The sequence below is a fragment of the Neolamprologus multifasciatus genome, chromosome 22, assembly GCF_963576455.1.
Source record: "Neolamprologus multifasciatus chromosome 22, fNeoMul1.2, whole genome shotgun sequence".
NCBI lineage: Eukaryota > Metazoa > Chordata > Actinopteri > Cichliformes > Cichlidae > Neolamprologus > Neolamprologus multifasciatus.
The window spans coordinates 13,643,630-13,714,536 of NC_140459.1; the positions used below are offsets into that span (position 1 = coordinate 13,643,630).

The 70,907-nt window shown below is 40.8% G+C and overlaps 5 protein-coding genes and 2 long non-coding RNA genes across 8 annotated transcripts in view; 3 read left to right on the plus strand and 4 right to left on the minus strand.

Annotated features, from left to right (window-relative positions):
• Positions 1-2,344: 2,344 nt before the first annotated feature.
• LOC146493109 (ictacalcin-like) lies at positions 2,345-4,377 on the minus strand. The gene is made up of 3 exons (XM_085149557.1): positions 4,286-4,377; positions 2,861-3,006; positions 2,345-2,647 (listed from the first exon to the last, which is right to left on the minus strand). Exons 2-3 carry the CDS (start codon positions 2,996-2,998, stop codon positions 2,507-2,509), a joined length of 279 nt encoding a protein of 92 aa, XP_085005683.1. The 5' UTR covers positions 2,999-3,006; positions 4,286-4,377; the 3' UTR covers positions 2,345-2,506.
• Positions 4,378-6,714: 2,337 nt separating this feature from the next.
• Positions 6,715-42,976, minus strand: LOC146493110 (uncharacterized). Its single transcript, XR_014872096.1, has 2 exons — positions 42,879-42,976; positions 6,715-6,857 (listed from the first exon to the last, which is right to left on the minus strand). It is a non-coding gene; the product is annotated as an uncharacterized LOC146493110 (long non-coding RNA).
• LOC146493111 (uncharacterized) lies at positions 6,842-17,482 on the plus strand. Its single transcript, XR_014872097.1, has 2 exons — positions 6,842-8,262; positions 8,930-17,482. It is a non-coding gene; the product is annotated as an uncharacterized LOC146493111 (long non-coding RNA).
• Positions 19,275-21,334, minus strand: LOC146493112 (ictacalcin-like). Its single transcript, XM_085149556.1, has 3 exons — positions 21,203-21,334; positions 19,796-19,941; positions 19,275-19,582 (listed from the first exon to the last, which is right to left on the minus strand). Exons 2-3 carry the CDS (start codon positions 19,931-19,933, stop codon positions 19,439-19,441), a joined length of 282 nt encoding a protein of 93 aa, XP_085005682.1. The 5' UTR covers positions 19,934-19,941; positions 21,203-21,334; the 3' UTR covers positions 19,275-19,438.
• On the minus strand, positions 26,768-28,323 carry LOC146493113 (protein S100-A10-like). Its single transcript, XM_085149555.1, has 3 exons — positions 28,190-28,323; positions 27,145-27,294; positions 26,768-27,032 (listed from the first exon to the last, which is right to left on the minus strand). Exons 2-3 carry the CDS (start codon positions 27,271-27,273, stop codon positions 26,871-26,873), a joined length of 291 nt encoding a protein of 96 aa, XP_085005681.1. The 5' UTR covers positions 27,274-27,294; positions 28,190-28,323; the 3' UTR covers positions 26,768-26,870.
• trim46b (tripartite motif containing 46b) lies at positions 34,008-50,972 on the plus strand. Of its 2 annotated transcripts, none has more exons than XM_085149543.1 (12): positions 34,008-34,703; positions 37,163-37,424; positions 37,652-37,841; positions 38,522-38,720; positions 40,509-40,655; positions 41,401-41,496; positions 41,835-42,088; positions 42,907-43,028; positions 43,229-43,567; positions 46,010-46,239; positions 49,203-49,270; positions 49,604-50,972. In XM_085149543.1, exons 1-12 carry the CDS (start codon positions 34,611-34,613, stop codon positions 50,031-50,033), a joined length of 2,430 nt encoding a protein of 809 aa, XP_085005669.1. In that variant the 5' UTR covers positions 34,008-34,610; the 3' UTR covers positions 50,034-50,972. The 2 variants fall into 2 exon arrangements, with proteins under 2 accessions (XP_085005669.1, XP_085005670.1); XM_085149544.1 differs by lacking the exon at positions 34,008-34,703 and adding an exon at positions 34,710-35,504.
• A 14,700-nt stretch (positions 50,973-65,672) lies between these two features.
• The window catches only part of dpm3 (dolichyl-phosphate mannosyltransferase subunit 3, regulatory), a 10,216-nt gene continuing 4,981 nt past the window's right edge, over positions 65,673-70,907 (plus strand). The window contains exons 1-2 of the mRNA XM_085147906.1: positions 65,673-65,772; positions 65,983-70,907. The exon at positions 65,983-70,907 is cut by the window's right edge and continues 4,981 nt beyond it. Coding sequence (XP_085004032.1) covers positions 66,029-66,307 — 279 coding nt within the window. The 5' untranslated portion in view covers positions 65,673-65,772; positions 65,983-66,028 and the 3' untranslated portion in view covers positions 66,308-70,907. The remainder of the gene's footprint in view (positions 65,773-65,982) is intronic.

Here is a 70,907-nt window from a genome sequence, read left to right on the forward strand (position 1 = left end):
ACAATCAAAAAAAGTACAGCGGTTAAAATAAGTTTTGAACACGTCACCACTTTTCTAAGTAAACATATTTCTAAAGGTGTTATTGATGTGAAATTCTCACCAGATGTTGGTAACAACCAATCACATCCACACATGCAAAGAAATGAAACCACAGAAAACTGTATAAAACTGAGAAATGACACAGGGAAAAAATATTGAACACGCTTACTGAAATTTATTCAATACTTTGCACAAAAGCCTTTGTTGGTGATGACAGCTTCTAGATGCCTCCTGCATGGAGAAACTAGTCGCATGCTGTGCTCAGGTGTGATTTTGGCCCATTGTTCCACACAAACAGTCTTCATATCCCGAAGGCTCCGTGAGCCCCTTCTGAACTCTGACCTTTAGTTCTTTCTATAGATTTTCAATTGAATTCAGGTCAGGTGATTGGCTGAGTCATTCTAGCAGCTTTATTTTCTTCCTCTGAAACAAACTGAGAGTTTCCTTGGCTGTGTAGTTGGGATCATTGTCTTCATTTCATCTTCATCAGATGGCAGCAGATCTTTATCAAAAATGTCTCGGTATATTTTTCCATCCTTCCTTTGATTATATGAAACTTGCCAGTACCGTACGATAAAACAGTCCCACATCACGGCGATTTTCACAGATTTTCTTCCAGTATTTCACAGGCTTATCTAAATGTTGTTCAGTAAACTTTAAACATGCTTTAACATGCTTTTTCTTCAGCAATGAGCATGGATACAGGGCAGCGTGGTTGAGTGCGTTACTTATTGTTTTCTTTCAACTCTTCAGATAATTCTTTTCACTCCTCTGTGTCACGGTACTGGGTCGTGTGACCCAGTGTTTGAGTTTTATGTATTTTTTGTATTCATTTTCAAACTAGTTAATTTCTAGGTTGCTGTTCAGACCTTATTTCTTAGTTATTTCTGTCATCTCCCCCCGTACTCAGTCTCCCTGGTTCCTGCGTCTACGTTTCATGTGTATGCGGTTAAATTCATGTCATGTTTCATGTCCGTGGTTAAGTTCATCTCATGTTTTATCTCCATGTTTCCTGTTTTATTTTGTAAGAGTCTGGTGTTCTTTGTTCATTGTAGTTAGTGTTACTCTCCCCTGTATTGTCATTATGTTTCATTCGAGTCAGCTGTGTTCTCATGTGTCTCCACTTCCCCTGATCACCTCATGTGTGTATTTAAGTCCTCAGTCTTCCTTTATTCGTTGTCGCATCGTCTGTGTACCGCCCCCCCGGTCAAGTTAAGTGTTTTTCAGGCTTCTGTGCAGTTCATGTTTGCCATTTGGTTTATGTTGTTGTTCATGGAGCCGCACGATGAGGTTCCGTGCAGGTCATGTTCATGTCTGTTTCGTCACGCCATTTGGTTCACAGTTACCATGCATCTGCACAGCATTCTGTTCACAGTGATCATAGTTATTCTTTTCAGTCAGGTTAGTGTTTCTCCAGTTTAGGTTTTTGGTTAGTTGCAGTCTCTGTCCCTGTTATGTTTTGTCCACTCCCCTCTGCATCAGCCCGAATAAAGGCTCGCTCTCAGTTTAAGTTCACTCCCATCTCCTCGACTGTGTTGGCGCCTGGGTCCACCACACACACTCTCCACACGGTCTGCCCCCGCTGACCGTGACACTCTGCTTGAAATCTTGCGGGGAGTACATGGTCGTGGCCGGTTTATGCTGCAATTATGTTTTTTCCACTTTCGGATTATGGCCCCAACACCGAAACCTTCAGTAGTTTAGAAATTCTTCTTTAACCAATGAACTCAGTATGTTTTGCAACAATAAAGTTGCAAAGGGCCTGAGAGAGCTCGCTAGTTTTGCCCATCATTAAATGTTTCTTGTGTTTCTTCATGCATTCAGTACTTTTTCCCTGTGTCATTTCCGAATATTACACATATCTTAATTCATTGTGTGGAAATGGGTTCCAAATTGAAACCCAGAGTGTGTTAAATTTAAGGATGTATAATATAAGGATGTTTTGCTTAAGAAGTTCACTTTTTATTAGTGAGATCAGGCTTGTGTTCTTGCTTCTTTCAAAAGTTTCTTCAGTGCAACTTCAAAAAGCCTGCTCTGGTAGATATTTTCAGTTCTGCATCTCTGTCAGTTTCGGTGACATCCTTCCTGTCAGAACTTGCAGTGGTATTGCTCCTTTCCTGAAGTCACTTCAGGAAACTTAGAAGATACTTCAGCTGCAAAGCATGAACTCTGCTGATAGAAACATTTTGTTTTATGAGGGAAACATTCTTGTTATCATAAGCCTTCCAAAGATTCTGCAATTGCTCAATACTGGAACAAATAGTTCTCCCAGTTAATGTAAGAATGAACAAAATGCAAACTAGTCTTTCAGAGAGAAAAAAGATTTATTTCATTTTGGATTTCAGTATAAGTTTGACTTCACTGTCATATATTTGTGTTTATATCTTTTTCAAAACAGCTGTCAAGGGACACTTCCTGTCACCGAACGGCAGCTCTCTCAGTTGGCCCCAAGGTGGCGCTCGGATCCTTAATTTTCGGTGAAGAACTCGTTGCAGATCATAGTGAGGCTGGCGACCAGCGTGACATACTCTTGAAAATCCACACTGTTGCTCTTGTCTCTGTCCAGATCATTGAAGATCGTGTCTATTTTTGCCTTGTCAGTGGCTTTCTGCAGTGGAGAAAAGTGTTAGCTTGAATTTAGACACTAAGTGATCATAAAACAAAGAACTGTTCAGCCTACTTCTGCTCAAATAGTTGCGCAAACCACAGTAGAAAAGCTGTGTATTTTCCACTCTCTCAAAGTAAAAGTTCTGCATCAGTATGGCAGTGTTTTCAGGCAACCTACTGGGTGTGAGATAGAGGGAGGATAGAGACCACTCACGCCAAATATGTCTCCAAGCTCATTTTGAAGAAGCTCCTTCAGCTCTCCCTTGCTTAGGGTGAGTTTGTCTCCCTCCTTGCCAGAGTATTTATGAAAGGCGGCGATGAGCAGGGCCATACCGTTCATGATGTCAGACATGATTAGGGCTAGTTTAAGGAGACAGAAGGAAAACATAATGTTACGTCTGAGACTACAGTGGTATTTGTTTATGCAGGAAATCCAAATTGATTAAAGAATAACGTTTACACATAATTCTGCTATGGCTCATTACCTGGTGCAGATTAGGCAGAATCACGTGATATTGTGGTGAAATTTGGGATCTTAACAAAGGACATCATTGATATTTGGAACACGAGGAATTATTTAGAAGTAAACGAGGGGGGAAAGGGGGAATAGGCAGGGCCTGTTTGGTAAAACCAGAGTGAAAGAGATTGAGTCGTTTAACCCTGTGAGGTCCATTTTAGGTTTGCCTAAAATAATGATGCAGTGAAGCTCCTTTCAGTTACTTTTGAACCACTTCTACAAATTACATTGCTAATATATTTAAATTCTGGAATTATACATGTAAACATGCAGTAAAACATGTGCATGTGCAAGTGCATACTGGAGGTCATAGCAGAAAACAGTGGCTGATATTACTGTTTGTCTTTGCCAAGGTTTCTCTGGGTTCTCAGTGGAGCTTGATAAAAATAACTCAAGATTTCCACCTGGGCCCCACCACTCTTATTTCCCTTTTCAGTGGTCTCTGGTAACTCTGCCAAGTGACACAGGACATTGTTATGGCAACAGCAGAAGGAGATAAGGACGCAGGTTACGGCTTAATTAAAGTCCCCAAAGCAACATCAGATGTCTGTTCTTCTAACATAGTATATCTAAATTATGCGTTCTTTCCACTTGACTGTATAAACCCAAGAGATTTGCTAGTGGTTATGTTGTGAATCATACAATATTTTTCCCTCTCTAGGGTGCGGTAAGCTGAAGAAACTTTGGCATCAGAGAGTTTGGAAACCGAAGGGAGTTACAAGGAAAGAGAGCACAAAACCTGTACCGCATCATTCCTCAATTAGGTTGCAGTTAAAGGTGAGAATCACTCCTAACCCCCCAAAAAACTTTAATGCATCCGTAAAAATGAGTTTCCAAACAAGTTTTTGGGATTCAGCCAAAATGAGCTCAGTCTTTTGCAGCATCAAGTTTCATAAGCAAGAAGAGAAGTTTAAGCATTAAAGTTCACATGGATGTGACAAACTTTGCAGTTCATCAATACTTTTCTGCTAATGCTTAATGTGCATTCATATAAAACTAACTGTAATGAGCATTGCTGGATTAAAACAAACGGACAAACAAACAAACCGGGAAAGGTTTTTAGAGTGAGTAAATAAAAGCAGATAACAAACAAAAAAAGTACTTGTAGGATTTTCTACTCACCAGTGCTGAGGTTTAAGACAATTGGAGGCTACTGTTGATCTTGGTAGAGCTGTTGTGATGAACCAATGGATGGCAAAGATGCTTTATACATCACCACACCCAGTATCCCTCCCCCCTCCCTCTAGAATGCTCCTTTCATCTCCAACCACTCCCCCTTCCTTCATTTTTTAAAACATATTCTTTAACAAACACGACACTCGTGTGCTGTTACAGTGAATGTTTGCATTTGAGGATTTGGAGAATTCTAAAAACTTGCAGCATGTTTTACAAAATGTTTCTGACGTTATGATCTCAGGACTGCTTTGGAATCTGGAATTGCTGCAGAACAAAAGACAATAAAATATGAAATGTAAAGTTTGGGGTGCTGTGTCTTTAAGAGAACAATTAAAGTAAATTAAATAAATAATGGTCATGTAACAGTCTTGCATGACCGCATGCATGACATGTAACGGTCATGCATCAGGGATTTGACGGCCGCTCTCGCCGAGCGTCATGCTTCGCTCACCCAGGCTGGAGGGGGCACGGCAGAAACGAGGCGAGGCACTGGCTGCTCAAGTGGCGGAGAGACGTGGCTTGTTGGAACACGCTGGGCTCATGGCGTTCACGCAGGAACTGTTGAAAGAAACAGATCAGCCCTGTTTTGTGCAGGCTTCTCGCCAGACTCATAACAGGTTTCCTTTTTGTTTACGTTGAGTAATCACTCTCTGATTTGATAGAATAGATCTTAGATTAGCGCTTTCTTTCTTCTTTTTTTTTGAGCGGAAATCTTCAGAGACTTCTCTTCGTGCATTCTTCTCTGTGTTGTTTGGCTTCAGGGTAGAGGAAGCAGGCTTAGAATGTATAGGAATCATAACTTCATTGGTTCCAATATAGGATTCATGTTTTATAATTGACTTGTTTTTCAGCTGATAATCTTGCCAAATAAAGAAACAGCATAAGCAGTGTTGTCAGTAAATCCAAAGAATAGCACAAAATGTGTGTATTGTCAAAGTTTCCAGTACCATATTTTTATTCTTGGAGTTGCTTTGCATGAGTCTTATTTATATAATACTAAGCCCTTTTGTTATTTTCTTTCTGTAACAAGCTGTTTTAGCTCCCTTGCACCTTTGGGCCTACATTCTTATGACTGGCTGCCTATTTTATTACATTTACTGGGATTATTTGTGCATACCCTTAACTCATTATTTGAAAGTTCAGTTTATTGTTGCATCTGTTATTGTAAAAGTAAATATCCATCAGAGAGGAGGCAGCAGACATGAAGTCTTTTCTTACACTTTTTAACAAGACATGCTTTGCTGAGGGTTTATAAGTATTAATTATATATGTTGTTAAAGAAGTGGTAAACTGAGTGTAGTTATATTGCACTGCATTATATAGAAAGTGTGATTGCCACGCGAAGCACAGCAATCACATCCCTAATCATATAATTACAAACCTATATAACTCCAAAAATGTGTCTTTTCTCAAAGTTTTTTGGACCGTTTTAAGAATGTACCAGCAGAACCCTGGTGTTAGTTCTCCAAACTTGTCTTTGTGCTTTTTCCTCACCAGGTAAACAGCGTGTCGGCCAGAGAGCAGCTGGCTCAGAGCATCAGGGATTTGACGGCCGCTCTCGCCGAGCGTCACGCTTCGCTCACCCAGGCTCTGGAGGGGGCACGGCAGAAACGAGGCGAGGCACTGGCTGCTCAATTGGCGGAGAGACGTGGCTTGTTGGAGCACGCTGGGCTCATGGCGTTCACGCAGGAACTGTTGAAAGAAACAGATCAGCCCTGTTTTGTGGAGACTTCTTGCCAGACTAATAAAAGGTTTCCTTTTTGTTTACGTTGAGTAATCACTCTCTGATTTGATAGAATAGATCTTAGATTAGCGCTTTCTTTCTTTTTTTGAGGGGAAATCTTCAGAGACTTCTCTTCGTGCATTCTTCTCTGTGTTGTTTGGCTACAGGGTAGAAGAAGCAGGCTTAGAATGTATAGGAATCATAACTTCATTGGTTCCAATATAGGATTCATGTTTTATAATTGACTTGTTTTTCAGCTGATCATCTTGCCAAATAAAGAAACAGCATAAGCAGTGTTGTCAGTAAATCCAAAGAATAGCACAAAATGTGTGTATTGCCAAAGTTTCCAGTACCATATTTGTTATTTTTTTCTGTAACAAGCTGTTTTAGCTTCCTTGCACCTTTGAGCCTATATTCTTATGACTGGCTGCCCAATTTATTACATTTACTGGGACTATTTGTGCATACCCTTAACTCATTATTTGAAAGTTCAGTTTATTGTTGCATCTGTTATTGTAAAAGTAAATATCCATCAGAGAGGAGGCAGGGAACACCCTGGCTAGGTTCAAATGTAAATATGTGAAAGGAAATAAGGAAAGCCCCACATACAGCACAGTATCTGGAAATAAAAACTGAAGGGATGTCACTAATGTGTTGTTTATATTTTTTTATTACAATAGAAATATAGATTAAAAACAGTCTTATCTTTTATTCATTAATTTTTCTTTTTCATACGTCCTTCAAAACTGTGAGTCTTCCTCACTGTCCCTCCTGAAAGCCTTTGTTGATTCCTCCCTTGCCCTCTGACGCCAGAGTCTGCACCATCCTGGCACTTTTCTGTAGAGTATCGCCGTCGTGGTGTAGTACCAGAAGGAGCGTCCAGAGGTGGGATCAGAGGAGGACTGGCTGCTGCACGCTGGGGCTGGCAGCGATTGGACAAAGTGAGTGGAAGCAGCGCTGTGATTGACAGGTTGGAAATGGACACCGTGTACGTGCTGCGGGTGAGAGGCTGCAACAAGGTGGGCTACGGAGAGTACAGTGAGGAGGTGTACCTGCACACCCCGCCTGCACCAGGTGAGGGTACACACCGAGCTTCTTAGTTGTCCTTATTAACAACTGAACAGGAAGACTTTGTCACAGTGTAAACACACCCAAACAACATGGCTGTTTGAGGAAAAAAACAAACAAACCAGAAACATGTCAAACTAGTTTGACGTGAGGTTGTTTGCATGCATGTCACAGATTATCGTGGGAAAGCAACCACACCTTGAAACTGGACTACAACCAGTTTTATACCATATATATTTTTGGGAGTCAATGTTTTATTTATAAGATCTTATCTGCCGACTCAACATTTACCCCAATTAATAATCATGACTATGACACCAAGCAATTGCATCCCAGTTTAAAGTGCAGTGACTTTCAGGCATTGCTTCAAAAAGGTTCAGATGGTTTCCTGCATAAAGGTTTTTGAATTTTCTGCACAGGCGGCCTCTGTAAGCACTGTGACTTTGTCAGAATTATCACCTTATGATTGTATCTCTCTTTCACCAAGCTAACTGATAATAAACATGCTGTGTATAAACACTGTTGTGTAAAAGTATTCGCCCTATCTGTCTTAGTTTTCTTCATATGTCACACTTACATGTTTGAGATCATCAAACCAATTTTAGTATTAGACGAAGATAATGCAAATACAAAAAGCATGTTTTTGTATGATGATTTAAAGTTCTTAAATGATGATTTCAATTATTAGCGAGGGGGAGAAAAAGCTATCCAAGCCTACCCGGCCATATGTGAACAAATAATTGACCCCTGTTACGCCCCAGTCTAGGGGAACAAGAACATAACATAAGAGTTGAAAAGGATTGACCCCGCCCTGGTCCCCAAAACCATACACAGAGGGAAAAACTACGGTGGCCCTGAGGGGCCAAACGGACTGCAACTTCAGAAAACACTTGCAAAAAGAAAAATGCTGCAAAAAGAAAAACACTTGCAAAAAGAAAAATGCTGCAAAAAGAAAAACACTTGCAAAAAGAAAAAAGCTGCAAAAGCACACACAACACAACAGAAATGTTTCTGGGGAGACAATAACCAGACGGACCAGTTGCACGAACCAAAACATGCTAACAAGTGCACTTGGACTGGGTGACACTTCAAAGAAGTGGAAGCGGAGCGGCCAAAGAGTAAACTTTCAAAAGTAAGTTCTGAATATTATGTCACTTATTTATGTGCAAATGTTTAATAATAAAGAACATTAAAACATTACTGTTGGCCACATGTCGGCAAAGTTATGTGACATTAGCGATGTTTGTACTTTCAGCGTTTAGCGTTGTTTTAAAGCCTTTACTTTAAAATATACGCCGTTCAATAGTCGACCTTAATCTTACAGAGAATGTGATGATTTTGTGGATAATTAAAGTCAGTCATATATCCACAAACACAACAAGCTGAAAGTCAGTGATGCTGCTCGGTTTGCAGTCCTGAATATCACGGCACAAGCAGGATTCACTGCACTGTTAATGTTAGCTATGTTATATTGCTGCCTCTGTTCGGTGGTGTCGAGCCAAACGGACTTTAATGTGCGTTTGAACGAGCTGACGGCTCACTCGTTAAGCTGAAAGAAAGATGCTTTAATCACAGGAGTCACACATGTGTCCACTGTACCATCTGGGAACTCTTCTTGTTTAGCACTCGTAATAACACAAACAAAATCCTCCTCCTCTTGTGCTGTTTTGTAGCAGTGTATACACCTGAGACTGTCACCTGTCTGTCTGTCCTGCACTCTCTCTTTTTCTTTCTCTCTGATTGTGTAATAAAAATATGAGCATGTATTTATAAGTTACACTTGTGTTTGAATCCTGCAGCTTATCACACATTTGATTTCCATGTGTGACAACTGCAAGTGTCCAGAGTGAGGACAAACTGAGGGACCCACTGCTGCACATCATCTGTGAGGCTTTGCACCCCTGATGATCCTCCAGGACAAACTCAGCAGTGTGTGAGGAAGAGGAGGAGGAAGAGCCAGCAGCAGCTGATAGATGGAGAGAATAGACAGACTGTTCCCTGTTTGTGAAGGACTGCTAGAAAGGTTTAGAATAACTAATTGTCTGTCCTGAATCAGTCTTATTAGGTAATTTTCAAATAATTTGATCATTCCAGTGTTTTCAGTGTGGGAGAAAGTACTCAGGGCCTTCAAGTTACACACTATGAAAGGCAGCAACAAGTTTAATGTTCAGAAACCTAAAGTATGTATCAGCAGCAGAATGGAGCTAAAAATAAATGTTTGTTTCAGTTCTATGAAGCTTTGAGTATTTTGGATCAGTAGTACTGCTGTGTTTGTTGCATCATATTGCTGTAATTGTTTATATGCTTTATATATTCTGAGGTAAGTTGATCTATAGTGTTACATCATATTCTATAATGATGTTATGTGTTTGTATACTGTCTGGCCAGTTTAACCCATTTAGCAGAAGTCAGCCTGTTTAAGGCTCTGATATCTATTCTGTATGACTTAAAGCAGTTATGACATGGTCTGATTTTCTCACCCAATAAAGGAATATTTAATATATCAGTCTACTCTTCATTCTATCAGAAACAGTTATCACAGCTCGTACATTTGCTTCTTCCACACATATATAAGCATTGAGCCAAATTTAGTAATGCCAACATATTAAAAGAACAATATTTGTCTCTTATATATAATACATCTATATATACACTGTCACAGATACTTGTCTTTAAGTGAAGATTTAAGGTGATAGGAAATATAAATAAATGCAACTTGAATCTTTACTGAAGCTCAGTGTTTGGCACAGAGTTCATGTTCACTGCTGTAATAACTAATAATGATTAATATAATATTGGCCATATTATATTTACATTACCAAAGTGAGATGACTTTAGTCTCATGAACAACATTAGCTAATTGTTATTTACTAGCTAATCTTAAATGACTGTTCAGTACAGAAATGAAGCCCAACAATCATGTTTTACAGTCCTGTGGTCTCAGCCTCAGATACTTATCAAATCACACAAAGCTCATGTAGAAACAAATGTACAAAATGTGTTCTCCTTCATTTCTGTCAAACAAAGCTGTATGAAACGTTTCCAGCTGTTAGTATCATGATTGCTAGGCAACCTGGGCAGCGCTACGGAGGCTAGACCGTCCCATCTCACAAGCCTACAAGCCCCGCACTTCCGGCCGCAGCGATCTTTGAGTACGAGGCCCCTGAGGACCGTTAAGGCTGCGTACTTTAAGGCTGCAGACCCTGAATTGAGAAACAGTCCCTGAATTGGGATACAGCCATACATACATGTTTTGGTTCGTGCAACTGGTCCGTCCCGTTATTGTCTCCCCAGAAACATTTCCGTTGTCTTTTTTCCTATTTCCGTTGTGCTTTGTGTGCTTTTGCAGCGTTTTTCTTTTTGCAGCATTTTTCTTTTTGCAAGTGTTTTTCTTTTTGCAGCGTTTTTCTTTTTGCAGCATTTTTCTTTTTGCCAACTAAACTTTCAAATAATGAGTTAAGGGTATGCACAAATAGTCCCAGTAAATGTAATAAATTGGGCAGCCAGTCATAAGAATATAGGCTGAAAGGTGCAAGGGAGCTAAAACAGCTTGTTACAGAAAAAAATAACAAATATGGTACTGGAAATGTTGACAATACACACATTTTGTGCTATTCTTTGGATTTACTGACAACACTGCTTATGCTGTTTCTTTATTTGGCAAGATGATCAGCTGAAAAACAAGTCAATTATAAAACATGAATCCTATATTGGAACCAATGAAGTTATGATTCCTATACATTCTAAGCCTGCTTCTTCTACCCTGAAGCAAAACAACACAGAGAAGAATGCACGAAGAGAAGTCTCTGAAGATTTCCCCTCAAAAAAAGAAAGAAAGCGCTAATCTAAGATCTATTCTATCAAATCAGAGAGTGATTACTCAACGTAAACAAAAGGGAAACCTGTTATGAGTCTGGCAAGAAGCCTGCACAAAACAGGGCTGATCTGTTTCTTTCAGCAGTTCCTGCGTGAACGCCATGAGCCCAGTGTGTTCCAACAAGCCACGTCTCTCCGCCAATTGAGCAGCCAGTGCCTCGTCTCGTTTTTCTTTTTGCAGCATTTTTCTTTTTGCAAGCGTTTTTCTTTTTGCAAGCGTTTTTCTTTTTGCAGCATTTTTCTTTTTGCAAGTGTTTTTCTTTTTGCAGTGTTTTTCTTTTTGCAGCATTTTTCTTTTTGCAAGTGTTTTCTGAAGTTGCAGTCCGTTTGGCCTCTCAGGGCCACCGTAGTTTTTCCCTCTGTGTATAGTTTTGGGGACCAGGGCAGGGTCAATCCTTTTCAACTCTTATGTTATGTTCTTGTTCCCCTAGACTGGGGCGTAACAGGGGGCAATTATTTGTTCACACATGGCCGGGTAGGCTTGGATAGCTTTTTCTCCCCCTCGCTAATAATTGAAATCATCATTTAAGAACTTTAAATCATCATACAAAAACGTGCTTTTTGTATTTGCATTATCTTCGTCTAATACTAAAATTAGTTTGATGATCTCAAACATGTAAGTGTGACATATGAAGAAAACTAAGACAGATGGGGCGAATACTTTTACACAACAGTGTTTATACACAGCATGTTTATTATCAGTTAGCTTGGTGAAAGAGAGATACAATCATAAGGTGATAATTCTGACAAAGTCACAGTGCTTACAGAGGCCGCCTGTGCAGAAAATTCAAAAACCTTTATGCAGGAAACCATCTGAACCTTTTTGAAGCAATGCCTGAAAGTCACTGCACTTTAAACTGGGATGCAATTGCTTGGTGTCATAGTCATGATTATTAATTGGGGTAAATGTTGAGTCGGCAGATAAGATCTTATAAATAAAACATTGACTCCCAAAAATATATATGGTATAAAACTGGTTGTAGTCCAGTTTCAAGGTGTGGTTGCTTTCCCACGACAATCTGTGACTTGTATGCAAACAACCTCACGTCAAACTAGTTTGACATGTTTCTGGTTTGTTTGTTTTTTCCTCAAACAGCCATGTTGTTTGGGTGTGTTTACACTGTGACAAAGTCTTCCTGTTCAGTTGTTAATAAGGACAACTAAGAAGTTCTGTGTGTACCCACACCTGGTGCAGGTGGGGTGTGCAGGTACACCTCCTCACTGTACTCTCCATAGCCCGCCTTGTTGCAGCCTCTCACCCGCAGCACGTACACGCTGTCCATTTCCAACCTGTCAATCAGCGCTGCTTCCACTCACTTCGTCCAATCGCTGCCAGCCCCAGCGTGCAGCAGCCAGTCCTCCTCTGATCCCACCTCTGGACGCTCCTCCTGGTACTACACCACGACGGCGATACTCTACAGAAAAGTGCCAGAATGGTGCAGACTCTGGCGTCAGAGGGCAAGGAAGGAATCAACAAAGGCTTTCAGGAGGGACAGTGAGGAAGACTCACAGTTTTGAAGGACGTATGAAAAAGAAAAATTAATGAATAAAAGATAAGACTGTTTTTAATCTATATTTCTATTGTAATAAAAAAAAACTAAACAACACATTAGTGACATCCCTTCAGTTTTTATTTCCAGATACTGTGCTGTATGTGGGGCTTTCCTTATTTCCTTTCACATATTTACATTTGAACCTAGCCAGGGTGTTCCCTGCCTCCTCTCTGATGGATATTTACTTTTACAATAACAGATGCAACAATAAACTGAACTTTCAAATAATGAGTTAAGGATATGCACAAATAGTCCCAGTAAATGTAATAAAATAGGCAGCCAGTCATAAGAATGTAGGCCCAAAGGTGCAAGGGAGCTAAAACAGCTTGTTACAGAAAGAAAATAACAAAGGGGCTTATTATTATATAAATAAGACTCATGCAAAGCAACTCCAAGAATAAAAATATGGTACTGGAACCTTTGACAATACACACATTTTGTGCTATTCTTTGGATTTACTGACAACACTGCTTATGCTGTTTCTTTATTTGGGAAGATGATCAGCTGAAAAACAGGTCAATTATAAAACATGAATCCTATATTGGAACCAATGAAGTTATGATTCCTATACATTCTAAGCCTGCTTCCTCTACCCTGAAGCCAAACAACACAGAGAAGAATGCACGAGGAGAAGTCTCTGAAGAGTTCCCCTCAAAAAAAAGAAAGAAAGAAAGCGCTAATCTAAGATCTATTCTATCAAATCAGAGAGTGATTACTCAACGTAAACAAAAGGGAAACCTGTTATGAGTCTGGCAAGAAGCCTGCACAAAACAGGGCTGATCTGTTTCTTTCAGCAGTTCCTGTGTGAATGCCATGAGCCCAGCGTGTTCCAACAAGCCACGTCTCTCCGCCAATTGAGCAGCCAGTGCCTCGCCTCGTTTCTGCCGTGCCCCCTCCAGAGCCTGGGTGAGCGAAGCATGACGCTCAGCGAGAGCGGCCATCAAATCCCTGATGCTCTGAGCCAGCTGCTCTCTGGCCGACACGCTGTTTACCTGGTGAGGAAAAAGCACAAAGACAAGTTTGGAGAACTAACACCAGGCTTCTGCTGGTACATTCTTAAAACGGTCCAAAAAGCTTTGAGAAAAGACACATTTTTGGAGTTATATAGGTTTGTAATTATATGATTAGGGATGATTAGGGATGTGATTGCTGTGCTTCGCATGGCAATCACACTTTCTATATAATGCAGTGCAATATAACTACACTCAGTTTACCACTTATTTAACAACATATATAATTAATACTCATAAACCCTCAGCAAAGCATGTCTTGTTAAAAAGTGTAAGAAAAGACTTCATGTCTGCTGCCTCCTCTCTGATGGATATTTACTTTTACAATAACAGATGCAACAATAAACTGAACTTTCAAATAATGAGTTAAGGATATGCACAAATAATCCCAGTAAATGTAATAAAATAGGCAGCCAGTCATAAGAATGTAGGCCCAAAGGTGCAAGGGAGCTAAAACAGCTTGTTACAGAAAGAAAATAACAAAGGGGCTTAGTATTATATAAATAAGACTCATGCAAAGCAACTCCAAGAATAAAAATATGGTACTGGAACCTTTGACAATACACACATTTTGTGCTATTCTTTGGATTTACTGACAACACTGCTTATGCTGTTTCTTTATTTGGGAAGATGATCAGCTGAAAATCAGGTCAATTATAAAACATGAATCCTATATTGGAACCAATGAAGTTATGATTCCTATACATTCTAAGCCTGCTTCCTCTACCCTGAAGCCAAACAACACAGAGAAGAATGCACGAAGAGAAGTCTCTGAAGATTTCCCCTCAAAAAAAAAAGAAAGAAAGAAAGAAAGCGCTAATCTAAGATCTATTCTATCAAATCAGAGAGTGATTACTCAACGTAAACAAAAAGGAAACCTGTTATGAGTCTGGCAAGAAGCCTGCACAAAACAGGGCTGATCTGTTTCTTTCAACAGTTCCTGCGTGATAGTGATGGGATTTCCGGCTCTTTTTAGAGATCCGGCTCTTTCGGTTCGGGTCACTAAAAAGAACCGGCTCTTTTGGCTCCGAACCGGCCCTTCGGGTTGTTTTGTTGCTTTAATTAATTTATTATTAACAATAATATAAAATTATGCACAAAAGGAATTACTAACGTAAAAAAAGTGGTTTTATTTATATATGTTTATATATAAATATATGTGGTGGCCCCTAGAGACAAAACACGTACAAACTCCAAAACACATTTCTAGCATGAACTGAACTTCCAAAGCAGAGCTACTAGATCACTTAAATTACACAATTGAAAGCATGTGTGTATTGCTTGTGTATTTATACACAGGCACTTATATATATTCAAATAATTTTAAAAAAAGTTCATTTACCTGTTACTACCACACACCAAATCCGGTCATTGGTACTTGCTGGCTTGTGTAGCCACTAGGTAACAAAAGCTCAACACTGCGCCCAGCATCCTGGAGCATTTCTGTTGTGTTTTGTACGTGTTTTAGGTTTTTCCGTGCTTCTGAGTTTTTACGTGCTTCGGAGTTTGTACGTGCTTCGGAGTTTGTACGTGCTTCGGAGTTTGTACGTGTTTTTACGTGTTTTGGAGTTTGTACGTGATTTGAAGTTTGTATGAGCTTTGTCTCTAGGGGCCACCGTAAATATACTTTTATTTATTCACTCCACATAAAATGTAATAAATAAATCATATAATACAAAAATCAACTATTCACATTTCAAATTTTAACTATTTAAATTTTCAGCTTTTTCCTTTTACAAATTTAAAGTGAAACAACACAAAACACTGCAAACCACAACACAATTAAATATAAATTAAAATAGGAAAACAAAAAGAAGATGCATATTCTCTGTCATGTGGGCCCGCATGAATAAACTTTCTGAATCCTTTATCATCTGCAACCGAAAATAGTTGTGGATGATTACTATACCTTTCTAATGTGACGTTGTTGCCCCTGGCTCTCTTTCTCTCTCTCTCCCTTCAGCTCTGTTCCTGTGCTACTGAGTGTAACTACCGCCCCTCCCCCCTCTGCCCAGCTTAAAGCACAAGGCTCGCGTGCGGAGTGAAGCGGGAAAAAAGTGCGAGAGAGAGGCTGAGAGAAAGAAAAAAAAAAAAAAACAGGTGACGGCTCGCGATAAGGAGCCGGCTGGCGTCGTTCACGTCAAAGAGTCGGCTCTAAGAGCCATTTCGTTCGCGAACGACCCATCACTAGAAGCATGCCTATGGAAAAAGTGCGCCGACACAGTGCAATGCGCTTTATAGGTGTTATCGTGTACTTTTCCAGTCAGGTGTTTCCCTTTTCCCATTCTTCCCTGTACTTTTGCAGCCTTTTTTTCTTTCTCTGAGAGGAACAAACATTGCTGGTCTAATGCTGGGCTTACACTGTGCGATTTGTGGCCCATTTTGAGCCGATTTTTGAGTCATGCGACAAATTGCCGCTCACACTGCTCACGCGCAAACACGTAAACGTCGGTGAAAAAGACGGAACAGCACGGCTGTGCAGCGTGTGATCTGGACACAAGCGATGGAGGCACAACTTGTAGAACGTTGGAAAGCTCATCCGAGCCTTTTCGATGTGGCATGACCAAATTATCACGACCACAACAACCGTGAAAATAGTTGGATTTACATTGCTGCTCAATCACAGCTACCTGATCAGTGTTTTTCATTAGCAATTTAGCAAAGTTGATGGTGGTGTGTGTCTGTGTGAGTGAAAGACAGAGAGGGAGAGCAAGCGACAGATTTTCTGTTATAACCTTCATTTTATGGACGCACAGTGTGAGCACTCAGGTCGCATCAGAGCATCGGGTCGTATAGTGTGAGACCCTGCATCGTGACCTACGAACTTATAACCCATGCGAGCCAATCGTGCAGTTTGAAAATCGCACAGTGTTTGCCCAGCTTCGGGTGCACTGTCGTCTGAGACTTGCACCGCAGTGTCGGCGTTTGTTTCCCTGTTGGCCATGCTTTTTGTTGTGGTCATCTGTTGTCTTCCGGTATTTTCTCCGCAAGCGACCTTTCCTCAACCAATGAGATGAGCGGTAATCTGAATTGTCATACTCGAATTGTCATAAGTGTGCTGTCAGCTCATTGGTCACAAAGCAGGAGCGGGGCTGGGAATTATGTTTTCAAACAAAGCGTTAATTACATTAAAACTTATAGACTACTTTTGATTCTCACTGTATTACGGGACAAAGTGCGTCCCTTTTCAGCTCAATACGGGACGTGTACTTTTGTTTCTAAATACGGGACGATTCCGTTTTTTAAGGGACGGTTGGCAACCCTATTTGTGGTGCTAAATTGCGAAGCTTTTTATGTTTAGGGAAACGGGGTGGTCATGGCGGCACGTATAGTTTCAATCACTCGCCAAAGAGCAGTAATCTGCTGTCACTCAAAAACACAATGTCCAATCTCTCCCAAACGTCACAGGCATGAGTCGAGAGTCAAGCTCAGAAATGTTTAAAAAAGCGATTTGTCAGTAATGTTTAGAGCGCCACCTAGTGGGACGACTATAATCATCATTGAATGAGATGAAATTTTAGCTCGTGGTTCTACGCATGAATTCCATCAATGTGACATCAGATTGGACGTGATGGGTGGAGGTGTTGGGCGTGGCTCGATGCGCTGGGGTGCGAGGGCCCTCATAACGCTGCTTGCAGCTTTATATTTATATTTATATTTATATTGTATTGCCTCCTGCAGGTCAGGCTGCACATGTGAATTTGTCACTGTTTTTTCCTCCTTCTCCTTTTCGTTACGTTTTTCTCCTAAGTTGGTTTTAGAGTAGGGTCACCTTTTAAAATGGATTTTTTTATGCTGGGTTTGTTTTTATTTCTACTGGGCTGGTGGAATATTAGTCGGGCAATGTGCAATCCCTGAGCTGGGCTCTTACCTTAGGGGAATTAGGTCTTTTAGAGGTGCTCCATGTGGATTTGCGGTGAATAAGTTTTATTAAGAGTGATTTTAGTGCCACCAATTATTGCCTGAACTAAAACACTTAGTGCATGCGATAAGTGTTCTGTTGGGCTCGTATTTATTTGGGGTGGATTTGTTTCTTTTAAAGCAGCGAACATCTGGGACTGCTGGGGGAGAGCAAGCCCTGGGGTGATGAGTAAAGATGAGTAGGCCAAAATTCCTCCACAGCAATGCAAGAAACCGATGAAGTCATACTAAATAGATAAAGTGATTACTTCAAGTTATTGCTGCTAAATGTGGTTTTACAAATACTGAATCATGGGTTTGTATATACAGCAGTGCAACACACACTATGCAACTATGCAACAAAAGCTATGAAATAAACAGGAATGCTATATTATGCCCCAAGTATTAATTCATTCTCAGTCTTACAGGAGTTACTTAAATGTTACACATGCAATGTGTCATGTGCAGTCATGTGCTGTATGTCCATGTCCTTTATGTTTTTCTAGGACAATACAGCACATACAACAATGATAAAAACAATGATAAAATGATAAAAAAAAAAAAAAAACCTTTGGTATGACCACCTTTATTCTTTGGCATATTAGGGAAGCTTTCTAGTCAATTCTTTAAGTAGTCTTCAGGATTAGCTCTCCAGGTCTCTTTAATGACATTAAAAACATTTTGTGTGTTGTTTTTCTTTTTGGAGAATAACTAGCGACCAAGGCAGCGTAGCTAATTCAAACAATCAAAAAAGTACAGCGGTTAAAATAAGTGTTGAACACGTCACCATTTTTCTAACATATTTCTAAAGGTGTTATTGATGTGAAATTCTCACCAGATGTCAGTAACAACTGATCACATCCACACATGAAATGTTTCTTCATGCATTCAATACTTTCTCCCTGTGTCATTTCTGAATATTACACATATCTTAATTCATTGTGTGATTTTTTGTTGTTGTTGCGCATGTGGACTGAATGGGTTGTTACCAACATCTGGTGGGCAGAAAAACGCCTTTAGAAATATATTTACTTAGAAAACCGGGGATGTGCTCTGTACTTATTTTACCTGCTGTGTCTCTGTAAAGTTATTGCAGACTACGTTGAAACCTGAGTTAAAGCTAGAATATGTGACTTCAAACTACAATTACAGGGTAATGGAGTTGGCTAAAATGTAACATAATAGCAGCACAAGCAGAAACGTGTCATAAAGTCAATAAACTGATTCAACAATGGCCATGGGTATCGTAACATCACTGTAGGCCTTCAGACTATTAAAGCTTCAGAAGGAAAAAAAAACCCTAAAAAACAAATCTAAAGTTTTCTGAGACCCCAAATGATTCAAGGTTTGGGGCTCAAATGAGTTGCTAGTATTAAAGTAACTTCATGCAACATGTGTTTTGCCAAACTGAAACCCAGAGTGTGTTAAATTTAAGGATGTTTTGCTTAAGAAGTTCACTTTTTATTAGTGAGATCAGGCTTGTGTCCTTGCTTCTTTCAAAAGTTTCTTCAGTGCAACTTCAAAAAGCCTGCTCTGGTAGATATTTTCAGTTCTGCATCTCTGTTAGCGTTGGTGACATCCTTCCTGTCAGAACTTGCAGTGGTATTGCTCCTTTCCTGAAGTCACTTCAGGAAACTTAGAAGATACTTCAGCTGCAAAGCATGAACTCTGCTGATAGAAACATTTTGTTTTATGAGGGAAACATTCTTGTTATCATAAGCCTTTCAAAGATTCTGCAATTGCTCAGTACTGGAACAAATAGTTCTCCCAGTTAATGTAAGAATGCACAAAATGCAACTCTAGTCTTTCAGAGAGAAAAAAAAGGTTTATTTCATTTTGGATTTCAGTATAAGTTTGACTTCATCGTCATATATTTGTGTTTATATCTTCTTCAAAACAGCTGTCAAGGGACACTTCCTGTCACCGAACGGCAGCTCTCTCAGTTGGCCCCAAGGTGGCGCTCGGATCCTTATTTTTTGGAGACGAAGTACTCGTGGCACATCTCAGTGAGGCAGCAGACCATCCTGACAAACTCACCAAAATCCACACTGTTGCTCTTGTCTCTGTCCAGATCATTAAAGATGCGGTCTATTGCTGCCTTGTCATTGGCTTTCTGCAGTGGAGAAAAGTGTTAGCTTGAATTTAGACACTAAGTGATCATAAAACAAAGAACTGCTCAGCCTACTTCTGCTCAAATAGTTACGCAAACCACAGTGGAAAATCTGTGTATTTTCCACTCTCTCAAAGTAAAAGTTCTGCATCAGTATGCCAGTGTTTTCAGGCAACCTACTGGGTGTGAGATAGAGGGAGGATAGAGACCACTTACGCAAAGCATTTCTCCAAACTCATTTTGAAGAAGATCCTTCAGCTCTTCCTTGCTTAGAGTGTTTTTGTCTCCCTCCTTGCCAGAGTATTTATCAAAGGTGCTGATGAGCAGGGCCATAGCCTTCTGGATGTCAGACATGATTAGGGCTAGTTTAGGGAGACAGAAGGAAAACAAAATGTTACGTCTGAGACTGCAGTGGTATTTGTTTATGCAGGAAATCCAAACTGATTAAAGAAAGATGCCTCCTCTGAATAACGTTTACACATAATTCTGCTATGACTCATTATCTGGTGCAGATTAGGCTGAATCACGTGGTATTGTGGTCAAATGTAGGATCCTAACAAAGGACATCATTGATATTTGGAACACAAGGAATTATTTAGAAGTAAACGAGGGGAAAAAAGGGGAATAGGCAGGGCCTGTTTGGTAAAACCAGAGTGAAAGAGATTGAGTCGTTTAACCCTGTGAGGTCCATTTTAGGTTTGCCTAAAATAATGATGCAGTGAAGCTCCTTTCAGTTACTTTTGAACCACTTCTACAAATTACATTGCTAATATATTTAAATTCTGGAATTATATATGTAAACATGCAGTAAAACATGTGCATGTGCAAGTGCATACTGGAGGTCATAGCAGAAAACAGTGGCTGATATTACTGTTTGTCTTTGCCTAGGTTTCTCTGGGTTCTCAGTGGAGCTTGATAAAAATAAACTCAAGATTTCCACCTGGGCCCCACCACTCTTATTTCCCTTTTCAGCGGTCTCTAATGTAGCGTCTCTGCCAAGTGACACAGGACATTGTTATGGCAACAGCAGAAGGAGATAAGGACGCAGGTTACAGCTTAATTAAAGTCCCCAAAGCAACATCAGATGTCTGTTCTTCTAACATAGTATATCTAAATTATGCGTTCTTTCCACTTGACTGTATAAACCCAAGAGATTTGCTAGTGGTTATGTTGTGAGTCATACAGTGCTTTCCCCTCTTTAGGGAACACTAAGCTGAGGAAACTTTGGCATCAGAGAGTTTGGAAACAGACGGGAGTTACAAGGAAAGAGAGCACAAAATCTCATTCCTTAATTAGGTTGCAGTTAAAGGTGAGAATCGAGGGGTGCTGCTAAGCAAAAAAAAAAAGACCTTTAATGCATCCGTAATGAGTTTCCAAACAAGTTAGTGGGATTCAGACAAAATGAGCTCAGTCTTTTGCAGCATCAAGTTTCATAAGTTCATAAGTTCATCAATACTTTTCTGCTAATGCTTAATGTGCATTCATATAAAACTAACTGTAGTGAGCATTGCTGGATTAAAACAAACAAACAAGCAAAAAAGAAAACCCAGAAAAAGTTTCCAGAGTGAGTAAATAAAAGCAGATAATAAACAAAAAAAAGCACTTGTAGGATTTTCTACTCACCAGTGCTGAGGTTTAAGACAATTGGAGGCTACTGTTGATCTTGGTAGAGCTGTTGTGATGAACCAATGGGTGGCAAAGATGCTTTATACATCACCACACCCAGTATCCCTCCCCCTCCCTCTAGAATGCTCCTTTCATCTCCAACCACTCCCCCTTCCTTCATTTTTTAAAACATATTCTTTAACAAACACGACACTCGTGTGCTGTTACAGTGAATGTTTGCATTTGAGGATTTGGAGAATTCTAAAAACTTGCAGCATGTTTTACAAAATGTTTCTGACGTTATGATCTCAGAACTGCTTTTGAATCTGGAATTGCTGCAGAACAAAAGACAATAAAATATGAAATGTAAAGTTTGGGGTGCTGTGTCTTTAAGAGAACAATTAAAGTAAATTAAATAAATAATGGTCATGTAACAGTCTTACAAAATACCCTTTTTGCAGTGATGGATTCAAGACTATAAAAATGTTATGTTTATTGTTGATTTACAGTTTTTTATTTCACCCATTTGATTGACTTTATGTGACTATATTTTGGGGAAACCCTATGAGCAGCATTTTCTGGCATCTCTCTTCGAGGCTTTTTCAGATGAAAGGAGGGAAGCAGCATTTACATGTGAACTGAATCGAGTTTTGTGCTCCATTTGAAGGTCACTTTTGTTAATTCTGTAAAAGAAAGTCCACAATTTGGTTCATACATTTCATTCCGTCATAAACGAGTCTCTTGTGACTTTTGGTGGTGGAGTCATGGGACAAATGTTTGATCTGCTTTTAGAGATTTTAGAAGTAATTGTGCCCCGAATAAGAAACTTTGATCTTTACAAGATTTCATACATGATTTTGGAGCATTTGTGCTATTATGTAAATGCCGTTTTTCTACAAAAGCATTAAAATTCTTTTTGACTTTTCTAACAGGATGACCAAACGCACTTCCTCTTTTTAAAAACTTACCGCTTGGCACAATAGGAATAAAGAGATGAACAGTTACGTATGTTTTAAGCAAAACGTGCATCGCAGGAACCTTTAATTGTACCAGCTAATTTCTGGTGTGTTTCTTTTGTATGTAATTAAAAAGTTTCTTTTTTTTATTGACTTGTTTGAGATGCACATTATGTTAAAGTAAAAACACGGGGACAGTGACTCACTAGCACTGATTGTTATGGTTGTGAGTGGATCCACTCTTCTTTACAATTTTGCAGAGAGGCTGTGACTCATAGTCATGTCCCCAAAACCAAAGTCACAGAGTCCAAAAAAAAAAAGAAAAGAAAAGAAGGAAGAAAAGAAAAAAAATCTGCACTGTGGCAACTCTGTTTGCATGTTTGTTCCTCCCTGTCCGTGTGGCCTGTTGCATAACTTTGAATTAGATGTTTCTGGCATTGGTCTGGGCATTGTTTAGTCCTGTAATTAACAACTTCAAAGCGCAGCTGAAAGCAGATGATAGGTTAGAATTCACTGTCACCATCATTCACAGCATTTTTAAACATTGTGCCATCCTTCTTCACTGTGTGGAAATCGTGAGTCACACATCTTCCTGTCGCCTTTTTCTCGATCTTATTCACTCACATTTACCAAATAATGGAGGGAGTATCCATGGTCACCACATCCTGTGTCATATCCAGCTGTGATACACACAAAACTGTTTGTTCAGTACAACTGGAGTGGATTTAATCACACTCACTCAGACCAACTTTTAGCACTATAATTACAGATATGTGCCATCTAGTGGTTACAAACAGACATTTTTAGTGTCCAGCTCCAGCCATGTGTGCTGTAATATAAGTTGTTTCTTCAGAAAGACATACATCATGCAAATGCTGCATAGTGAATGTCACCCTAGAACCTTGTAGCTAGGATTATAGAAATAATGAAGTCATGCATCTACAAGTACCCGTGGAGGGAAACTATTTGGAGGTATGCAGCAGAAACAGTTTAAGATACAAATCACAGGAAATGACTGGAGGAAGTATTCAAGAGGTTTATTAAGGTAACACTAATAATAGAAAAAAAAAGACCTCAACAGAACTGCACTAAAAGATGCTCTAAAATTATGTACGCATATGTGCATCTATCATCTTCATTGTATCAGCTGAAGTATCAAAAGTAAAAACTGAAGTGAAAGGCTACAAGACATGCATAATATTATCATTCATATGTCATGACTTTAGCTGGAGGGAGTAAATTAATGTTTCCATGTATTGATGTTCAAGGCCTTTACAGCTAGTCTGGTTGTTGTTCACTCAATTAATAGGTTTAGTGCCTCATTTGTAAAACACTCATCTTCATGCACTAAATTTCTTGTAACATAAAAAAAACTGCATACAACACTGCGCTAAAAAACCTTGCCTTATAAACAAGGTTTTTTTAAGGTGGGTGAAAACTTGCAAATTCTTCAAAACATACTTAACTAGAAGTACATGGTTAGATTTAACCACTGTCTCATGTTTGCAGTTTGCATGTATACACCTAAACCTTTAGGTCATAGGCTCTTTATGTCACGGTCTGGCTGGCAGACCATGGGGATATGGGGGAATGAGGACCCAAAACGCATGGTTCTGCGATGCAAACAGTGCACTTTATTTACAGTGAAGGCTGTAAACACAATAACTCCCTGTTGCTCCCTTGAATCCCGTGTGTGTGTGCTCCCCGCTGTTGTGTTCTCGCACACCCTGTGTGTGCTGCCGTTCTGGTCCACTCTTCCACCTGGGGGGAAAACCACAAAAACAGCCATCAACACCAACCCCAGCAGGCATACACGAACTGCACCGTCGTACGCTGAGACACACTAACTTGGGTAGACAACTCAATGATCCCACGCCGGTGGGAGCTCCAACACTCTCCTAAGTAGCTCCCCCGACGAGCCCTGATCACCAACAGGTGTGTGGCAGGAACTTCAGGTGTGGCCAGTCCTCCTGCAGGGCCACACCCATCAGGCCTGCATGCGGCTGTTCTCCATCCTCCAGCCACACATGTACACACCCACACCCTGCCTATACATATAATGAGTGGAACACAGACTAACACAGCATTGTGCAGAAAGACACACACATCACCAAATAATAACAACAATAATAATAATAATCATAATAATAATAACAACAACAGTCAAAACTGCTCACGGACCCCCGAGTCCTCCAGAGCCGGGTCCGTGACACTTTATTTTGGTAACCTGTTTTGGTGTCAACTTCTGTCAGTTCAACTGGTTCAAAGCACCCTCTCTGTGTGTCTATCAATAAAAGAACAGAAGAGAAGTGAAACAGCAGAATCAGGTTATAAAATACACATTTTGGGGCGATCGTGGCTCAAGAGTTGGGAGTTTGCCTTGTAATTGGAAGGTTGCCGGTTCGAGCCCCGCCTTGGACAGTTTCGGTCATTGTGTCCTTGGGCAAGACACTTCACCCGTTGCCTACTGGTGGTGGTCAGAGGGCCCGGTGGCGCCAGTGTCCGGCAGCCTCGCCTCTGTCAGTGTGCCCCAGGGTGGCTGTGGCTACAATGTAGCTTGTCATCACCAGTGTGTGAATGGGTGGATGACTGGATGTGTAAAGCGCTTTGGGGTCCTTAGGGACTAGTAAAGCGCTATATAAATACAGGCCATTTACCCTTTTTATATAGCAGCAACAACATTGAAACCACTGACAGGTGAAATGTATTGACCCTGCCTTTTCAATATAACGTTCTACCCCCTCTTCTGCCTTCACTCCCTGAAGGCAGAAGAGGGGGTAGAACTCCAAAACCCAGATTGCAATTTGAACAAGCTTGATTCATCGAAGCCCAGCCCTGCTGTGGATACTTTGTGTCCTGTGGGCTGCAGGGCTGGGCTTCGATGAATCAAGCAGGACACAAAGTTTCCTCTCCCAAACACGCAGGTCCAATGGGACAGAGCTGTGTTGGCAGCTTGAGTAGGACCTACAAAACAATAAGCAGGTGATATTAATGTTGTGGATAAAGTGCCAAGTATAGGTTTTAAACTGTGGAATTTAAATGTCTACTGGTTTCAAACGCTCACATTTGAACACTGGGGATAAAAAAAAAAACATACAACTAAATGTAACTGTGAATTGAATCAGTATCAGGATCACAATAGTTATTTCCCATGGCAACATCTGCATGCAAACTGGACGTTGGGGATGGTTGGTATGTTTTGGACATTAATGTTATTGTTTAACAAGTTTCCACAGAGAGGGGCTTTTTTTTTTTTGGTGTGTCCAAGATGGGCGTGGCATGCCACAGTGAATATTTGGTACTCCCCGAACTCACACCACAGAACGCCCATGCCAGGAATGACTTGAGCAACTTTAAAACCAAAAGCATGCAGGATTATTTCAGTGAGAAAAATGTTGCGACAAATTTCATTATATATTAGATAATTATATTAGACATTACTACATAATATTAGAAAGTCTGTGTTAGAAAACTAGACATGACACATACAGTGGTGTCACCGATCAGCGTCTGGTAAGATCGAAGAGTAATTCATCTAGACAAATGATGATTTTCTTTTCTTTTAGGCAACATGATAAACATATAGCCTGCAGGAGGCACTAAATACAAGGAAATTCACTGAAAAAGCAGCAGTCTCGGAATCTCAGCTGTGAGTCACATGGGCGTGGTGCTTCTGTAAACCAAGTGGTGCAAACTTTAGCTACACACACACACACACACACACACACACACACACACACACACACACACACACACTTAAGACTCATCACATAGTCACATAGCAACTTCAGTGTTTCCCCAGTATCCATGAACACTGACAAACCAGTAGTTAAGCCCTGCCCAAAGCGGTGTTTGCCAAGAGCTCAAGAAGACCTCTTCCTCCTGGGTTTAGCCTTTCAGGCAGGCTTTTCTCAGGCAGTAAAAGCTTTGATGACTTCACTGGGATCGGCAGGCCATCATAGTAAACAGTGGCTCACAGTCTATCTGCACATCTACCAAAAGCAGATGTGATTGCTGGAGCATGCCTGAGAGGTAGGGCTGCCTGGAAGACTTCGTTTTAGAGCAAAGATATTTGTTCTGTTCAGTAAGAATAATGAGAGACGGGTGGTGAAGGGGTTATCTTGTTCTTCTCTCTCTTTCTCTGGTGTTATTCAACTTTCACCAGACATGAAACACGGTGGGATTTTTGTGATCTGCACAAGAACAGCGATGTGCTGTTCTTGTGAGTCAGTTGAGGGCTTGCAAAATACAAATCGAACTGACTAGGCAATGTTATCACCCGTTTTATTCATTTGTTGCAACATCCTCTGAGAGTTTATGCCTCACTGAGAGAGGTGTGTTCATGCCTACAACATTCAGCAGATTCCTCAGAGCAGTGATAAAGCAGGGACTTTGTCAGGGAGGGAGTGGCTCATCTGCCCTTTAACACTCGGGGAAACATAAAGTACTTACTCAGTTACAAAGCCAACAGAGAAAGCTGTCTGGATTAAGCTTTACCAGCTTCTCAAATGGAAATGGTTCTGGTGCTTGCTTAAAAAAAACACATGTATAAAAAGTTGAAGGGGATTTATCGGCAAATCTGTCTAACTTAAAGATTAGATAGTTAGGAAACACAAGACACAAGAGGTTTAAAATGATTCAGCCCTTTTAATGAACAAAACTTTACAAAAAAAGCAAAAGAAAACAAAAAGCAATGCTTTTTGGTCGCTTCTCTTCCACTGTTGTACTTCCTACTTCTTTCCAGCCTTTTTCATTTCCAGCTGATAGCACTGCTCACAGGCAACAGACAGTCCAACAACCAGAGAAACAAACTCCTCAAAGTTCACAAGACCATCACCGTTGGCGTCCAAGTCTTTCATGATCTTGTCTACAGCAGCAGGATCTTTTTGACACTGTGTTTAAAAAAAGGGTGTGTGAGGATACATCAGCAACAGTGAGATTGGATTACAGTGTGTAAATGATGCGCAGTGTGATTGTACAATTTACGTTTTGGTCTCATCTCACCTTAAGGAAGCTGGAAAGCTCAGCCTCCATTAGCTGTCTGAGGTTTTGCCGGGTGAGCGAACCGTCCTTGGCATAACGGTGGAACACCTTGATGAGTCCTTCCATGCAGTTTTCCAGTTCTGAAGGCATGTTTGCTGGAATGTGTTTAGACTGAAAAACAATGTTCAAAAAATGTTGACTATGACAACTGATAGCAAGTCAGTTTAACTTCAGCTGACATTTTCCAAACAAGTCCATAGAAAGCATTTATGAAAGCTGCTTTGGTTGAGATGCTGTTAAACTCATCCATTATTGATGGAACTGACACATTTGGGTCTTTGTTTTACTTCCCACTGATGAGTGATGCTCGTGGGAAGACAGTAAAGGTATGTCACAGTAAACCACTGTGCAAAATACAGAAAATCTCAACATTTGAGTTACTGTCTTTGTAGCTGTAAGAGTTAAAAGAAAGGAGAAGTAGGAGGGAGGGTGTGTTATGTGTGCGCAAGAGAATGGAAAATGTGAACAACGTTAGACCCAAAATGGTGGGATTCAATGTGAGATAGGACACTGCAGGAACAAGCACACGTGTGTACATGCCCACAGTCCAACCACACCCTTACAAAGGCTTATACTGACTATATGGAGACCTAGTTAACGGTCTTAAATGTGAATCAGAGCTTAATGTAAAAATGTTAATTATATATTTTATTAATAAAAATAATCATAACACTGGATAAACAATTAAAGTGTAATTAATGTGAAAGATTGAAAACAAGAGAAAGAAACAAGATAAACTAAAAGTTGGAGCCTAACTTAGTTAACAGCAGAGGAAATACACGGACCCGTTAGATACCGTTAGAAATTCACAGAGAGGGAGCTTCAGTAAATACAAAGCAGTGACTGGGAGCGGATGGATTAAAGTAGGTTAAACAGTATGAAACACTATTCTCACACCCAGAGGGTCCTAGCTGTATGTCTGTATGTTTTAGCAACTAAAGTTTATATTTGAAAAAAAAATCGTGGCAAAGCCACACCTGTAGGACAAGAGCAGAAAGTTTCTTACCGTACAGTTGCTGGGACGTGGTCAGCAGAAGAGGTGCAAATGTTCAGACGTCTGCAACGAGCAACAGAGATTTTATAGTCAGGCGCCGCCCTGGCTGTGCGCACTGACTCACACTGTGGCTCTGCAGACGCTGGACTCTCTGAACAGTTAATACACTGGAAAGGTTAGTAATAGGAGAGTAAATATATTAGTACGACTTTAGCTTAAGTTCAGTCATCTGATTTAAAAACAAGGAAAACGTTACCGTTGCTGCTAAAGGCCGTTTTTCTGGAATTTAAGATAAAGTTTCATTAAAGTTTAGGCCACCGGTTTAACAGACCCTCCGCCCCTCTCCACCGCCCACCTCCCACACGCACGCTCTACTTTTCTGTGTTAATCTCTCATAATAAACACACCGTAGGTTTAAGGGATTTTAAAAAGTATTTACTGTAATTTCGAAAATCTGTAATAAGACTTACTGATACCTAAAGAAGAGCCAATCAGCAGCATTCTGCTGAGTACAAGATCAATTCTGCAAACTAGAGCTATCATCCACAACAGAGGCAATCCAGCCAGTGTGGCTTCAAGGACTGTTTTGTCTCACATTATCTGCATTTATATTCTTATCATAACCTGAACCTTTACTCCTATTATCCTGACATGCGTTTTATATCAAAGATGGACGACAGATAGCTAGATGGATACAGTGTGCCACAATGTGGTGAAAACAGGGTATTGCAAATGTCACGCTTTGCAGCCCAGTGTTAAAGCTGTATTTGAGTAACAACTCGATCCGTTCTGTCTTTTTTTTTTTTTTTTTTTTTTTTTAGAGGTTTGTGTCTCATTTTACTAACAAAGGAGAAAAAGAACATAATTGAACATAAAAATCACCAAAATACCTCATTGCAATTTTTCCTGCACTCAACTTTTGTTATTTTAATCTATTTGATCACGCTATGTATCAATGCTAGGTATTTTTCTTGCTGTTATCCAAAAATACATAATTTTAACTAAAAGAGCTACAAGTACAGTACTTGACTAACTCTCATTTTCAAAACTCTGGAAATCTGGACTGACGAGCTATTATTGTCAGTCCAGATTTCCAGAGTTTTGTTTCTTGGTTAAAGCAGTTCTCTTATTATTATCAGACTCCTTTAGTAGTGATTTCTTGAATCAGTTTTACCAATGTAGTCATATGTCCGGTCTGCTACTCACGGAAGCATTGATGTGGGCTGTAAACTGAGTTTCCATCAAACTGAAAACATGTCAGACCACAATGAAATATTCCTCACCAGCAGAGGGAACTCTTGAGCATCTATTCCCATGTCTGTCACAATTATCAAAGTTTCCTCATTCCACTACTGTAACCTTCAATGTTGTATAAGCTTTTCCAAATAAAGAAAGCTTTGTGTTTTGAAGACTTATCCTTGTTCATTTATTGATTTATTTTCTTAAAGATAATAGCACCTCAAGGCCATTTGCTGCACACTGAGACTACCTGGTTACTACTAATGGTAATAAACAATTTAGAGGGCAACTAATTTATTGCCTTCTAGTGTCTGATGAAGCGTACCTATTAACTGAAGACCATTTAAAATGCTTGTTCAGATAAAGAGACAGTAAATTTCTTTTAATCTCCAATTTTTCTGAAAACGTGAACATTTCCAGGCAGGGTTTATAAACATATTATGGCAGAAGCATATCTATATCAGTTATTGCTGTATAGAGTGGAAGAGAACAGGGAAGTAACCGTAATCTAATTACCTTTTTGCAATAGTAATCCTTTAGGGTTTATTTCAAACCCTATTATAAGGGTAAAGTGAGAAAAGCAGGCAATAAGGGTATATCCTAACATGAAACAACTAGTTCAGAGGTGTGAATAGGCAACTAGCAAACATTTCTATGCATCCCTAAGACATATCAAGTTAAAGAAAAAACAGCACAATCTTTGACTTTGACTAACTTTATTGTTTTGATGTGAATCCAGGGAAGGCCTATATTGGGTTTCTTTCCACATCAGCAGTGCTTTACTTTGGGCAGCCTTTTGTGTCCAGTTCTTTCATGACCTCTTGGAGGGCGTCATGGCTTGCACAGGCGCAACCAGCAACCAGTGAGGCGAACTCTTCAAAATCCACACGTTTATCATCATTGTGGTCGACACACTGGAAGAGCTCATCTTCACTTTTTCCCTGCAAAGGTGAAACAAACATTTAATAACTTGGAAAGTGAAACAAAACAAAAAAAGTGCCAACTTTAATAAAACTTTGTTTTTTTAATTAGTTATTTAAAAAATTATCTCTTGGTTCATGCTTTTAGTCAGGCTGTTATGATACATTTGCAAACTCAATAGATATGTAGGGCTAGTTGATTTTAATGCTAAACTATGCCTTAAACATTTACATTGCACTTTAAAAGTGTGTCTGGATGTCACCAAAGTTATTGTAATCATTTGCAGTTATTTAGTACAATGTTTTTCCTTACCTGAGAAAGTAAGGGTAGTTCATTCTTCACTAATTTTAGAAATTGTTCTTTGGTCAGTTTATTGTCATCTCCTTGGTAGGACATGTAGGCACTGAACATTGCAGCCAATGCCATTTCCAGTCTTGTTGGGTCTGACATGTTTGCAGTGCTGTACAAGAATCTGGACAAGAAATACAATGGATCATAAAATATTATTTGGCATGCATCGGCAGAGGGACAGAAATGTAGATGGACTGTACTTACAATAATTCTTTACTTTTTAAAAATGTGATTCTTAACTAAAAGTTTTACATACATGTCAAACGGAAGAGCAGCTTCACTGAAGCAAATACCTTAAAACAAAATACATGCAGTCAGAGTAGAACCAAAAACCAGCCAGTTTAACATAATTACAGATGAATCTTCAACCACAAGAAACAAAATTTGTTTAGTTTCTATCTAAACAATAAAAAAGTCACAGAAGAATCTGCTCCTACCTGGATTCAGCAGAGTCAATAGAGCGAAGAGAAAACCACCTCCACGAGGTTCAAAAGGGTGTTCGTGACACTCCCATTGTCTGTTTCCTGATTAGCAACTTTGTTTGCATTTTTTTTAAAAATGTAACCGCTTCCATCCTGGAGGCCCTCGCATTCAGGCAAATTCAAGAGGCCACCTTATACTGCAATCACTAAAATAGGTATAGCTTTCTTATACTTGATTTCTGTTGCAGGACTGGTAGCTTCAGTTTCAGAACTGGTTTACTTATAGTGTGCCTACTTATTTTAGTATGGTTGATTTTCCTTTTTGCCATTTTGACCAGGTGTGGGTAATAATGGTCTTTCTTTGTTGCAGTTATAATTCTTCCCCTGGCCTAGTGTTGATGAGCATACTTGCACAGTTCAATAAAAGAAACACTTTCTGATTGCTAGCGACAGCCTGAAGTAGAGCGTCAGTTTTGTAATGAAACACACTGACCGAGTCAAACACAGCTGAGGCATGCATATCTCATGTTCATTGTTCAAACAGGAATTTTAATATGAGGAAGTAGTCTACACACCCAACAGAGAGCTGGTTAGGTCATTATTGAACACACCTGTGAGGAAACTTTTCACCTGTGGAAGAAACCCTGAGACATGTGAATAGCTATGGCAGTCTTTTTGAAGAACAATCCAGTTTTTGCTTATTGCATTTGTTAGATTTGTATTGTTGGATTGTCATTTATGCTTATAAATATCTACTCATATATGCTTAGAGTTGTATAATCAATATCATGTTGGTAGAGGGTTGATTGTTAGGAGTCTGCAAAGAGCATGGGAGAGGTCGTACCTTCTCTTTACTATAAAAGACACATCTCCTGGATGCACTGGTACGCATCTTCAGTGATGTATCCAGGGGGCATCAGGTATTTTGGGTCTCACAACATCATACCGGCCGAGGGTGATCAGGCCCCGACTTGCGTACCAGTAACTACCCACGGATCAGCCCTCTTGATCCACAGCCACCTTGTGGCTTTCTCTGCCGCTTCACTCACAGCCTGGATGGCCCTCTTCTTGGCTGCCCCAGCCACGCGCAGCCAGCCTAGGACTTTGCAGAGTGATCGTCCTGCAAAGCCCCTACAACCCACTTCTATGGGCTCATAGAAAGTCTTCCAGCCCCTTCCCCTGCACTCCTGCACTAGTTCCTGGTACTTTCCTCGTTTCCTTTCATTGGCTTCCTCAATCCGCTCTTCCCAGGGCACTGTGAGTTCCAGCATGATCAGCTGTTTTGAGGCCTCAGAAATAATAACCATGTCTGGCCGGAGGGATGTTTTTGCAATTTTCTGAGGGAACTTTAGTTGCTTAACCAGGTCAGCCTGTAGCTGCCAATCAGAGGCTGTGTTGAGGAGGCCGGTTGTTAAATGTGGGCGCACCTGGGGTTTCTCTTCAACCTTAATGAAAGAGATTGCCTTCCTCGGAGCATGACGGTGCTTGCTGGTACTGATTGCTGAGGCAATCTTTTCAGCAACTACTCTGAGCACCTGGTCGTGCCACCAACGATACCGACCATCGGCCAGGGCCCTTGGGCAGCTGCTAAGGAGGTGTTCTAGGGTCCCTCTTCAAGAGCACAGGGGACAGACAGGTGTCGCGCTCTTCCGCCACAGATGGAGGTTTGCTGAGCTTGGCAGAGTGTCGTATACTGCCTGCACTAGGAATCGGATCCAGTGGAAGTCTGCCTGCATGATGTTTGCCCAGGTGACCTTGCGCTGCAAGGTGCTCTCCCACCTTGTCCATGCTCCCTTCCGCTTAAGGCCTACAGCTCTACTTACTCGCTTCTCCTCCACACCTGCTCGGACCTCTTCCTGGAGTAGCTGGTGTCTCTCCTTTCCCTGTGCCCTGCTGACATGGGCCTTTGGGAAGTACCCCAAGCCTGCTCCCTCTGTTGCTAAGACCCCCACCAGTGTTTTCTGCCTTAGGCGTGACTCTGCCACCTCAACTGCCTTCTCAGCCTTCCATTTTTTTTCCTGTCCTTACCTCAATACCTGCTGATGCCACCTTGCAGTCTTTAGAATCTCTCTACTGTAGGGCTTCTCGTTTGCGAGCCACCTTGAACTCTTCTGTGAGACCACTGAAGGGTAACTGCAAGCTGTTGATTGCAGCGCTGGTGAGACTGCTGGGAAGTCCCAGCCACTAACGAAGAAAGCCACTGATCTTCCTTTCAAGGGATTCCACAGTAGTTATTGGAACTGTATAGACAAACAGGGGCCACAGGATTCGGGGCAGGATGGAATGCTGGTAGATCCAGGCTTTAAATCTTCCAGGCAGGCCAGACTTATCCACCTTAATGAGCCACGCTCCCAGCTCCTCATTTGCCTTCTGAATGGCATTAAAGTCTTTCAGGCTGGAGTCGAAGAGTTTCCCCAAACTCTTGACTGGTTGTTCCATTATGGATGGAATAATTAAGGCTATTTACTAACGTAAGCAAAGATATAGTACATAAAAATTAATTGATGTATCCTCAGAAAATTCAACAACTAAACTTGATCTGAGGATCCTAAAACTTGAAAAAAAAAAGTGATTTCTGATGTTTGTCTTTTTAAATTTATTTTTATGTACTATATCTTTGCTTACGTTAGTAAATAGCCTCTGGTCAACAGGAGTTATGAAAGAGTTTGTATATAAAACACAAAAAGTAGCTGCTTTCCCAAGTATATTTATGACTTTGTGTTGTTTTACCTACTCTATGTCTGCATTGCCGTCATCATATATCTTTATTTATATTATCATTGTAGAACTGTTAAATTTGTTGCAATTTCTGCTATCCTCTTGGCCTGATCGCTCCTGAAAAACACATTTTTATAAGTCAGTGAGAGTTTTTGCCCTGATCAATAAAATATATATAAAACTCCCTTTGCCAAAAGCTGGTTGCAGCTTCTATCTTATGATATGATTGTTTTTTTCTGGCTCAAACTGACATCATCCACGAGAGATGTGTTCGACAGAGTCTAGGCCAACGACTCCTTTACAACATTTTAAATCCCGGAAATCAGTTATAAACCGACAAATACTGTTTTTTCCCCACTACGTTCTTGAGTTATTAAGGAATGGGTTCCTGGATTTACAGCGATTTTCCCTGTGTTCCGCATCAGCTGAGGGCATCCGGTGCAGGATGGGAAACGTAGGGGGAGGGACGCCTGCGTGAGGAATAAAGCCACAGGCATCTTTTAGTAGTAGCTATTCGGCGTGGATGTACTCGTAAATTAAGAACAAATTCAGATTTTTTTTTTCCAGAAAGCGTTTTGTTTTTATGCCTAAAAGCAGCACGCGGTGCTTCTTATCAGTCGGTAATTAACGCGCGTAAAAATGTCCAAATTAAACATCTAATAGAAAAAAATTATATTAATATCCAAAACGCTTCTATATTGGAGACATATTTTCGGCATATTTCGCGTTCTTAATGTGTGTTACATGGCCATCGGCCTGGACACACCACAATCTATTTCCAGATGATGAAAACAGGGGGAAGCTATGCTCTTAAAATGGCAGAGATGGATTTAAAAACAGCCACATCAGCGATGGAAGCCTTGGTTCGCGCCACCGTAAGTGTATATCTGTGACATTGTGCTGTTAGTTGATATACGCTGAATATAACGTGGAGTATGAATTTGTATTTATTTATTTCTTTTAAATAAAGAGTAGCTATCATGTTTTATCAGGTTTTAAAGGGAAAAAGCGAATTATTGGCGTGGATGGCACCTGCCGGAGTGTCTCTATCACATGGGCCCAATCCGTGTGCTATCTGTTTCTGAACCTCAATTAAAGTCCACTGAAATAAAATAAAACTAAAACATATTTTTCTTATCATCTTTAGCCAATGAAATATTGATCTTCTTAGATTTTTGCTTTACCGACATTCATGATCTATAGTCAGTAGCCTACATATCAGACTTGAGCAAATGTGGCAATTATAATGTCATTAAAAAAATAATAGCATGGGTGCAGACCCAAATGACACCTTTCTTTTTTCGGCACTCCGGATGCTCGTTTCCATGGAGACGAGATGCAGGACTCGGGGCTGCTGCTGAGACAGATAAAAAAAAACGTGTATCGATGCATCTGGGAGCATCAAGCATTGCAGGGTTAAAACCTAGAGGTAATTTTTAGACACGGCTCCAACAGAGCGTGGTGGACTGGTCTTAGAGGTGCACACAGAGCACGTTCAGCAGTCAAAGGCAGTCACGTGCGTTATCTTTTCCGTCGCCATAGCCCGTTTCCTCCAGAGCCCATCGTACCTGCGCTAGGAGGTCGTTGTAGTCGCTCAAACCCCTCCCCTCTTTGCACTACACAGACACTGCTCTGATCCTGGAAATGCTGTCATGGCGCCTAGATTCCAGGTGAAGGTAAGGATGAGCTGCTTGTTTTTCCCCGCCGGCCTCAGCAGCAGCAGCAGCAGCAGTGCGGACTGTGCATGTGAGATGGAGGTAGAGAGCCACAGTTTGTAGCTGTGCGCTCAGCCTGCAGGAATCGGAGGTGCTTGAAAATGCGATAGGCTAAGCTGCTAGAGGATGAGAAAAAGACAGGCCAGAGTTGACATTGGAGAAAATGACTGAGGTGGACTGAGGGAGGAAGGAGGTTATTAGCATTAATCCAGTTTCATACTTCAGTGCAGGTCGTCGCTATCCGCCAGTTCTCTCCGTGTAATTCTAATTTGACTAAGGTGGTGCTATCTGCAAATTGGGTAGATGGTGCGCTATCAGCCAGTATCTGCACAGATTTTCTCATCCGGCTTTATTGTATGAATGTAGACCTTTCCTTTTTATATTCCCTTCATAATATTCCAATTGTTCTGCATCCCCATGCATGATCTTTGTGTTTTAAGTAGCCCTGATGGTGGCATCATATCACACCACAGTGACACAATCCCCAAATCCCCTATGCAGCACTGTCAGTCTGTTTGCCTTGTCCTGGTTTTGAAGTTAACTCATAATGTCTGTGATGCCCTGCAACCAGTTTGATAGTAGGTTCTGTGTCAAGGGCATCCACAAAGCAAAGGAGGGGAAAAGGAGGTCCTCATGACTGGGAAAAGGACAACAAATAAAATATATTATTATTCTTAACATCACTGGACATAAAATCTGTGTATTTTTCACACAGACCAGAATGTAATGAGAGTGGAATTAATCTTTTATCAGATCAGAGTGACTGCAGTGGTAAAGTCACAGGTTTATGCAATAGTCAGTGTCCTTTTCTGTCAGATCAATGTCCTTGAGCAGAGCACGCGTTAAGTGCTCCAGAGGTGCGAGTTTTGATTCGCCATCCAGGTCTGTTTGCTGTAGTTTCACAAAGCGAAGGTGCTGCATTGGCAGTAATGTATAGAAAAAGACAAATGCATTATCAAACCTGATTTTGCGTGCTAATATATTACACATTACTACACATTTTTATGAAATTTCTTAGAAACAAGTGTGTTATAGAATTTCTGAGTCATAAAGAAATGTGGCTACTGGCTCATGGTCACATGCATGGCTGTGATTTAAGAGATGGGTGGTTGAATAATTAATGCCTCATTTTTAATATTTAACAAGATTGGCACCCTGTGTCGCCTGTGTGGCACATCTTTTTCACATTGCCAAGTATTTCTCAGCGTATCTGCTGTGAAGTTGTTTCCCCTCAGTTATACATCTGCAAGTCAGACTAGTCTAAAACGTGAATGCTGTTCTGGTACTGAGTAAAAATGTATCTATAGAAGTAAGAATCAAAACTCTTAAGTATAAAACGACATTTGGCTGAGTCATAGTCTTAATTTGGCATCTTTATGCTATAATTGGATAGTTTTAGATTTTAATCAATTCCATTGGCATTCATGTTTGAGAGCTTTTTATGCTGCCGGCAAATTTTAGTTCCAATTATTCAAGTTAAAGTTTTTTTTGTGCACAGTCAGGCGTCTGCGTGCTGCATTCCTAAACACAATCATCTTTGGGATGTCTGGATACTCAGCCTGTTTTTCTCTACAGCACCATGTGCAGATAGTCATCCTTTGCTTGTTTGCTTTCAACAGTCTAACATGAAGAGCCTGGAGCATGAGTTGCATTGTCCCGTGTGTAAGGAAATAGTCAAACAGCCTGTGGTCCTGCCATGCCTGCACAGCGTCTGTCTCTTGTGTGCCTCCGAGGTCTTGGTAGCAAATGGATACCCGCCTCCAGAGCTTCCACCAGAACCCAACTCACCAGCCTCCACACCCAACACCCGTTCACCTCGTCAGGCACGCAGGCCCACACCTAAAAATGAACAACGGCCCATCGACCGCGTGCTGCGTTCAGGTTTGTAGTACCTCTCTCCATTTATAACCTAAGCTAAATCTCACAAAGAGGAGAGGGAGGGTGTTTTTGTTTTTGTCAACGAGGCATTCTTTCTTAAAAATAACCTGAGGTTTTTTTGGTGTAATGGGATTGCATTTTCATGCCATTAAAAAGAAGTGGCAACTATGATTTTCCTTAATTTTTTACGTTTTTCTTTGTTTATAACTGGTTTTACTTTTTTGTTTAAGGTCCACACCCCCCTTCACCATCCATGCCACGGTCTCCCGGTTATGGGACGTACCCAGGTAGACGCCGTAAGGAAGGTCCACCCTTGGTGATGATGTTCCCCTGTATCCCCTGCGGCAGAGATGTTGAGCTGGGAGAGAAAGGCCTTACTGACTGTCTGCGCAACCTCACCTTGGAGCGTATAGTGGAGAGGTAAGTATAGACTCAATCTGCAAACAGAAGATTGGGAGCTGTGGCTCAGGTGGTCGAGCAGGCCATCTCAAGGTCAATGGATCGATCCCCAGCTCCTTTAGATGAATGAATATTAGAAAAATGACCGTGTATGTGACTGAGCGAATGAGACTTGTAGTAAAAAGTGCTTTCTGTGTTTAACTTGAGCAGAAAGATGCTATTTGAGTACAGATTCATGACAAAAACAGTTAGATAACCCTACAGATTGATGATGTCCTTCAGTGCTCATGATGTTTATGGACAAATGTAAATAAGGAGAGGACTTAGACCTGAAAAGAAGAAGGTATGGGAACAGGTCCAAAACTTATTGTCAGTATTCAGCAGCTGAACCAGCACTGAGCGTGCACTGCAACATGCTGTAGCTACCCTGGCTGACTGCATGTTTCCACAGCTTTCCATTCATCACCTGCTAATTACCATTTGTCTCAAGCACACCCATGGGCTCGAATCACTCTTTGTTATAAACATTTGTGTTCCTTTAATGAGAATTTATTTCATGTCCAAATATTCAACTCATTAATCCTTTATTTGCTTGGTTGCCAGGTCCCACTTCATTAAAAGAAAAAAAAAAAAAGGTGGAACAAGCTCAATAAGGTGAGGCTAAATCAGTCTGTCTTCTCTTTCTCTCTTACCTTTCTCAGGTACAGACACACGGTGAGTCTCGGCAGTGTGGCTGTGATGTGCCAATTCTGTAAGCCGCCTCAAACTCTGGAAGCCACCAAGGGCTGTGCTGACTGCAGGTCTAATTTCTGCAATGAGTGTTTCAAACTCTATCACCCATGGGGAACGCCACGGGCGCAGCATGAGCACATCCAGCCTACACTCAACTTCAGACCAAAGGTACTGAAACACTGACACACGCATACTGTTCATCCACATCTGCTTGTGCTAAAATAAAGCATAAGTGACAGCAGACATGAAGTCTTTTGTTACACTTTTCAACAAGACATGGTTTGCTGAGGGTTTATAAGTATTAATTGTATATGTTGTTAAATAAGTGGTAAACCGAGTGTAGTTATATTGCACTGCATTATACAGTAAGTGTGATTGCCATGCGAGGCACAGTTAAAGTTGCATAAAGGACAGTAATTGCACATTACTGTAAGACTGCATGGATGGAACAGTTATGGTTTCTTTCCATGTGCAAAATATGGATTTCTGACCCACAACACAAAGAAGAAAATACAAAGACCCCTTTACATTTTAGTGATGGGTCGTTCGCGAACGAAATGGCTCTTAGAGCCGACTCTTTGAAGTGAACGACGCGAGCCGGCTCCTTATTGGGAGCCGTGAGGTTTTGTTTTGTTTTTTCTTTCTCTCACCCTCTCTCTCGCCCTTTTTCCCGCTAAACTCCGCACGCACGGCCTGTACTTTGCGCTGGGCAGAGGGGGGAGGGGCGTTAGTTACACTCGCAGTAGCACAGGAACAGAGAGAGAGAAAGAGAGTGAGGGACAACAACGTCACATTAGAAAGGTATAGTAATCATCCACTATTTTCAGTTGCAGATGATAAAGGATTCAGAAATCATGCAGGCCCATATGACAGAGAATGTGCATCTTCTTTTTGTTTTAATATTTTAATTTATATTGAATTGTGTTGTGGTTTGCAGTGTTTTGTGTTGTTTCACGTTAAATTTGTTTAAAAGGAAAATGCTGAAAATTTAAATAGTTAAAAGTTTAAAATGTAAATAGTTGTTCTTTGTATTATATGATTTATTTATTACATTTTATGTGGAGTGAATAAATAAAGTATATTTATGGTGGCCCTTAGAGACAAAGCACGTACAAACTCCAAAACACATACAAACTCCTAAGCATGTACAAACTCCAAAACGCGTAAAAACTCCAAAACGCGTAAAAACTCAGACGCACATACAAACCCCGAAGCATGTACAAACTCCAAAACACGTAAAAACTCAGAAGCACGTACAAACTCAGAATCACGTACAAAAGACAACAGAAGTGCTCCAGGATGCTAAGGCGCAGTGTTGAGCTTTTGTTACCTAGTGGCTACACAAGCCAGGAAGTATCAACAACCGGATTTGGTGTGTGGTAGTAACAGGTAAATTAATTTTTTTTTTTAATTATTTGAATAAATATGAGTGCTTGTCTATAAATACACAAACAATACACACATGCTTTCAATTGTGTAATTTAAGTGATCTGGGTAGCTCTGTTTTGGAAGTTCAGTTAACGCTAGAAATGTGTTTTGGAGTTTGTATGTGTTTTGTCTCTAGGGGACATATATAAACATATATAAATAAAACCACTTTTTTTTTTAAATTAGTTTTAGCTTTTCTGCATAATTTTATATTATTGTTAATGATTAAATAATTAAAGCAACAAAACAACCTGAAGAGCCGGTTCGGAGCCGAAAGAGCCGGCTCTTTTTAGTGAGCCGAGCCGAAAGAGCCGGATCTCTAAAAAGAGCCGGAAATCCCATCACTATTACATTTACTTTACTTTTGTTTTTCAGAGCCCTCCAGTGGCTCTTGGCTGCTTAGCAAAAGGCAAAGCAATAAATTACCGAGGCATCCTCACACTTGTGTGCTACATTCCTGTTTTTTTCCACTCAGTAAAATGTGCCTCAGATTAAACTGTTCTCATCTGTTTTGCCTGTCTTGCTCAGGTGCTGACTTGTCCAGAACACGACCAGGAGAAGCTGCAGTTCTATTGTCGGTCATGTCAGCGGCTGCTCTGCCCCCTCTGCAAACTGCGCCGCATTCACACCGGACATAAAATCCTCCCAGTGGCCCAGGCATACCAAGCGCTGAAGGTTTGACTCACAATCTGACATCGATCTCTGTCCCGCACAGTGAAAGGTTTACTAGAGGCAGGAATACACACAAAGCAAACATGTAGTAGTAAAGCCAGCGTATATGTGAATACTGTGAAACCCTCCATTTCACACATTTCACAGTTTAAAATAATATATTATAGTAGTCAATGACTGCTTCACTGCTTCCTCTGACAAACAAACTGAAATCAGCTGATTGTAGCACAAGTGCAAATGCAACCGATAAACAGGATCGATCGGCAGGCAGACTAACAATTCCAAGGAATTGGACTAGAGAACCGGTTCTTGATTCCCGTCCCTATCTATCCTTCCATCTTCTTTCACTTGTCTGGAACACCTCACCCAGGTGCCATCTGACAAGGTCAGATAAACAACCTCAACTAGCTCCTTTTGATTTGGAGGACTAGCGACTCTGCTCCAAGCCTTTCACGCAAGACGGCAGAGATAAGATTCTGAGCTATCAAGGACGAATTGTTGCGCCACTTAGACTTAGTCCAGATCTCTAAAATAGTTTTACACTTCTCTAACATTTGAAATGCAACCACCAAATGCAATGAAGGTACAGATAAAAATGATGCAGTGCTGTTTAAAAAGCTACAGTAATGCAGCTTTAACTGTTAGGCAAGCATAGTGTGCAAGATAATGCAGATGTGTGGCTGTGTGAAACTGATAATCCGTGTGCATTTGTTGTTTCTGTGTCGCGTATTTGGTGTTAATTTGACAGGAGAAGATTACAAAGGAGATGAACTACATTCTGTCCAACCAGGACACAGTTTTGGCTCAGATTACCCAGCTGGAGAGTTCCATCACACAGACTGAGGTGATTAATACTTCTGGCCCACAAGATCTCCCTGAACATGGGATTAAAATCATTCAGCAGCTACTGCAAGTATTTGTTCAGCTTGTCTGTTTAGGATTGGATACTATGTACAACTGCTGCATGTTTCACGCATGATCCAACCTGTTTTACTCTTTTACAGTAAACCTGTTACCTACTATAGCTGGCATCCCTAATCATATCATTACAAACCTATATAACTCCAAAAATGTGTCCTTTCTCAAAGTGTTTTATAATGTTATTTGGACCGTTTTAAGAATGTACCAGCAGAAGCCTGGTGTTAGTTCTCCAAACTTGTCTTTGTGCTTTTTCCTCACCAGGTAAACAGCGTGTCGGCCAGAGAGCAGCTGGCTCAGAGCATCAGGGATTTGACGGCCGCTCTCGCCGAGCGTCATGCTTCGCTCACCCAGGCTCTGGAGGGGGCACGGCAGAAACGAGGCGAGGCACTGGCTGCCCAAGTGGCGGAGAGACGTGGCTTGTTGGAGCACGCTGGGCTCATGGCGTTCACGTCAGAACTGCTGAAAGAAACAGATCAGCCCTGTTTTGTGCAGGCTTCTCGCCAGACTCATAACAGGTTTCCCTTTTGTTTACGTTGAGTAATCACTCTCTGATTTGATAGATCTTAGATTAGCGCTTTCTTTCTTTCTTTCTTTCTTTTTTGAGGGGAAATCTTCAGAGACTTCTCTTCGTGCATTCTTCTCTGTGTTGTTTGGCTTCAGGGTAGAGGAAGCAGGCTTAGAATGTATAGGAATCATAACTTCATTGGTTCCAATATAGGATTCATGTTTTATAATTGACTTGTTTTTCAGCTGATCATCTTGCCAAATAAAGAAACAGCATAAGCAGTGTTGTCAGTAAATCCAAAGAATAGCACAAAATGTGTGTATTGTCAACATTTCCAGTACCATATTTTTATTCTTGTAGTTGCTTTGCATGAGTCTTATTTATATAATACTAAGCCACTTTGTTATTTTCTTTCTGTAACAAGCTGTTTTAGCTTGCACCTTGCACCTTTGAGCCTACATTCTTAAGACTGGCTGTCTAATTTATTAAATTTACTGGGATTATTTGTGCATACCCTTAACTCATTATTTGAAAGTTCAGTTTATTGTTGCATCTGTTAGGATAGGAAATAGGAAATAGGAAATAAGGAAAGCCCCACATACAGCACAGTATCTGGAAATAAAAACTGAAGGGATGTCACTAATGTGCTGTTCATGTTTTTTTATTATAATAGAAATATAGATTAAAAGCAGTCTTATCTTTTATTTATTAATGTATTTTCTTTTTCATACGTCCTTTAAAACTGTGAGTCTTCCTCACTGTCCTGTCCACTCCTGAAAGCCTTTGTTGATTCCTCTGACGCCGCTCTCTCTGTTTTCACTGCACTAGGCTGAGTAAAGCAATTGAGAATCTGCAACATTTCACACTAGCGGCCGATCCATCATTCAGACACTTCCAGCTGGACGTCTCCAAAGAACTTAAACTCCTGACAGAGTTGAACTTCATCCAGGGTGAGGAGGGTTCTAGTTGAAGGTTAAAAAAAGATACGAATGAAATAGCATAAGAGCAAGTTTTCTATTGACTTTCTAATTAAACATTCACTGTCTAAATAATTTCATACCAACTACATGTGAGCGGGTTATAGAATTATTATTATTACATATATAGCATAACTTAAAAATTTGATCTAATCATTATGTTATTGCCATAGTGCCCTTGGCTCCAGTGATCGATACCCAGCGTAGTCTGGCCTACGACCAGCTGTTCTTGTGCTGGCGACTGCCCCCGGAGTCTGCACCATCCTGGCACTTTTCTGTAGAGTATCGCCGTCGTGGTGTAGTACCAGGAGGAGCGTCCAGAGGTGGGATCAGAGGAGGACTGGCTGCTGCACGCTGGGGCTGGCAGCGATTGGACGAAGTGAGTGGAAGCAGCGCTGTGATTGACAGGTTGGAAATGGACAGCGTGTACGTGCTGCGGGTGAGAGGCTGCAACAAGGCGGGCTACGGAGAGTACAGTGAGGAGGTGTACCTGCACACCCCGCCTGCACCAGGTGAGGGTACACACCGAGCTTCTTAGTTGTCCTTATTAACAACTGAACAGGAAGACTTTGTCACAGTGTAAACACACCCAAACAACATGGCTGTTTGAGGAAAAAAAACCAAACCAGAAACATGTCAAACTAGTTTGACATGAGGTTGTCTACATGCATGTCACAGATTGTCGTGGGAAAGCAACCACACCTTGAAACTGGACTACAACCAGTTTTATACCATATATATTTTTGGGAGTCAATGTTTTATTTATAAGATCTTATCTGCCGACTCAACATTTACCCCAATTAATAATCATGACTATGACACCAAGCAATTGCATCCCAGTTTAAAGTGCAGTGACTTTCAGGCATTGCTTCAAAAAGGTTCAGATGGTTTCCTGCATAAAGGTTTTTGAATTTTCTGCACAGGCGGCCTCTGTAAGCACTGTGACTTTGTCAGAATTATCACCTTATGATTGTATCTCTCTTTCACCAAGCTAACTGATAATAAACATGCTGTGTATAAACACTGTTGTGTAAAAGTATTCGCCCCATCTTTCTTAGTTTTCTTCATATGTCACACTTACATGTTTGAGATCATCAAACTAATTTTAGTATTAGACGAAGAATGCAAATACAAAAAGCACGTTTTTGTATGATGATTTAAAGTTCTTAAATGATGATTTCAATTATTAGCGAGGGGGGAAAGCTAATCGTCGCCTACACGGCCATGTGTGAACAAATAATTGCCCCCTAAACCTAGTCATTGATTGTGATGGCAGCAAGAACTGCAATCCAGCTTTTGCAATACCTGCCAGCAAGTGATTCTCCCAGTCAGTCCGGCTCTGGAGGACTTTTGTTTTAATTCTGCCAAACTGGAGGGTTTTGCGTGTCACACTACCACAACCATCTTTGACTGTTGCACAGAGTGCTTTTATGTTAGTTTTATCTTGGATTTTATAAGCAGCAAACATTCAAAACCTTCCAAAAAGTTCAACTTTAATCTCAGTCATCAGTCCACTGAATATTTTCTCAAAAGTCTTTGGGATTTATTTTGTCTGTTTCTCTCGCCATGCAGGCACGTTGCTTGTAACAGAAACACAGAAACTGGCACCAACATTAACTTAGCTCACAGTAACTGTGCATGCTGGAGGTAAAACTGTAAGAAAACATACCCAGAGTAAACACCCAGTAAACAGTTCTTGGCTCACAACGTCTTTTGTTGCAGGCATTTTGTGCCTAAGGTGTTTTTTTTTTTTTTTAAACTAGCGTAGCTAAATACAACCGGCATCTCTGTTACTCTTCCAAATATGTTTGCTGTACCTCAAGACTGCTGTACCTAAAGACCTCAAGGTCTTTAGACAGTATCAAATATGTTATAATTACTCAGAAAAGGAGATATGAATTCGGATGGTTTATCCCTCTGTTGAGTGTAAAATGCATCATACACACTTGACACGTTCACCACATCGCACCCATTTTTTGTTTTTTCATTTAAAATGAAAGCATTGCAATGCTTACTGTGGTGAAATGCTTAAAAATCCATTCTTTTTTCTTTTCTGTCATTTCAATTTTTCCTTTCTCACTTATTTCCACTTCTCTCTCTCTCTTCACTTTTGAACCATCTTCCCTTTCTTACTCTTTATTTCCTCATCTTTCTCTCATGTATTATTTCCATTTCACAGCTTTCTACTTGTCATCCTCAACTGTGCTACTTCCACGCTGCCAAACTACGTGCCTCCTACAGAACGTAAGAAGTGCACTCATACGTATCCTCTCACCAAATCTCTGTACCCCATACCACTAAATTATTTGGTCTTTTCCCTGTTTCTCTTTACGGTCATCCCACACATCCTCTGTTCTTCCACCCCTGCTTAGACACCCACTCATCCCTCCGCCTCCCACTTTAGCTCCTGTAACGAGATCTGTCTGAGTGCTGATGAGGTTTGCGGTTTGTTAAGACCTGAGGCTTAACAACATGGATCTGATTCAGATCTAGGGCTTTTTAACCATCGATTTGAGTGATTGCTGAATTCCTCGTGTCCTTGTTGGCTGTTGTTTCCTTCCTGCTATTGCATATCTTCCCACTGTACTTCCTGTGGAAATACTGCACTTAACGCTGCCAAAGCTTCTGTGTTTTACTTCCTGAGTCATCAGTGCGTTATGTGGACCAGTGTCCTTTTCTCTTCCAGTGCTGGTGGAAGGAGGTGCATGCCTGCTCTGTGGTCCTCTCCCTCTAGGCTCTCCTCTCAGCTGCTTCTTATTCTCCTCACTGTTTTTCTCTTTGCCGTTTTCTGATTGTAAATCTGTCTGTCACCTCCTGTCACTTCTAAAAACCCCATGTGTCATCTCTGTATGCACCTGTCCCTTTGTTTTCTCATTTCTCCCTCTTTCTTGCCTCCATTCTCTTCTTCTCTCCCCTCCCTCTGCTGTGTCCTCTGTCACACTCTCTCCTCTCAGTGCTTAACTTCTACCTGGACTCTCGCTGGGGTCTCCACGCCGACCGCCTGGTGGTCAGCAAAGAGCAGCGTTGTGCCCGCAGCGTTCCTGGTCTCTCTCTGCTGCAGGCTGCCGACCACGCCCTAACTTCCTGTCACCTGACTTCTGACCTACTTGTAGGGGATGTAGCCATTACACAAGGACGGCACTACTGGGCATGCTCAGTGGAGCCTGGGTCTTACCTTGTGAAGGCAAGTGAATTCATGTGCACACATTTCAACAATCATTGGTTATTATTAATCTTTGGCTTTTTTCCGCATCGTGTCTCTGTCCCGTCTTCCTCCCCCCAGCCCCCCACCGCCCCCACTCCCTGAGCCTGGTTCTGCCAGATTTCTTCCTGTTAAAAGGGATATTTTTCCTCCCCACTGTTGACAAAGTGCTTGCTCATAGGGTTTAATATGATTGTTGGGGTTTTCTGTTTTCTCCATATTATTGCAGGATCTATACTTATAATATAAAGTGCCTTAAGGCCTTGTGATTTGGCACCATTTAAATAAAACTGAATTGAACTGAGCATTTCATGAAAACGTACTGCCAGGTCAATATTCCCATTGCTGTGTGTAGAGTATAGACTTTTTTTTTCAAAAAACCTAAATATTCCAGATTAAAAATGCTTTAATTTTCTTTAAAAAAAAGTACCCAATTTGAGCACTGCTTAAGGCCACAGGTCATCAGATTAAGAAAGACTAATAAAAACAAATGTGGTCTGTGAAACTCAAGGAAAATAAAACTCTTGTGTTTTTATGTTTATGTTTTTGTGTCGTGACTGCAAACTACCTCTTAACAGTTTCTATTTTAGTTTGAAGAAGAGCACTAGAACAGACAAATGGCCTCTTTGTCCAAACAATCTCAAAGTACAAACTGGCCTGTATGATACTGAGAGGTCCCGAGATGTATAGCTTTAAGGGTATTAAAAAATCTAAATTTAAAATGTCCTCAGAGTTGGTGTGAGGAAGGTTCAATGGGAATGATATGTTAATGAAGTTAAAGTGTGATTTCATCATATTTGTTACAATGTAAGATCAGCCTTCTGTCATTTCATTCAACCAAAATGAAATGTTTGAATGAAATGACAAAGTGTGTGTAAATGTGTGTGCATTTAAACACACTGTCTGCCGCCTTCCTTTTTCAAATGAGCCCTAATCCACTTATAATAGTGACAGGAACCCAGAGAACACATAAACCTACCACACGGACTACAAGCAGTTTGTTCTCATTTTCGTGCCTCACCCTTGCTCCCTTTTCCAATTTATTTACCTCTCATTAGTAGATGGGGATCTGCCTTGTCTAGGAGCCGCAGCCAATCCCCTCTGAGGCTTTCCCCAAAGTGCAGCCTCAATTCATGCTTACGCCATCTGCTGTTATCTACCAGAAATGCTGTCGAATCTAAATGAGGAAATGGTTCCAGCTTGTGAAATAACCCAAAATATTTTAATTAATATACTGAAACTAATATACCTAATAACTGTAATTCTCTTTTTCCTCCATGGCTCTATTTAAAGGTAATATAAACTCCAGAGTTTTAACTACATCATTTATTTTCTTAATGCAGATTCCAGCTGCCATAGATTGAGAGGCAGACAACCATTCACACCTATAGACAAATTAGAATTGCCAATTAACTTAACTTACTTGGGAAGATGTCTGAGTACCAGAAAGGCCCCAGCCAATATCAAAAACTTTAGTATTTACCCCAATAAGGGTGACATACAACAGCTTCCCCTGTATTCTTAATGATGGGTTTTGATACCTCTTACATATTAATAAATATATTGTCTGATGAGCATTAGAATTATATCTGCTCTTTATATCTGCTTCCTCTTGGTTCTGTACTGAGAAAGCACGGCATTCCTTTCCACTTTTATGCTGATGACTGTCAGATCTATGTCCCTCTAAAGAAAAAAGGCAGATACCTTACACAGCCATTACTTCAGTGTCTCAATGACATTAAGGCTTGGATGTCTGTTAACTTTTTAAAATTCAATGATAAAAAGACAGAGGTGATGGTTTTTGGTAGCCCCACTGAGACCCCCAATGTGTATGTAGATTCCCTGGCACAGTATGTTAAGCCAACTGTCACAAACCTGGGGGTCAAAGTGGACTGTGATCTAAAGTTTGATAATCAAATTAATGCAGTGGTAAAATCTAGCTTTTTTCACCTCAGGCAGCTGGCAAAAATAAAGCCAATTCTTTCACGGCAGCACTTCGAGACAGTGATCCACGCCTTTGTTAGCACTCGGCTGGATTACTGTAATGCACTTTATATTGGGGTCAGCACATTATATATTAGTCATCTACAGAGGGTGCAAAATGCCGCAGCTCGTCTTTTAACTGGCACTCGAAAGTTTGAGCACATTTCCCCTGTTTTAGCTTCACTTCACTGGCTGCCCATTTCTTTTAGGATTCATTTTAAAATTCTTTTATTTACTTTTAAAGCTCTCCATGGCCTAGCCCCATCTTATCTCTCTGAGCTGCTACAGCCTTATACACCCACCCGCTCTCTCAGGTCAGCTGATCAGCTGCTCCTGAAGATACCCAGGACTGGGCGTAAACTTAGAGGAGATCGTGCTTTTGCTGTAGCAGCTCCAAAACTGTGGAACGAGTTTCCTTTAGAGATTAGACAGGCCAGTTCTTTATCTGTTTTTAAGTCACTCTTGAAAACCCACCTTTTTACCCTGGCCTTTGACACCACGTGAGATGTTGGTTTTTTATTTTTTATTTTAGTTGTTTTTAGGTGATTCAATGCTGTTTTATATTGTTTTTGTTTCAATATAGTATAGTATAGTCAATATAGTTTTAATTTGATGTTTTATGTGTTTTACTTATTTATTTTGCTGTTTTCTGTTATTCTATTGTTTTAACTTATTTTCTGTACAGCACTTTGTTCCTGTGCTGGGTATGTTAAAGTGCTTTATAAATAAAATTGGATTGGATTAGAATAGTTTCCAGGTTTTTATCAAGGGTAGCTGCTCAGTTCAGAAAAGAGCTTCAATGGTTACTCCTATTGTTTTAAGAAAAAGGCTAATCCATTCTTTAAAATGCATCCACTTGATTAAAATAAGAACAAAATTGGATAACTTAAATGAGGTTTGCTATAAAAAATGAGTTCTTTATCAATTACACAATGGTTGTTTCTCTTTTCTTTTTGGAACAGGTGGGAGTGGGCCTGGAGTCCAAACTGCAGGAGTGGTTTCACCTTCCACAAGACATGGCCAGTCCCCGGTGAGCAAAGAAAATATGACAGCTCCAGATCCAGCCTAATAGATTTTAACTCCAGCAGTGATGATCATGCAAATTATGATTTACTACAATATTAATGCTTATTTATGTGTGTTTAGGATCCACTCTTCAAATAGGATTACAGATTAGGTTTAATTGCATCTACTTAGTATAAACAAAATCTTAGGTGTGCAAAAAGTAGGAGGGTCTAAATACTTGACTCCGCCTGCAAACATTTGTCACACATGCTGTGACTGCGACGCCACAAAAACTAGTTTAAAGAAAGAAAGACAGTGGTCAGAAAAGAACTTAAGAGCTCGCTCTGTCTCTCTGCAGCTACGACCCAGACAGCGGCCATGACAGCGGCGCAGAGGATGCCCTGGATTCTGCGCCGCCCTTCTGCTTTCTGACTATGGGGATGGGTAAAATCTACCTGCCGCAGCACAACTACCACCATCAACAGCGGGACCCCATCACCAACAGCAACGGCCATTCATCGCCCGCTGGCCTCACTTACCCGCTGCCGCCCCGGCTCGGTGTGTGCCTTGACTTTGAGAAAGGGCGCGTCACGTTCTACGATGCCCATTCATTGCGGCCTCTTTGGGAAGGCCACGTGGATTGCACCGGCCCCGTGTGCCCCGCTTTCTGTTTCATTGGTGGAGGGGCCCTACAGCTTCAAGAGCTGGTAGCCAATCGCAACGCAGATCAGACTCCGGTCAGACGGGTGACCATCCAGCCGCGAGTTTCCAATTTAAATAATGGCTGATCTGACGTTGGTAATCTGGAATGTATTTGGTTAATTTGTGAAGTATTTACAAAGCTAGAGCGAAAAGTTAGACATCTCAGCGACTTTGGTTTGTATTTAATTTTCTTCTACAATAAAATGTTTCTATAGCAACAAATATGCAATGTAATTATGTTTCTTACATTTTTGTTACATGCAGTTTTGCAAGAGTTACTGCTTAAGTAGTGTCTGGACTATCCAGCACCTGATATGTAATTATATCTTTGATGCTTGCATTTGTAGCCAGGCTATACTGCATACATTTATAAAGCTAATGCATACATAGCTTCACACAGTGTCGTCTTTCATGTAGAAGCTTTTACTCTGTCATTTCGTGTCCTTAATGTTTCTCTTTTGTTTCAGAGATATGAACATTATGTGAATACAAAAGAGCTTTTATTGCATCTATAACTAAATCTGTGTTTAACCACAGCTAATGCTAGTCATTCAGCCATTATGATCCCAACCAAAGTGATTGTTTTTCTGGGATGTAAATGTGGTAAATTAGAGGTAGAGAGGAACAATGAGGCAATACTGTAATTAGAGGCTCCAATTATACCTCTGCTGCACAGCTAATCATTAGTTTCCACACTTCTGTTTGTGCATCGCTGTTTTGGATTTCAAATAGTCTGATGTCTGTGTGTGTGCGTGTGTGCATTTGGGTGTTTAATTCCCTGTTTTCACGGGGGCGTGTGGCTTGACTGATAACGGCACCGACTGGCAGATAGTGAAAACTTGTTTTCTCGCACACAATACTTTTGATTTTTTTCCCCAACCTTGCTTGATTGTAAGTTAATGAGCAGCGCTTCTCATGAAAAGAACAGAAGATTAACGTGTAAACTTCGTCTGCTGACAGAATGTTTGCAAAAGAAAAACGGATTAAGAAAGTAAACACTGAATAAATTCAAATTGTTTAAATTATTACAGACTCACCTTCTGTTTCATTGTGTTGCCGTGGTTGTTAGAATTCAATCAGCGTTTCAGACTGTTCTTAATCGGCTTCTTTACTGTGCCCCGGCAGTGAAACGTTAGCGCTGTTTCAGCGCTAGGGGGCAGCAGTACTCCGTCTCTGAGCAAAGCACTAGAGACACATGCAGTTACTGTAATGGTCTGAATACATTTATTTGGAAAGGAGAATCACTGAGGCTGTTCCCCATATATTATTTGGTATGTGATACTGGTAAACAAACGACTGAAATGTTCTGCTAACCTTATTCTTAAATACAAATATAAATAGTTGCCTTGTCTTTCCTTTTTTTTCCATATAAAGAAAATATTATGATGATAAGGTGATGAAGAAGAATTAAGGAATTGTCAAACTTAGTTAAAAAAAATAGAGAGCCACAGGTTTGATCACTTGAATTAAATAAATAACAAATTAACAAACCAAGTTTGCTCTGCTTTCTTTGTGAGCGATCTTTAAAGTTGACCTATTATACTCTTCCTTTTTTTCCGTCATACATGTCCTGTTACAGTTGTGGATGCTTCTATTAAACAAATCAAATTATGAGGCCAGCTTATGTATACAAGAAATTGCTATCAACCAAGTGCAATTCAATGCAGTTTTATTTATATAGCGCCAAATCACAACAACAGTTGCCTCAAGGTGCTTTATATTGTAAGGTAAAGGCCCTACAATAATACAAGAAAAACACAGAAAACCCCAACAATCATATGACCCACTATGAGCAACCGCTTTGGTGACAGCTTTTAACAGGAAGAAACCTAGGGAAGAACCAGGCTCTTGGAGGGACGCCCATCTGTATGACCAGTTGGGGTGAGGGGCACAGAACTCTTTCAGAGTTTGTTCTACTCTTGGATCTACATGAAGTGTTTCTAAAATGACCGCTTGTGTGATGGTGAGTTTGAAGGTTGTCTGTCTCAAGTTGCCCTGCAACAAACTGGCGACTTCTCCAAGGTGTACAACCTCTCACTCTCACCCTACTACACCTGAGCTAGGCAACAGCCTCCCACGAACCTGAATTGAATAAGTGAAAGAAGATGGATGGATCTGTATGATGTCAAAAAATGGGGATAATCTCTTTAAAATGGTCATCTTGGACGCATTTCTCTGTCTGAACACGGCACCCCACCCACATGGTATTCAAGCTCTCTGTTTTTGAGGGGCAGCCAATCAGAAGAAAGTTGGCATAAAGGGAGAGTAGCAGTTTGCTTCAGACCGAGTCTCGGTTTAGAAGTGTAAGTCATGCGAAGCTACTTTAGTAAAGGCAAGGATTTAAATATGAATTTTAAAATGAACATGTTTAAAATTCTCGGCTTACCACATTAGCATACTTGTGGCATATATCTACATGTGGTTGTTTAGCATAATACAAATTATTCATCTATTTGTTAAGGGGCCAAATTGATGTCAACTCACATTTAATGTACACAAGTGGCCTGAAAATCTTGAAAAACAAATGCACATGGGAGGACACAACCAGAGAGCAGCCTTTGGACTTTAAACCATTACACCTCTAATGATTTGCTACACTTTGGCCACTGATAGCTGTGGCATTAAATCATTCACTTAACAGTACACAAACCTTTACACGTTGGCTGATCTAACTCATAAAGTCTAACCGGATCACTCATGCCAAGTTCCCGAACTCCACAGAAAAAGCATTCACTGCCAAACGATCTCTTGGAATTATGTGCTGTAAAGGATGTGTAGGATGTACCAGTAAATCAAACTTTACTGTTTACACAAATGCAATAAAAAGTTAACTTATAACAGACATTCTGTATGTGCCCTTTAGACCCAGGCTGCTGCTAACTTAGTGACTAAGACAGGAGTTTATTCTGATAAAGCAAAAAAAGACGTCACCTGTTGGTTGAAACAGACTGGTGACTTGGTAGATATTTCCAAATGTTTAGATGTTTACCCTTTCCTCATAACAAATAATAGGCTTATGGGTTTTTTTTCCATGTTTCGAAAATAACATCCCTGCTCATGAGATTCTTTTGGTCAATGAAACAATCGGGGTGAGAGCAATGAATAGAGATGACCATCTGCTTTTGATAGATGTATTAACACCTCACATGTGCAGGCACTTAGCATTCCTTATGTAAATGTAATGTAAATCACTGCCGTTTACCTTTTATGAGCTTCAATATGAAAATCCACATATGTGTTTAATTGGACCCACATTCAAGGGGAAGCTGTATGGGGATTTGGGATTGCCTCGACCACAAAGGGAAAATAAAAAATGAAGGAGAAAAAGAGAGATTGAGAGAAAAATAATAAAGCGTATAGCCTTGACACAAGCCAAGGTTCTTTCTTTTTTTTTAACGTCCTTATACACACAGATAAAAATACAACCTCCAAAGGGAGATTTAGCTCTGATCCCCCACGATATAGAAGAAGTGGAATGTACTGTAAAGTATGAATATGGCCTGCGCAACCTTCCACCTACCCCCCTGCTTGCTTGCTGCACCTCTCTTCTTTTAGTCCAAATCTGTAACAGATTGGGTTTAGTCTGACTGGAGGTATGCAGCCACAACACCACATGTAGGGGTCTGCATAATCCCTCCTTTGAGTATTAAGCACACAGCATGGGCATTCTTTTAAAGACCTGGCAGGAATTACTAATACATAATCTCCATGATCATCATTTAGTATAGTTCAAGGGGAGAGGATGGGGGTGGGGAGGAGGCAATCATTTGAATTTATGAGGGATCTCGGGGGTATATACAATCTGTGAGAGACAGTGTGTGGTGCCATCTGGAGAACACATAGGACTCGGTCTGCTGGAATCCCCAAACCCAGCCAACATGGAGCTGAACGTCATGTTCAAGAGGCCTGAGATGTTTGTTTAATGCACAGAGTGGTTTCTATAGCCTGAAGGGGAATACATTGTTTAAGAGGAACCAACTTAATGCTATTCTGCTGAGTCAAAACTATTACCATGGTCTTTGTGATGGAGGCCGGCACTAAGAATTAAACAGACAGGGGGGTGAATAATTTTTAAAAAGACATCATTACAATGCGCATGTGAGTCAAACTTGATTTTGCCAGCTCCCACTAAAACACAGCAGCAAAACTTTTATGTAATTGAAGAAGTACATTTATTCTTAAACGTCACCGGACAAACTTTTTATATATATGCAATCGCAACAGGCGACGAGTCCTCCTCCATGTGACACAGGTTATTTGCCGAAAGTATTGAATCACACTCAGATCATTCGCTTCTTTTACTGAGTTTGCGCCGCCTTTGAATTTAATAACGCTGCCTTGATATTTTTCTTCCGGAAACAGTGATTGCTGAAACATTTATGTTCCTTTTACCCATCCATCCATCTCCACATGAGGCGAAATGGAATTCATAATATACAACTTCCTGCTTTTATCGCATTGATGATCTAAATCGAGGTAGGAGGGGGAGAAAAAATCAATCAGCTAAATGTTGGCTAAGAGGATTTGAGGGGCATAGCGGGGCCATCTCTCCTCACTGTTCTAAATGAGGGGTGACAGTAATGCTTGACGGAGCCCATATGGTCACTGTAACCCACTGCACTGCAATTGTGAGGGAGGACACAGGGCTAATTCAATTTAATGTTTACACTCCGGTGGCATATCCCACTCTATTGGATTTGTTTACCAAGCTTTGTATTCTCAATTGAATGATACAATTAGCATTATGCAATGAGTGTGTAGTGGAAGGCGTGACACATACTGCATACACCGCACAGCCCTACAACTAGCATGTTTTTGGCATGATACTGTACGTTACAGGCCTAGATGTTAAGAGTTACCACTCCCATGTACGTCTGTTAAATATAAAGCTGAAGCTTTTTCTTGGCTAGAAGTAGTGACTCCTTAGAGAAGGAGCCTCAAACATATGGAGCCAGAGCCAGCCTGCCAAAAGATCCAAATGGACCCAGCGCGTGGGTTTGCAATGTGTAAAAGTGCAGCAAAGTCATTAATAATTACAGCACTTCAAAGGAAGAGAATGCTATTGCTTAAAATTAGGTGATTGCAGCATTACTGCAGAGGTTGGGAATGTCTGAGTAATTTGAAAGTTTTGAAAGATGTTGACAAAAGTTATTTGACTCATAAAGATGTAAAATTTGGTTGTTGTTTGGATCTAAGTGGCCTACTTCATGTGAAGATGAGCGAATGTGAAAAACTGAGATGTACTGTTGAATTAAGCTTAGAGTATTTTGTTTGCAATGAGACACTTCAGGCTGTTCGTCGTCTGTTTTGTAAAAAGCTAGTTCATTAAATGTGAGCTTTTTAATGTTTCATTTCACTGGGGAAATGTTCAAGGTTTTTCGTCTTATTATCATCATTATTATTTTTATACATATTATTATGCATGGGTTTTACAGGCCAGTGAACTGGGACTGCATGTGGCCCATGAACTAAAATGGGTTTGACACATATGACACCCCTGAAGACCTCCGGTATACACAATGGCTGTTTCCTCCTGTTAGACAAAAAATTTGATCTTTTAGTTTAATTTTTGACAAGAAAGTAAGCAACTGTATTTTGCATAATGCTGAACTATCACTCCAACCTCTTAAACCAACAATGTGAATGCCTCACGTTGCAGATTGATTTTACACTGACCTGAAAAGAATGGTTCACTGGTTAGAACCATTAAAATCCTGTCTTTTCAATCAAGTGAGTCAAGTGAACCAAACTTTATTGCATAGCTTTTGGCCCTAAGGTGTAACTTTTAGGATGGCGTAGCTTCAGATTTAGTATGTCTGTAGTCTCTGCCTGTAACTTAACAACTTGGATATTACTGTTTCCATAAAACCGAGGCGTGGGAATAGCATTTTAAAGAAACTAATGGTACAGAATCTTTGTAACAAATGGTGTGAGCAGGTGTGGGGCCAGTGCATGTGTGGTAAGAAATCAAGATTTTGGATTGAGCTTTACAGTATGCACTGTGACATATCCACTCAGTAAATCAGTCAGTCAGTCAGGATGCAGCACACTGAGATTGGTTTTCCACCGTGGTCAAACATGCTGAGTCGGACCTCAATGTCCCCTGCACAGTAAAAATTCCAGGTTTCTGAAAAGGAAAAAGGCAATTCAAATCAGCGTGTCAACAGGGGATCTGTAAACCACACGTTTCCTGGACGGCTCTGTCAAGACCAGCTGTGCATACATCACAGCCTGTCTGATCTGTGTGTGCACTGTTAAAGAAAGATGGACATGAAGGGGGAAAAAAACACAAAAAGAAGGAGACGTGGGAAGTAATACCAACAGACGCACTCAAAACATGTAATAGAGAAGGGGGAGTAGGTATTTAATCTGTGAAAACAAATAGGACCAGCTTTCTGAAGTCTAATGACTCCTTAGGCCTATCTGTTACCACCCTGCAACAGCCCACCCTGGCCTTCGTGTCTGTGCCTCATCACCTTCCAGATGCTCACCCAGTGAAGGGGTGAAAGGTTGGCAGGTGCCTTAAGGAGCAGGGAGGAGCCTCGGGGTCAGATTTCTGTGAGGTTGAGCAGTCGTGATCTTTGGGTTGAGAGGGGTGGCAGGGCAATATGGCTTGTGTCAAGATGGGCATGACTGCAGAGCAGCAGTCTGACCCAATCAACTTCATTTATGGGTAATGACAGACAGACAGCCTGTCTGATGTGGTGGCCTCATTGAGCTGCCGCTTCCCACCCCAAATCCATAGTCCTCCAATCCTTGACCTGTAGCATTTCAACATAAGGTCAACGGCAGTCACCAGCGGCATCAACAACGGCGTATCTTTGTGTGGTTTCAATTGCAAAACTGACCTGTAAATGTGAAATTAATTATTTACTTTCACCTTTCAAGCGCCAGGCGCTGATTACATTTGGCGTACTGCGCAATAGCTTAACTCTGTAGCCGCTATAAATGCATAATTAGTTTGTAGAGTAAATCAATAACATATGGATTCGTGCTTGGATGACCAAATCTATGCGATTTCCCCATTCATGCAAAGCAAGAAAAGAAACAAGAAAGGTCATTCTCTGCATAATGAGACACCAAAAGCGATATCTTGAATGCAGTCAGTGATGCTTGCATCCATCGACTGGGCGTAATTAGTTTTTTGTCTTTAACTTGATGTTCAGTTTGGCAGATCTGCCTATTTAATGCTTGTTTCAGTTTATCCCAGACCTCCTTAATACAGTATAGTGAAATAAAGTTTGCCATGTCTACACTAAAATCAATGCGCTTTGTCTTCCTGATGGTCTAGCTGCATTTAATTTAGCAATACAGTAGCATCTCCCAAAGAGCTGTTTGCATCGCCTCTTTCAAGGGAAAACAATGTAGTGAGCAGATCGGACTACTAGACAGAATTCCCCTTCCTGCCATTACCATCAATTATGTAAACACAAGACGAGGTCAGTTTATTCCAGTCTAGACATGTAGCTCTCCATCATCCGCCCCTTGCTGTGTGCACAGCACTGACCCACATTAATACATTTATAATCAATACCTCCTCAGGTCCTGTGGGCATACTTGCCTATCAGATGTTGAAGGAAATTGTGCAGTCCAATTTAAAATGGCCGGGGGGTGGGTGGGGGAACTTTCATAGCCATGTGCCAATTAGTTCCACTGTCAATAACGGTAATCCTGAAGGACATTGTGTTTCAGGGTGAGAGGAGAGAATGGATGGAGGGAGGAGGGAGACATCATCAAGCTTATGCCCGTTGTTCATTGTTAATGGCTGTTACACTGACAAGAAGCATTTGATCAGACACTCACACAGACACACACACATTGACACACACACACACATATTGTGGCCTATGAATGTGGCTGAAGGGGTTGTGTTATGGGGCAGAATTACACGTGAAGATAACAAGTAATGACGTCTTATAAAGGTCAACAAACAAAGCACTAGTGGGACAAACGCAGGCTGTGTGATGAGATTCATTAGGACAGCATTGATAGTGTGGAGAGAGAGGAGAAGAGGGAATGGGGGGGGCGTGGGAGGTGGAGGGTGAAGGGTGAAGGATGGGGGCCACATTCCTCCACTGTTTCACTGCTGCCATCACAGCAGCAGCTGAAACAGGTGTGTCTCTTTACTCAGGCCACCGAGGGCAAGTGCTGGTCTCACATGGTTAAGGATGGTCACACTTGACCACACTCTGACCTTACACCCAACGGAGTAGCCCGAGACTTCATTAAGTGGGCCCTAAGTAGCGCAGGGATCCCACAACTATTATGTCTGCAATTTAATACAGGCCCTGGCTGTCCATAATGATCGCGGCTCAAGGGTATTTATGAGCTGTGTGCTTATCAATGTCAAAACCTTCAGGAGTCCCACTTTAAGTCCAGGACACCCGATGAGAAGGGTAGCCGGGTCCTCCACCCTGATGCCCCTACTTTGATTCATGGCCACCTCAACTGTCTGAAGAGCCTCTTCTTAAACTTTAAAGTTAGCAGACAAACTCAGCTTCACTCGTTATGATCCATCTGGGCACAAAGGTGCCGTTTGAAGCCGAAAACAAAGGAGACAACCGAAAAGTAGTTTTGTTTAAGGACACATCAACATAGGCCTGACCTAATGGTCTTATTGGGATAACACACACCTTGTTGCACTGAGACTTGAAACCATTATACATGATGTAAAAATTAACACTTGAAACTTGATCTAACACACGTATCTTACAGCTCTGCTGTAAGCATTTTAGCATTTAGCCATTTAGCATTTCTTTTTGTTACTTTTTGGGCGATTGTGGCTCAAGAGTTGGGAGTTCGCCTTGTAATCGGAAGGTTGCCAGTTTGAGCCCCGGCTTGGACAGTCTTGGTCGTTGTGTCCTTGGGCAAGACACTTCACCCATTGCCTACTGGTGGTGGTCAGAGGGCCCGGTGGCGCCAGTGTCCGGCAGCCTCGCCTCTGTCAGTGCGCCCCAGGGTGTCTGTGGCTACAATGTAGCTTGCCATCACCAGTGTGTGAATGTGTGTGTGAATGGGTGGATGGCTGGATATGTGAAGCGCTTTTGGGTCCTTAGGGACTAGTAAAGCGCTATATAAATACAGGCCATTTACCATTTACTTTTTGTTTATGAGACTTCTGACATCTAAAGTTTAATACTCGAAGCGTTACCCTCGAGGACAACACTTTTTCTGACCTCTCTTTGGACGAGCGATGTTGCTCTCATTGTGTTTCAGGGTTATCAGCCACACCCCAGTGCCTGGATCACCCACGCCTAAAGGTCATCAGACCATCACTGGGGCTGGACATCATGTCCCACTCATCCTCAGAGTGTCATCTATTGTTGAGCTTGTTGACAAGTATCCTGTTATGACCCCGGAGTACTTGATAACTCATGGGAGGCAATCTGTTTCTTGCTTTCTTCTTCTCATGTTTTTGTGGTAACATCGGAAACGATTTGATTCCATAGACCAACTGAGTTTTGTTTCCCTAGGCGTTGTGGGCTTTCTTTTCCTTTAATTTCTTTGGCCTTGGAAGACTCTGAAACTTATCTGCTTCCTTCTGTTTTTTGCACTTGGTTTGTCTTTGTTAATTATCTCACTGTAAATAAAAGTCATACTTTAACACACTTAAGAGTGTTTCCGCTGCTTTTTCCCCTTGTTGCGCTTGGTCCCATATTTCCAGTAACTCCCAGTGTTCCCCTTGACATCACGTCAAGGCTGTGGCATTGACATAAATTACATTTAAACACTTAAGTAAAAGAGTAGATTTTTTAAAAAAAAGGCAACTCAGTTTTATTACTAAAAATGTAAATACACTTCACAATTTTCCATTTCTAGTCAATACACTGTAAAGTTTTTTAATGAATATTGCAATTAAATTAGTTCCTGAAGAGGTTTAAGGAGAAATGGGCCATGCTTTTTCGATGATTCTTCATCTTTCATCAGTAAATCTGAGGTTGATGAGCTCTAAGCCTTTGCTAATTGGCTTAGCATTTTCCAGCCAGGCTGTACTGATTTTTAAGTTGATGTTTTCCAACCCATGTGTTCATGGAAAAAACCTTGAGTTTGAGAGATTTCATCTTGTTTTGCCCCTTGTTTGGATTCCCAGACACGTATCACTTCTTCTTGTTCTTGTTCACCAACCACAAAAAAAAAGAAATCTGTGCATGGAACCTGGACTGGACTGTAGGTCACTCTTTGCTTTTTCTCAAGCACATCAACACTCACATCTAATGACAACATTACACACAGCTACAGTCTCCAGCTCAGGAAACAGAGGGTTCCTGTTTTTGAATCCAGGCTCTATTGTTATCTTAAACAGCATTTTGACAGTCCACACACACTCGCCCCCTCCTCTCTCCTTCTGGCTTTTTTTTGCCGTTTTTTTTTTTTAATCTCCCCAGCTTGCTTCACACACTTGAGATATTACACAATTAGTATCTAGGCAATCTAGATCCTTATATAGCTTTGTAGTAGCACACATTCTTATCTGGACCTTTCACTCGGCTAATATTGACAATGTCAAGGAGATAGAGTCAACACAACGCTCCATTACCACTGTTCCTGTTTTATCTATGGGCCTTATCCTTGCTTTCTGGCTGGAGTCACACAATCACTGCAGTTTCTGCTCTTAAAGATCAAGTATCTCCTCAACAATCACCATCTCTGCCAATCCCTGTCACACACCGTCTTTATGCTTTTGTTTCTCATTCCTTTTACTTGCACTGCTATATATATATATTCACTCCCCATTGTGGGAACTGAGATGCTGCATGCAGGCTTTTGTGCAGCTGAAGGTGTTAGAGGGATTGAGGAAAGTCTGGATAAGCAACAGCTGGATTTAATGCACCATTAAGGTCATTGGTTGTTCAAGCTGCACCTGCAAATCTCCTGATTTCACCCCCTGTTTAAAGCTCTTTCCCTTGTCTGCTCCCTCCCCTCATTTTTTCTGTTGCCCTCTCCTCTTTCGTCCACATACTTTGTCAGCCCTTTCTTTTTTATTTGTGGTCCTCTCAGCTTTCCGTGTCTGGTCCTACTCCTGTCCTATCAGCTTCGAAAGCCCCCACCCCTTCTTTCTGGTTCTTTTACAAAAATAATTCTTTCACTACACACCCCCTGTCTTCCTTTATTTTTATTTTTTGCTTTATTCTGCATATCCCACTCTGTTTCTTTTTTTCAAGTTTCAATATCTCCCTCTCATTCTCTCAGTTTTCATGCCCCTCCTTCTCACAGGCTGTTGTGTTGTGTCTGCCAGGCCTGCTCGATTGGAGGACAGGTTTCCTGAGTACTGGAACGGAACAGGAGCTGGCAGGGAGATACACTGAGAAAAGCCAGCTCGACCGTTCCCACTGAGAGTCACACGCGCCCACAGTGCTGCCCATACCAGTGTATTCCAGGCAGGACACGGCACACGCTATGATGTATGTAATGATGTGGCATGTCATGGATAATTCCACCAGGATTCACTTTATCATGGCGATGGAGAAACCTGACCTTGGTAGTCTGGTGTGTATCATGTTATGTCTGCTTAACAGTAACAAGTGCAGGGCCAAATGCAAAAACAGGATTAAACCCCAAAGACTGACGGTGCGCAGACCCTGTCTGCTTCTTTTTTATTATTTACCCAAATAGATCTCATTTTTGAGATCTATTTGGGTAACATGAGTTTTCCAGATCATCTCCATATCAGGTTGCCTCCATAATTGTTCAGTCTGAACTTGGCCATGAAAAGATGCGAAGCTTTTGAGTATTCATTGAAGGCTGTGCCCGTAGTGTGATGGTGAATTTCAATCAGTTGCCATGAAACTTTAAGTTGTTGTAAATAACACATACATTATCCAGTGTGGCCCAAACTTCTCATCTTCAATAGTAAAACCAGCCCTAAGGACCTCTACATTTTTGTTTTAATGATGGTTATAGTGTCGCATAGTGTGTGTGTTTTATATGTTGATGTGCTTCTCCAAGCTGGTTGACCAGAATCACATAAAATTTGAAAACTATTGAGGGGCTGATGTTGCTTTATTGTGAAAATTGTCAGTTTTCATCAAACAGTGGTAACCTAGTGACATGGCAAGTTCTGATCTGTCAATAACCCAAATGTACAAGTCTGACCCATAGAGGGCAATGAAGATGGACATATAGCTAACACAACATCGCCTATTGGCTGATGACTTGCGATTAACAACTTGTTATCCAATGAATGTGCAGTTTCTCCATTTTGGCAGGTAGTGTGACTAAGATTTACAAGTTAGATTTCCTTAAACTTTATCCAGTATCGCCCAAAATGAGTGAATGAGCTAAGCAGGAAACTTTTCACACATGTGAAGTCAGAAGGCTGTTTTTTCTGAAGCTGGAAGGGAAGTTTTTGCAACCAGAGCTTTCACCATCTGCTGGACTCAAGATAGAATGTAGTTTTAAGCTAATTTCACAATGACTTCATTTAAAAGACCTTCAAGATAGATCTAAACTTCGCATGTTTGATAGGAGTCCTGACTTTGCTTTCACACTTCTCAGTCACGGATAGACTTCCATACTTTATGTGTGTGACATGTAGGTGAGGCACAAACGGCTGTGTCACACTAGCTAAAATATATAAATGAAATAGTCTGTGCACTTTTTTTTTTACATGGATGAAACTTAGGTTTTTCAAGACTTACCCTCAACCCAATTTTACCATTTTAAATTTAAGATGTCATGCTCTCAGGCGATGAACTTTAACAAACTCCTCCAACAGATTTATTAAGATTGATATGATAGTTGATCAGTTTAATCATCAGACTTTGGTGATGCTAAGTTGTAATGCTTTTGAGTTTTTCTTAAAGGGTGGCATGAGAAATTTCGATGTTGCCTCACTCATCTGTTCTTCTAACTCATCTGTCCCAAGCTTCACAAGCTTGATAGAGTCCAGGTCTAGAGACATCTACATGTCGGTATTGACCAGTGACTGTAGAAAACAGTCATTGTCATAATCATTGGTCAGTTCTTTTATTTAGTCATTGACATTGACTCACAGACATAGCACCACCCAGCGGTGACAGGAAAGTAGCATTATCGTCATAAACATTGTTAGATATTAGCGATATTTTCACTTTAAGCTCTACATCAACATGACTTATGATTACTGGGTGTTCTCCAGTGGCACTTAGTGGGCACAGGAAGTCATGCATTAAGTTTTATAATCGGCTAATTTCTAAACATTTAAATCTTCCAGATGTGGCTTTTCCCATATGTCACTGAATTGTTCAGAAAAAGTAACTCTTTTGTGAAGCTTTCTTTGTGGGCTCGTGATCGTGATTATTGGACCATTAAAAAGCTAATAAAACATAATGGAGTTGCATCATTCACCCCTACTTGTGCTGCAGCTCCTTTTTATGACAGTCACAAGCAATAAACATGTAGACCATGTAATAACAGAAGCGAGGGTGGTTTTACAAAGTCATTCTCAAGATAAAGTATCCTTGAAAATACAAACTTGTTACATTTCAAATGTTTTGCAACACCCGACATAAAACCCGACTAGCCTCAAGTCTTCCATATTGCAGTCTCCATTAGCAGAAGAAATAGGATCTAGCCCTCTGGCACACGTGCAGATTGTCACTCACACTATTAACACTGATGCGGATAAACATAAACACCACCATCCTAAGAATAACTTCCATTTTCCTCCAAAGAATGATGTTTATTTCTCAGCTGCTCTTCCTTGTGTTCCTTTTTTTTTTTTTTTTTTTTTACAGCCGCGTGAATAATGTTTACATCTCCCACCGGTGACTTTACCCTGGAGAGATCTGTTGTCCCATGCACCTGGACAGTTCATCACCCCAGCTGAACAGATATGCCCCAGAGCACCCGAGGAGAAACTGAGATCATATGACCGTGAGTTCCCGGTGGCCCCTAATTAAATTGTTGTTGGATTCCTAGCTTTGGAAAAAAAAAAAAAAAGCATTAGTATTTATGGATAGCTTTTAGGTGGTGCTAATGGTAATCAAATTTTCAAAATGGCTTTTCTAAATTAAGAGGATGACACAGAGGCAGAGTTAGAGGTCTGATGTAAGTTAGAGGTCTAATGTGTGTTAAAAGCCTGACTGGGGGCCTCATTAAAGACTTGCTTGACAAAGTGTTTGCTTTCTCTCAGCTGACAGGGTACTGGTGTCGTTAATAAATCAGACAGCAGTTTAGTGAAGTGTTTTAATGAAAAGCGAAAAGACAGCGACAACATTAAGATTTATTGAGACGTGCAAAAAACACGGCGAGCTGTTGTATTTAATCTTCCCAAACACTGTCTTCTTACTTGTTCTGTACCGTCCGATAACTACAACAAGAAAGCAATTATATAGAACATAATAAGGATTTTATAAATCATTTAAATGGCAGTGTATAGACTCTTAGATGGTGGGATGCAAACAGATACAACAAAAAAGGAGCAATGTTTGTATAAAAAATATTATTTAAAACTTAAATTGTCTTTTGGTATTAGTTCGATATGAGATTTAATAAAAATATATAGTACTGCTCAAAAGTCTTCAGCTGCTCCTCGTGTCTTTATATTTTGCTAGTGCAGCAATTTATTAGAACATGCAAATAAACATGCAGTTTATATAGCAAAAACATGAGCTTAAACGTCAATATATGACCACCTTTATTCTTTGTCACAGCCTGATCTCTCTTTGGCAAACTTTCTTGTAGTGTTCCTTTCCAGGAAGTGTTCTCCAGGCTTCCTGAAGGACATCCAATACTTTTCTTTGGATGTTGGCTGCCTTTTCTTCTGTTTTTTTGTCAAGATGATCCCACACTGCTTTAATAATGTTGAGGTCCCGACTCTGGGGAGGCCAATCCATGACCCATACTGTTCCATTGTTTGTGTTTTCTCTCCAGGTATGCTTTTACTGCATTGGCAATGTGTGTGGGATCATTCCCATGCTCAGAAAATGGAGTACCAAAATCTGATACATTTCTGCATTCATAATTCCATCAATTTTGAGAAGATCTCCAACCCCATTGGCTGAAATGGAGCCCCAAACCACGACAGAGCCTCCACTGTGTTTTACAGATGGCTGTAGATACTCACTATTGTACCTATCCCCCAACCTCGTCATTACATACTGATGATGATTTAAACCATAAATGTCAAATCTGTATTCATCACTCAGTCAGACCTATTGCCACTGATTTTCAGCCCAGTTATTGAGTAATTTGTTACACCTCATTCTTTTCTCCTTGTTTCCCTTCCTCAAGATCTTTTTCATAGACTGAACTAAAGAAATAGACACAAATTTGTTTTTGTGATAGGCTGCTAATAAAAAGTGAAAAAAACAACAACAACTTGTTACTATGTTGTCTGTGTAGGCACACCCGTGGCTCATTCCTTGAGTTAGGTGCCAAGTCTTTGTTAGGTCATTCGGGCTCAGAGCTGAAATAATTACTGGTTAGGTAGAATGATTGGGAAAAGTCTGAAAGACTTAGAAAAGGTCAAGAAGTATTACTTAAGACCACTTTAAAAATAATTATAGGGATGTCTGGCTCCTTGGAAAGAAAATCTAAAGAAATGAGGGGTGAATGACGGGTTTATTATGCACAGTGCTGTGCATAATAAAACGTATTAATAATAATAATAATAATAATAATAATAATAATAATAATAATAATATAATAGTATTAATAATAAATTAAGAAAAGTTTAATCAAAATGTTACAAAAATGTTATATTTATTAACAAAAGTCCAGATAATAACTCACCCTCTGTTAGAAACCCAGAGCTATTTCCGTCATTAACTCCATTTCCCATAAGGCACCGCGGCCTTTTAACGTCATTAATGTGCGCATAGCTGAGGTGGCGTTTGAGAAGAGGTAAACAAATCGGATTATTTTTGAAAAGATTTGATGCATTAAAGGTCGTAATTAATGATGAATTGTTATTAAGTCTGTTGCGTTTTTACAGCTGTTCTATTCTAATTATCCAGCTGCTGTTTGTCTCTCGCGTGCGTTGTAGCTAAAACGGCTAGCACGTTGCATTTACAGTGTGCTAAAGCTAAGCTAATCCAACGCTTTCCTTGTCAGGTTGTTCTCTGGCTGTTCCCCTGAAATCCCGTCGGCAGCTTTCATCATGACCAAACTTCTGCAGTGGCTGTTCGGTGTGTCGCTGCTGGGCGCACTCTGGGCTTTGGTCACTTTTGACCTGTTGGACCTGAGCCTCCCGCAGTCTTACAGAGAGGTCGCCTGGCCGATGCCTTTCTACCTGCTGATTTCATTTGGCTGCTACTCTCTGGCCACTGTGGGATACAGGGTGGCCACCTTCAATGACTGTGAGGAGGCGGCGAAAGAGCTACAGGAGCAAATAAAAGAAGCCAAGGAGGACTTAAGGAGAAAAGGTTTAAAAATATAGAGATTAAAAGGGCGTTATGTGTAAACTTCTGGGACTGAGAGGAGAAAAGCACGGACTATTGTCTTATGCACATAATGTGTATTCCTGAAAAAGGGGTCTTGTTTTGGAGACATCTTCAGGATTCTCATTCACGACTGTGTTTTGTCAATTGGCTGTTTATCCAGTGTGTTTCAGAAAATGAGGAAAGAGCCACACTGATACATTTTTGTAAATTTCGAAATATATAACTTTTACTAAGCCAATCCGCATTACCTCAGCATCGCAGGACTCTTAGTTAAAAACTGCAGGACATGCAGAAACATTTTGGAAGTGATGACGCGAAAGCCAGCAGTCGCTTTCTGATTGGGCAACAAAAGTTAAGCCAAAACATGTCAAAGCTTGACTCTGTTCTCCAAAGCTACAGCTTCTGCCTTTGATAGATAATACCCTGGCTTTCTTATGCTTTTGCATTATATTCAGTCGCACTTACACCTGATTGTGGGTCCAACTAAAGAAATCTTTGAGCTTTCTTTATGCCATTGCTGTTATTCCTCTGCAGTAATTCCACCCTTCTGATTGGTACCCTTGCCCAGCGTGTGTAGTTGGCACTTAATGCAGACGTGGATCATCTCTAAAACTGCTTATTCAAAGATCTTTAAATTAAAATGCATTACTGTGGCTGAAGCCTGAGAAATGAGTAGTTTAATGAATGTTTTTTCTGGTTAACCCATAAATGTCAAGAACGGAGGGGGAAAGGGTTTTGTACCAGAGTTTATATCCAGCATCATTTTTGCTCTAATCTGTTTGTGTAATGTGGTTTGACTGATTAGCACATCTTACACCAGAAAGAAAGTCAAAACAGTGAACACACATGGTGGTGTCTTTGGCTGTTAACTCCATACGGTTGCTTTCATGTTTACTCTTTATGCTAAATTATCATCTGTACACAGTTGCTGTTCACTGCAATGCCAACAAACGCTCACATTGCACCAATCTGATTAAAGACCGCTTCCACTGGGAAATCTCAGATGCTTTCAATCAGCCTCGGCTCCAGAGTAGCGCAGCACATGCTGGACCTTGTTGTGTTCGTCTGGAGATTGCTGATTGTCGCTGTAGGTGGATTAGATTTTATCTGTAAAGAGATGCACATTCCATTGTCCAGTTTGAGAGTTGTACCCTGAAGGTAACACTGAGAATTCATTAAATCTATTTTCCTCATTTTTATTTGGTCTAGAAATGTGTCTTTGTTGGTTTGAATGAGTATATGCATGAGTGCTTTTGTGTATGATGAATTCCTGCCTGGGGGCTTATATCAACTGTTCAATGCCTCCCTCTGTGTGAAAGACTGATCTGTATCTGTCTGTCGTAGTTAATGACGAACTATATGCTACACAGCAGTTCCACGTCTTCCCACACAGAAGTTTGGTTCATAAATTGGGAAAAAAAAAAAAGTACGCTTAAGTCTGTAGTTCTGAACTAAATGTGATTTTGGCAGTTGCAGTTCTTTTGTGAAAGCCTTAAAAAGGCTGCCTCTGCTCATTTCCAGTGAGTGCCTGCTGCGCATAAACAAAGCGTAGCCTGGCCAAAGGCATCATTATAGTGCTTCAAAAGCTCCCATAACTTCTGAACAAATGCAAAAGAGTTGGCAGTTCTCTCTGTGCAGGCTCTGCCCGTTGTGCTGTTTGGCTGCAGCCCCATCATGCCTTGCAACGTCACCCCCCGTGAATGTCTGCAAGCTGTTGCTGGAGCAGACTGGATGAAAGACAAACCTCTCATTTACCAGAAAATCTTCTACTTTGGCATATACACCAAAGGCTTCCCTCTGTATGCCGTTATGTTCTTACTCGTAGCCACATGTACAGTAGTTGATCACTTTCCTTTGTTTTCACTCTCCCCAAATCCAACTTTGAAGACGTGGGTTGTTGGGATGAAAGTATACCTCGGAATAGGCCAAAGATGTTAGATAGGTGAACAGTGCAGGGAGTTTTGTGCCGTTTTATCCCTTCTTTAAAACATGCAGAAGATAAGCTCCATTCCTGACTTTTGCATTTACGTAACAGCAAATCTATGTAGGTGTAATCTGATTCAGAGATAGAGATAGAGACGAATTACATAAAATACTTTAATGCTCTTTTAAAACATCTCTGTGCAATTCATTTGTCCTAAATGTGAAGTGATTGCCATCAAAACCGCTGCTGTTTGGTGCTTAAGTGGCAGTATTCACAGGAGAGGATGCACCTGATAGAGTAAAGTAACATGACACACTGTGCAAAATCTATAATAATGATTGCACAGTAATTCATTTTGTCTGTCTGCATACTCTTTTTGGCTTAGAGGTGAGAGCTTCGCTCCTCTCGTGAGAAATATGTGGAGAGCTTCCTTTGCATTTCAATTGACTTCTTAAAGATTCAGCTTTGTCAACTTTGAGAGCTGTTATTAGAGAGTGCATTTTAGAGGAGCAGCAGTAACAGGCCTTAAATTGTTACCTGGGCTCTGCAGCTGCCAGATGACTGGAGGGGGGAAAAAATGAAATCGAGAGCTGATTATCCTCTGTCGCTAGTCTGAAGTTGTGACTCGAGTTCCATTATTGTTCCTCCACCGTTAGCTTTTCTCGAAGAACGATTTAAAAAAATAGGAAAGGCAGGTTCTTTTTTCTGTAGAACTACATTTCATTTTATTCTTTGCTCAATTTCCTGGCTGTGCTGTGCAGGTTTACTGTATGTGCACCAGGGGAAACAAACACGGGTGACAATTAATGTGTCATGAAAAAAACAACGCTCAACATCTGCCAAAACTTTGAATTAGCAGGGAGACAACAGTAGGGCAAACTGCTGTGATGGGGATGTACTACTTTAGGTACCAGTGATACAAATATAAAATGTACAATTGTAAGAATTTTACATCACTGGAAAACTTCTCAGCACTGTGCAGTTGGCAGTAGGACTCTAAGATTGAATTTTACAAGGCAAACAGCAGACATAAACATGGCTATGGTAAATACAAATGTAGGCGTAACGTGACTGCTTACATATTTTACTTTTATCCTTAAGGAAATCAAACCTTTGCAAAGCCGTATGATAATTGTATCACCTACATTAGCAGATCTCTTTAAGACCTCAATTTAATCTGCAGTATTAGAAATTCAGATTTGAGATTCTGCTCTCTTTCACACTGAAGAAACGAAGCCATGCATTATTTAAAGTAGCTATTCAGTCTCGTAATACAAAGTGGATCATTCCATAGACTTGTTCATGTGTCAAAGTCAACTAAAATCTCTCTGTGTTGTAAAGTGAATAAGTGGAAAACTTTAAATCCTTTTGTTGCGGTTTTTGTGCAGGTGATCTTTGGAGTAAGAGAGCCGCTTTCCAGCTTTTCATAATTGGTATGTCTGACAGTAAGAGAGGCTGGGAAAGATGACAAAAGTGCACAGAGTGTTCTTCACCTTGTGCTCCAAAGCGGCAAGGTGAAAAGCATCGACCAAATTGTGTGAGGAGCCAAAAAAATTGGAGGAAACCTAATGGGGACTGAGGCAGACGGTGAGAGGGGGCCAGGCCACGGGTTTTGTGCCCACAGCATGGCCCCACTGAGACCTTCAGACACTATAAAAAACATTTCTAGAGACACTCTGTGACACTGCTGGGAGCAAATCCATTTCGACAGGCTGAGAACCAAGACTGAAAAATGATAGGTTATCATTTTTCCTGCACAGAAAAGACTTCTTTTTCCCCACCCACACATTTCACAGCAAAACCTCAAACCCATCTAGAGACGGACAGAAAGAGAGATGGAAATGGAGTTATTGAGGGCTTAGAGCTGAAAAAGATGGAGATTTGATACATTTGATACAGATACAGAAACTGTGAGGAGCGGTAATAACGGGACGAGAGTCACTTGGGGACAAATTGAAACAGGAGATAGATACAGAGAGAGCGAGTGAATTAAAAACGCAGAACAAAAGATGTGTGAAAGTACAAATGAATAAAAATGGGTGAAAATGACTAAGTGACGCCGACAGGAAACCGAAGCATGAGCTGGAACAAAACAGATGACCCTGGCAGTGGTGACGGAGAGTGTATGACAGGGCTTTTCGGGAAGAGAAGACCACACCCCAACCACTGCTGATGGCAGGGGACCAAAACGTGTCTCAACTGGTCCTGAGACACCATCTTATTCTGTAGAACCAAGGTGTTTTCTCCTTATCGGCCTTATCAGTCTCTCCTTGCTAATGCTTTTGCAGGCACTAAAGCAGAAAAGAGCATAAAGGGCACTTTAAACAGTGCCGCTGCATTAAAAATACATTTAATCCTAATATAAAGTGCATCATTACTGCATAAAAGGAAGGCGAACACTGCTTAAAAAGTCACTCACAGGTCAGCTTACTGTTCTTTCACTGCTGCTTTGATACTTACAGGACACTGGGTTGCCAATCTAGGGCAGTGTGAATGCGTATAAATGCTGCAAATAGCTACAATAACATTAGGTAACCTCCCAGAGGTCCTGTAAGCTAGATACTCCTGGCTCTTGTTAGAAGTAACATACGCTAGCAGGCAGACAGGGACAGATCATCGTCTGTCCTGCTGATAGGAGGCTCGACTAAGCACAGATATGCAGAGACAGACCA

Excerpts from the sequence above, each read along its gene's own strand:
- LOC146493109 (XM_085149557.1), bottom strand. The coding sequence starts at position 2,998 with ATGTCTGACATCATGAACGGTATGGCCCTGCTCATCGCCGCCTTTCAT. Across the intron at positions 2,648-2,860 it reads AGCTTGGAGACATATTTGGC|AAAGCCACTGACAAGGCAAA; the intron begins GTGAGTGGTCTC and ends TCTCCACTGCAG.
- LOC146493112 (XM_085149556.1), bottom strand. The coding sequence starts at position 19,933 with ATGTCTGACATCCAGAAGGCTATGGCCCTGCTCATCAGCACCTTTGAT. Across the intron at positions 19,583-19,795 it reads AGTTTGGAGAAATGCTTTGC|AAAGCCAATGACAAGGCAGC; the intron begins GTAAGTGGTCTC and ends TCTCCACTGCAG.
- LOC146493113 (XM_085149555.1), bottom strand. The coding sequence starts at position 27,273 with ATGCCTTCAGAACTGGAAAACTGCATGGAAGGACTCATCAAGGTGTTC. Across the intron at positions 27,033-27,144 it reads AGCTTTCCAGCTTCCTTAAG|TGTCAAAAAGATCCTGCTGC; the intron begins GTGAGATGAGAC and ends TTTTAAACACAG.
- trim46b (XM_085149543.1), top strand. The coding sequence starts at position 34,611 with ATGATGAAAACAGGGGGAAGCTATGCTCTTAAAATGGCAGAGATGGAT. Across the intron at positions 37,425-37,651 it reads CGACCGCGTGCTGCGTTCAG|GTCCACACCCCCCTTCACCA; the intron begins GTTTGTAGTACC and ends TTTTTGTTTAAG. Across the intron at positions 37,842-38,521 it reads TTGGAGCGTATAGTGGAGAG|GTACAGACACACGGTGAGTC; the intron begins GTAAGTATAGAC and ends TACCTTTCTCAG.